The sequence below is a fragment of the Saccoglossus kowalevskii genome, chromosome 22 (genome assembly GCF_978046115.1).
Source record: "Saccoglossus kowalevskii chromosome 22, keSacKowa6.1, whole genome shotgun sequence".
Classification (NCBI taxonomy): Eukaryota; Metazoa; Hemichordata; class Enteropneusta; family Harrimaniidae; genus Saccoglossus; species Saccoglossus kowalevskii.
This window is the reverse complement of record NC_140662.1, coordinates 8143366-8215454: the sequence shown is the minus strand read 5'-3', so window position 1 is coordinate 8215454 and position 72089 is coordinate 8143366. Positions and strand designations below refer to the sequence as shown.

At 35.9% G+C, this 72089-nt stretch overlaps 2 protein-coding genes across 2 annotated transcripts; both read left to right on the top strand.

Moving 5' to 3' along the window:
• The first annotated feature begins 28241 nt into the window (after window positions 1-28241).
• On the top strand, window positions 28242-29117 carry LOC144349485 (UDP-galactose:fucoside alpha-3-galactosyltransferase-like). Its single transcript, XM_078008054.1, has one exon. The coding sequence runs from the start codon at window positions 28242-28244 to the stop codon at window positions 29115-29117; it is 876 nt and encodes a 291-aa protein (XP_077864180.1).
• Window positions 29118-45810: 16693 nt separating this feature from the next.
• LOC100378810 (neuronal acetylcholine receptor subunit alpha-10-like) lies at window positions 45811-61891 on the top strand. The gene is made up of 7 exons (XM_078008055.1): window positions 45811-45862; window positions 53944-54092; window positions 55136-55180; window positions 55570-55679; window positions 56362-56564; window positions 59655-59981; window positions 61383-61891. Exons 1-7 carry the CDS (start codon window positions 45811-45813, stop codon window positions 61889-61891), a joined length of 1395 nt encoding a protein of 464 aa, XP_077864181.1.
• The last annotated feature ends 10198 nt before the right edge of the window (window positions 61892-72089 follow it).

Genomic DNA, 72089 nt, shown 5'->3' with positions numbered 1-72089 from the left:
ATTGCAGGTCATGTGATATATGTCAGAAGACCACTCTTAGGGGTCGTGTTGGCAAAGTATCATTACTGGATATGCCCTTGATTGAAGTTCCATTTCAAATGATAGCTATTGATCTGATTGATCCGATCCAGTCCAATGACTGCGAGAGGTCATAGGTACATTTTAACTGTTGTAGACTATGCTTCACGATACCCCAAGGCTGTGGTGTTAAAGAAAATCACTTCAGAAGTCGTTGCTGATACATTAGTTAGAATATATAGTCGGGTTGGTGTACCCAGGGTCATTTTTACTGATTTAGGGACACAGTTTGTATAAGACATTATGAGGGAAATGAGTAGAGTATGACTAGATTTGCAGGGACCATATATAACAGAGAGTGAGTATGATGGATTACAGAATGAATGTGAAAGGCATGGTGAAAAATTATCTTGCTAATTTGTTGAAAGCATAACATGAAAGAGACAAACAAAATGATAAGAACGTGGTTATGTGTGTGATGAACTGTGTGTGCACTGCAGTTGTCGAATATGTTAGTGACACAATACTGTGTGACAGTGGTGAATTGGAGTATTGTCTTGGAAATAATAAAATTGGTGAGCTTGACATAAAATTGGTAACATCTGAATCATTCAGCTCAAAACCATATCATTTACCAATCGCTATGACAGATATAGTGAGGTCAGAGGTTAAGAGAATGTTAAAGATGGTTGTTTAGAACCATTTAATTCACCTTTTGCCTCACCCATTGTTTTAGTAAATAAGAAAGGAGTGGGTGTTATGTTTTGCATTGATTTTCGCAAACTCAATCGCATTGCAGTGTTCGATGCAGAACCAAAGTCATCACCTAATAACCTATTTTCACGATCAATAGAGTGTCGGTACTTCACCAAAATTGATCAAACAAAGGGGTACTGGCAGATACCCATAAGTTAGGGGGCCAACGTAAAGACTGCCTTTCTCACATCTGATGGTTTACCTGATGGTTGACGCATGCCTTTCGGGCTTGTAAATGCACTAGACAATTTTCCCCGTATGATGCGTATTTTGTTGGTATGTCTGGCAGGTAAAGTTGAGAATTTAATTGATTACATTCTAATTTATTCAAAATCTTGGCTGCAGCATATATAAATTGTACAAGACGTGTTGGCTCGTTTAAGGAAGGCGGGGTTTAGTCTTTTCCACGAAACGAAATGAAACAAAATAAAACGAAACGAAACTAAACCCTAACCCTAACCTTAGATTTTGAACGACCTCAAACATCGTCACGTCCGTATTTCACAGTGTGAAATTTTCTCAGATATTATTGGGCCAATGAAAAAAAAATGCGAGTTAGGGTTAGGGTTTGGGTTTGGGTTTCGTTTCGTTTCGTTTCGTTTTGTTTCGTTTCGTTTCGTTTCGTGGAAAAGACTAAGCCGGAAGGCGGGATTAACCGCAAGCCCTTCAAATTATTTTTTTTGGTTTTACTAATTTAGGGTTTATTGATCACCAGGGTAAGGTGACATCATTTTGCAAGTCAGATAAAATGGAAGCCATAGAGCTTGCAGCTAGAACCGAAACAATAAAGCAAGTAGAACATTTTTAGGCATGGTTGGATACTATAGCAAATGTGTGCCACATTTTGCTAAAATATCAGCTCATCTCAGTGATTTGCCCAGAAATGGTCGGCCAGGAAATCTGGTCTGGGGAGAACCCCAGAAACGTGCATTATTGTGTGAGGAACCAATTTTAAGGTTGCCTGGTTTTACTGAGAGTTTAATTGTAAGATGTGATGCATCAGGAGTTGGGATTGGTGTAGTCTCATTGCAGCAACATGAGGAAGACAAATTTCGAGTGGCATATGCCAGTCGTCAATTGCTAGCCAGGGAGAAGTCTCATTCTGTAATTTAAAGAGATATTTGGGCATTGCATAAAATTCACCAATATTTATATGGTAAAGAATTTATTTTGGAGACCACCATCCATTAATATTTTATTTAAGCAAGGCACAGGGAGTAAACAGTAGATTAATACAGTGGGTCCTAAATTTGAGAATGTTTAGAACTACTGTTACAATATTTGCTTTCAAATTATGAGCGATGTAAATTTATTGGCAGTTGATGCTGATTATTGAACTGAAAATATGCCATGTTCAGTTTTAACGAGGGTGACAATGTCACAATCCTTTACTCTAAAACTCTGCAGATACGAATGACAGGTCATACTTACTTTCAACTTTGGAAGGACAGTTGGAATCTACCAGGTGTGCTGTTATTTGAATAACAAAGTTGCCTACGTGACACAGCTGTTAGCAATATCACATTGTGATTGGTTCATGCGGAAACCCAGGTGGTGTCCCTGAATCTGGGCCATTTATGCCTATAAATTGGAAAGACAGAGGACAGTTGGGGTCTATCATTTAAACTTAGTATGTTGCTGTTACGATCTTATGAGAGAAGTGATACAGGCTGCAACCATTCTTCTGTGAGACGTATATGAAGTGCTCTGTGATCTCCTGCTTTCAGCGGTGCCCTCCTGTATTTCTTCATTGTTGGTTTGCTGAAGCAAATGACTGTCAATCATTTCTTCATCATGGAACTGTGAGTTATCACAATGTACACTTCCCTAAGCAATCCCCTATTTTAGTGAATGTATTCCTTGTATTTGTCTGTGCTTTGTTTCGTGTAATTATTTTTAGAGGTATTACATCGAGGAGCTATAACTTGATATTTTGGTGTATGTGTATTTCATTTCCTATACTATTGCCTTGTCTACCCATACAAGCAGTGAAAGTTCTTACTCTGTGAGACTCAAACAACCTAAAACAATTAAACAAATGACATTACTAATATCATTCTAATGTATGACCGATTTCAATTGCAGTATTTTTTTAATATTTTTATTTTTATCACGGCATTGTTTTTAATTTTCCCAGAAAACACTGTAAATGCTCTTAATAAAACCATACAACACACACTGTATATTTCTATTTTAAACATTTGTACGACCAGCATAAACGCTGGTATCAGTGCGCGTGGCAGGTGGTGGGATTTTATGATCAGTTTTAGAAAATATTTTTTTATTGATGACTTGTCTACAGAGAATAGAATTTAATGGTTGACAAATTAATAAGGAACGAAATCATTAATTAACTATTTGAAATCAGTTCTTGTCACGTATCACAAAATAAAACAGTTTTCGTTCTAGCCAATATAAAATAATGTCCACGTAGTCCAATTAAGAAAAAAAATTATAGAAAATATATCGAAATTTAGCGCACTTCAGCAAAAAAACCACTTGTATATATCTCTAATTTTATGATTATTGATGGAAAGCACATCTAATTGCTAAGGAAATTTCACTTCTTACAAATAAAGACATACATTAGCAGTCAGCAAAAGGAACACAATTATTTGTAACGCCAGGGCTACGTGGACTGGTACTGATCAATTGGGATGATATTATTGAAAAGCAAAGAACCGCATGCAGCCGCACTTAACATGATTGTTATTAACACTTTCTGTGAATGTTATGGCATTTGCCAGTATCTTCTAACAGATTCTACAAGATATGATACATTTCTTGAGTAACATACGTGCACCCATGAACACACCAACCCATAAACCAAGCCTAAGTAGCATGTCAAATTAATTCCTGTATACTCTCATCACATATTTAAACAAGATTATACTGAGCTCCAACATATTTGTTTGAATCTACTGCTCCATGGGAAAATATCCATCATTTCAGTAAAATATAATAACTGAAATCATGATTTTGAAACCATTTTTTTTAAATAAATAATATTTATTATTTATAAAAAGCCTTGTAAATTAAACAGAGCGTTTAGAAAATATACATTATTAAACTTTTCAGGATTAACCATGAGATTGATTTAGTATGTTTACATCCAGATGGGCTCCGAAGTTTAAACGGTGTGTAGTCACCTTTGTGTACGTATACAAATGAATGAACAATTTGTTAGGTAAGCGAGTGCCCACAAACATGTATTAATACCTTAAGGCATTTCCAGTCGACTTCAAATATTTCACTACTGAATATGTTTCAGAACATACATACGTAGAAAAATGGGAGATAACTTATTACTGCATATAACAATAAATCATTACTTACTTGGATTTAATAATAAAAATTCACCGTGTCCGAGAGGAGACATGCCGTAACGTGAAGCTTTACAATTAGGTATCGTTTATGAGCGTCGCTTTAATCGAAGCTCGCAGGACACATTTCCTCTGTAGTTTATTCAGTGATATGTACATGCTCAACATGGTGGAGTAGGACACAACGTCACTTCCTGTTTACTCCCTAGTTTGCGTGTATAACGGCGGCCTCAAACGGACTCAATGCTATCGTGACAAAACTCTGCTTATTTGGTGCCGCTGTAAAGATAAACCTTTTAATCATCTTCTCTCGTATTTTATTTGGAAGAATGTATAGCATGCTTCCGCATGCCGATGTGAAACTAGTTTAATATTTGCAAAAGTGTTTTTTTTGTCAATGGCATCTTCAAAATGGGAATCGCCATTTCACACGAATGACAGTATTTTTCGAAATCACTACTGTACATTTATGTTATCGTTAGTGTATTTGCTGCCCAAAAATTGGAGGGCCCTCAACGGCGCACCTTTTTAATTTGCTGTGTACGTTCATTGTTCGATCTGAAGGTATATTAAACGTACATGATATTTGTATGGTATTGTCGAAACAGTGGAGCTATGATGACAGCCATAGTGCTCCGCCCATATTGATGCCGCAATGAAACCTTTGCGCAAATAAACGATTGGAAATCATGCAATGTCCTGTGAAACACGACTCCCAAGCAAGGTCGATAGATTGTACATTTATTAAATACTCACCAAAGTAACTATTGAGTGTGCATTACTCGAAATAAAGCACATTCACCCGAGTATTTTGGACGGTCACGCTAAAATGCAGATATTCGTCATCTTACTCACACTGAACGAGGTCTGTATCACATGACCAATATGACGTCACGTTGTTGTCACTACGTTGTCGCTACATGATCAATATGACGTCACGTTGTTGTCATTACGTAATGAGGTTAAGGATTTCCCCAGCAACGTACACAACATGTCCGGCATTGCGTCATTAACGTGTGTTCATTGCAACCATCCGTTTCAGAAACAAAATAAATGTTTGAAACGGTATGGAGTTTGCATAATTGTTGGTTGCAATTTCACTGTTGTAGTTGAACGTAATATCAGATATGAAATTCCATATTATGATTCTACGTTCACGTTCAGAATTTTACCACACTTTAAATATACGGAAGTGCTTGCAATCAAAATAATTAGTTGCTAAATAAAATAGTAGCATCAATTCCAATTGGTGCCACTTGATTGACGTGTGCGTGGTTTAGGATTATCATTTCATAGGGGTTGTCGGCATGGTGAATTGCAGGTATTACCTAGCGTGCGTATACAACAACCATTATTTATTTTTTATATTTATTTTGTAATTATTTTCAGTAATTCAAAAAATCGCAAGTTGGGTCTTGCTTTAATTTGTCAAAAAAAATTTTAAATTGTTGATGAAAAGCACAACTAATTGTTCAGGAAATTTCACTTCATACAAATAAAGACATAAATTAGCAGTCAGCAAAGGAACACAATTATTTGTAACGCCAGGGCTACGTGGACTGGTACTGATCAATTGGGATGATATTATTGAAAAGCAAAGAACCGCATGCAGCCGCTCTTAACATGATTGTTATTAACACTTTCTGTGAATGTTATGGCATTTGCCAGTATCTTCTAACAGATTCTACAAGATATGATACATTTCATGAGTAACAGACGTGCACCCATGAACACACCAACCCATAAACCAAGCCTAAGTAGCATGTCAAATTAATTCCTGTATACTCTCATCACATATTTAAACAAGATTATACTGAGCTCCAACATATTTGTTTGAATCTACTGCTCCATGGGAAAATATCCATCAGTTCAGTAAAATATAATAACTGAAATCATGATTTTGAAACCATTTTTTTAAATAAATAATATTTATTATTTATGAAAAGCCTTGTAAATTAAACAGAGCGTTTAGAAAATATACATTATTAAACTTTTCAGGATTAACCATGAGATTGATTTAGTATGTTTACATCCAGATGGCCTCCGAAGTTTAAACGGTGTGTCGTCACCTTTGTGTACGTATACAAATGAATGAACAATTTGTTAGGCAAGCGAGTGCCCACAAACATGTATTAATACCTTAAGGCATTTCCAGTCGACTTCAAATATTTCACTACTGAATATGTTTCAGAACATACATACGTAGAAAAATGGGAGATAACTTATTACTGCATATAACAATAAATCATTACTTACTTGGATTTAATAATAAAAATAAGAGGAATTCACCGTGTCCGAGAGGAGAAATGCCGTAACGTGAAGCTTTACAATTAGGTATCGTTTATGAGCGTCGCTTTAATCGAAGCTCGCAGGACATATTTCCTCTGTAGTTTATTCAGTGATATGTACATGCTCAACATGGTGGAGTAGGACACAACGTCACTTCCTGTTTACTCCCTAGTTTGCGTGTATAACGGCGGCCTCAAACGGACTCAATGCTATCGTGACAAAACTCTGCTTATTTGGTGCCGCTGTAAAGATAAACCTTTTAATCATCTTCTCTCGTATTTTATTTGGAAGAATGTATAGCATGCTTCCGCATGCCGATGTGAAACTAGTTTAATATTTGCAAAAGTGTTTTTTTTTTGTCAATGGCATCTTCAAAATGGGAATCGCCATTTCACACGAATGACAGTATTTTTCGAAATCACTACTGTACATTTATGTTATCGTTAGTGTATTTGCTGCCCAAAAATTGGAGGGCCCTCAACGGCGCACCTTTTTAATTTGCTGTGTACGTTCATTGTTTGAGGTCTTTTATTGGAGGACATCATAACTTTGACCTGCACGCAAAATAAGGGATAGCTACGACAAATTAATTATAAATGTTCATTAAGTCTAACACGCTGATGCCTAGGCAGGTAAAACGAAGTAAGGTGTACACTAGCTGTGGGCCCATAGCTCTGCTTGTGTCGATCTGAAGGTATATTAAACGTACATGATATTTGTATGGTATTGTCGAAACAGTGGAGCTATGATGACAGCCATAGTGCTCCGCCCATATTGATGCCGCAATGAAACCTTTGCGCAAATAAACGATTGGAAATCATGCAATGTCCTGTGAAACACGACTCCCAAGCAAGGTCGATAGATTGTACATTTATTAAATACTCACCAAAGTAACTATTGAGTGTGCATTACTCGAAATAAAGCACATTCACCCGAGTATTTTGGACGGTCACGCTAAAATGCAGATATTCGTCATCTTACTCACACTGAACGAGGTCTGTATCACATGACCAATATGACGTCACGTTGTTGTCACTACGTTGTCGCTACATGATCAATATGACGTCACGTTGTTGTCATTACGTAATGAGGTTAAGGATTTCCCCAGCAACGTACACAACATGTCCGGCATTGCGTCATTAACGTGTGTTCATTGCAACCATCCGTTTCAGAAACGAAATAAATATTTGAAACGGTATGGAGTGTGCATAATTGTTGGTTGCAATTTCACTGTAGTAGTTGAACGTAATATCAGATATGAAATTCCATATTATGATTCTACGTTCACGTTCAGGATTTTACCACACTTTAAATATACGGAAGTGCTTGCAATCAAAACAATTAGTTGCTAAATAAAATAAATTCCGATTGGCGCCACTTGATTGAAGTGTGCGTGGTTTAGGATTACCATTTCATAGGGGTTGTCGGCATGGTGAATTGCAAGTATTACCTAGCGTGCGTATACAGCAACCATTATTTATTTTTTATATTTATATTTTAATTATTTTCAGTAATTTAAAAATTCGCAAGTTGGGTCTTGCTTTACTTTGTCGAAAAATATCAACCCCTCGGTCATTTTAGTCAGTTGTACCTGTTACGAAAATTGACTAGACATAATAACGGTCGTCATACCCTCATCATTTCAAAACTGCAGCTGAAAAAGTGATTCGCTCAAGGAAGGCACTTTTGATTTGACAAAGTCCATCAAACCGTTATAATCAAGTTTACCGTCCCTGTATCCCTGAGTACTCTCCCACCTCGGCATGAAATCTGAATTTGATACATAATGCACCAGTAATATAAAAACGAGTTTTTTTGGCTCAAAATTGTCGCGAAACTGCAGCGCGCCCAATGCTAAGGAACTTTACTTTGAGCCTTTCCGCCTACGACGAATTCATTAATACCTGGGGTTACTCAGCACTCGGAAGTTGTTTTGTAAAGTTCCAAGATATATTGCTAACTGACTGACCGAATAATTCTCAGAACGGCTGTAAGTTTAGATTTACCGAATCATTCATGAGAGTGTAAGCTTTCTATTCTTTATAATGCAGTATCAACGTTTCCGATGGTTACGTGCAAATTTGAAACCTCATCTCCGCAATACATTTTGCATCAATGCCCTTAATTGACATGTTGATACTAATAATATCTGGGAAAACACAATATTAGAGTATGTAGGGAATAAAATATTCACAATAGTGACGTTATGAAGCTTACTTTATAACTAATAATAATTCTAAGACTGTACATTCATTTTTGGCAATGAAACCAACTACTTTCGCGTAAATTTTGTATTTAACCACGAGCCACCACTAGTGAATGAATAGTAATGCTTCGGGCGACTAGAATAAAAGCTTGAACAGCCCTTTATTTATACCCGTGATACAGAATATAGTAAAGTTATAGACAATATTAGTGAGAGGCCAATTTAAGTAACAACGTTCGGACATTTCAATAACATTTACTTTCGCGAAGAAAAGTTAAAATCAAACTATATATACCTTCAATGATTTCTGCATCTATATCCTTCTTCTTGTGATGCTGCATGAGGTACACCAGGTGGTGATACAATGAAAATAAAGAGTGTTTCATATAAAACAATTGTGAGACCATGTAGCAGACTTATTTTCCAAACCAAGGTGGTAGCATAGTAAAGCATTTTTTGTTTCACAAATATGAGTGATGATGTGAGTTTGCGCTGGTTTTAGTTGGTACTCCAGATACTTAAACGTTTAAGTGAAAGAACTAATGTTCTTAAGGAATCCCTAACCGCATTACGTAGTGACAACAATGTGACGTCATATTGGTCATGTGATACCGACCTCGTCCAGTGTAAGATGGCGAAGAAGACTGTCCAAGAAAACTCGGGTGAATGTTTACTGAATAGTTACTGTGGTGAGAGTGTGAGTTTTGTGAATTTTATGTATATTCTTCTTACTTTAGGCAAGCATTGTTTGATGTTTATCTGATCACTGGACATAATTAACAATAAAAAGCTGACATAATATTGCTGGTGCTTAGGATAATATTCATTGAATCCAATATACTACAGTCTACACACCCAAATGTTATCACTTATAACAATCATTGTTAATTATGTAACGTTGCTACATAAATGTGTTCATGTATAAATTGTGAATAAGGCTAAGTTCTATGCTAAGTTCTATGGTTTTTTCATGTTCATTACCAATCGCTTCAGCGTGATATTAAGAGTTTGTTTTCAGGGGTGGGTGATACCAAAGTGGAAAATGGTTGTACTTATGGGGGTAACACTGCATGAAAACCGTTGAATTTTCCGTTGATTTATTACGTTGAACTGACTGGACGCCAAATGAAGCATTTCCGGCTGAAGAGGGTTCATACTGAAATACAATATGTAGTGTTTTCATGTTTCGTTGTTGTGGTATCTGGAGCTTTAACTAATGCGATATTTGTTCCGAAATTCAGTGTATTGGTATGCACTCCATGGTTATTTGTTTTGTTTTTGCTGAAAACACCCCTATTTTCTAATGACAGAGTCACGCTTGTTGCACTCCTACTGGAAAATTAGCATTGTTGCTTGAATGTGAGCTAATTAAACACATTTTCCAGACCAGCAGAAGAGTGTGTAACAATCAATTTTAACAGCTCATCATTTGATTTTACTCAGAATATTTACGTGGATTGAGGCTATTCCATTTTACACAGGAATAATTGGGAGTAGATTGTGTGAGGGATTGTGTCAAGAGATGTGTATACTGAAAAGTAATATTTATCCTTCTTTATCATCGCTGAGCGTTTCTGTTTTAGTATACTGGTTTGCAAATGTTGAATTTGTATGCTGAGCAATTTTTTTCACCGAAACGCTCCTAATGCTTGAATTGCGGGTTCACTCAGGGAAGTTTAATGTAGGCCTACTTTCCATATTTAGTTTTTAGGTGTTGAAGGAGAATGTAGCTGAACACCCTAACCGGCCCATTTAATGTTTAGAAATGTTTCAAAATTGCTAACTTTTCCACTTGTGTCGTCAGTTGACCTATGACCTCTACATACCCTACGACAATAGAACAGCTATTTACGACATATTTATTAACTTTTTTCGAACTTTTAACGATGGATCTCGAGAGTATGACAACATAGGTCACATTTCCAGGTAAATTTGCAAACTTCACAATCACTTTTCACAACTTTGTAAGCAGTTTGTTTATCATTTTACTCTTTGATAGTGGTATACTCTCCAGATGAGAGTTTTTTTTCCAAAACTTTTACGTACATTTCTCTAAATATAACTGCGGCGTCGATATGACAATGACTCAAATATATATGCCAACCAACCCACTTTTGAATTGTTTTCACATCTTTTTATTTTAGGCTCTTTAGGTCAGCTCATATGACTGTCGGCTAATATAGGGTATTTCATTTTTCTACAGTATAACGTCACGGCTCGATATACAACAACTTACTTTAAATATATACACAAATCTACCAATTATGCAATCGCTTTGCATAACTTTGCACGCTGTTTTAACAGCACAGGCCATCATGCTACGACTGCAAAAACTAGTTGTTCATTGAAAAGTCATACAAATTTTAAACCGTTTGAAAAACTTAAAAAACCTAAATAATAAACATGACTTTCTCCTATAAATGTTTGAAATCACAGCAATAAAGTATAGACAAAACAATACTTAACGTCTTTTTCTTGTGTGTGCCGAAACCAACAAAAATATAGTTTTTCACCTGGTTTGCTCAGATTGTCTCCCATGCAAGTACTATCCATGCTCGACTGAGCTTAACATTTTTTGTGACCGATCACCTGACGACTCAGCTATATGTTATTTTAAACTTTGCAATCACTTTCACAACTTTGTAAGCTGTTTGTTTATCATTATACTCTTTGATAGTGGTATATTCGTCTGATAAGAGGGGCTTTTTCCAAAATGTTTACATACATTTCTCTAAATTCAAATGCGGCGTCAATATGCAATGACTTAAGTCAAATGTATTGTAAGAAAATTCCGTTGGGGAGCAAGGAGGAACTCTGCAATGAAGCAATCCCCCAAACACCCCTTTGGTTAATGTACCTTGTGTTACTGAGGGTTAAACAGTAGCACGAATTCTACTTTAGTGAATATGAGTGACGTCTCGCAAAGGTAGCGTAAGGTAGTGTTGCCAAATAAAATAAATGTAATATAGCTTCACATACTCACAAGGCTTCAGTTATCATAGATTGAAGGCTTATTTCCTAATGAATGGCTGGTACACTGGGTCATGGCAATGGGAGATCATACCAGAAGAGCGAAGGGTTCAACTCGGGTCAGTTCCTATTTCGATAAACTATACTAAGACAAACGAAATATAAAGTTAAAATGGTTTAATAATACAACACGAAAATAGGGAGAAGAGATACAGAAAATGTGTATGGTCAGATGCTAACTAATTAAGTTCCAGAAATACATCAAAGATTGACAATATCTGTGGTTGGCGTTTTTACAAGGATTAAGTTCAGTCTTTTACAAAAGTGTACAGAGCGTACTTTGACTCAAACCTACATTCGAGTTATTGAATCAAGTCTGGATTTTTAATGCGGTATCGCTATTTTTAGACGCAGAGTCTCGTGATGACACTGGACAGTACTGCGTGCTACTCTGTTTCCCATTGCCTAGGTTTCTATGCCAACTGAATTCCAACTGTAAATCAATACATGGACTCGAACACTATCACTTCCCAAGTATCTGTAAACCCGCCAACTAACAATGAGAGTATTTGGTTTAACCACAGGCACGATGATAAACCAATTAAGATACTCTTGTTTAGCAATCACCACTAATCCCTTGATTAACTCTAGTTATAATTTCACGGCCAATTGAAACATTATATAACCTTTAAGAGCCAAAACAAATCAATTAATGAACCACGACTAATAATAAGCCGAATTTTAGGTCCGGAATTAATAATCTTACTAGGGTTTCTACTTTGTAATGAAGTGCCTCTCTGTGAATTCTAAGCGATCTCACAAATCATTTAACAACTATTATCGCGATTGTGTTGCCATTTTCGGTTTCCGGACTTGTTCCAAAGCTGAAATAATAACGGGAAGCTTTTTCCCGGGTTCTGGTCACTAACTGAGAGAAGACAAAGATCCTGTCTCAAATACGAAAGTCTATTCAAAGAGTTATCAGTTTTCTTACCCGAAAGCTATGAAAATCAGTATTGAGTCGGGTTTCTCCGTGTTCCCACATCAAACAGAAGCTCTCGCTGGAAAATGGTGAACTTAGCAGGCACAACTCAAACTTGGACAGTCTTCTCCCAGTCCGTAGTCAGAGACAAGTTTACACTGAAAAACAGGCCTTTTTTATACAAAATACGGCATAGCAAGAATTTCTCAGATTCTAAGGAATTATTTGGGATTTGTACTCTCATTGGCCAATTTCTCTAAATATCCTTTTTAGGTAGAATTTAGAAATCTTGTTATTGTCCAAACCGGGCTATGTTTACATCCATATTTAGTAATACTGCAATTCGGGAGATACCTGCAGATGATATTTCACCTGTAATAAATACGCTTCACAACTTGGGTGCTATTAAATTTCTTAATTGGAGGTCATAAACAAGTGTATCTATTTTAAGAGGCCTCTTCGGACGTTTTCAAATATGGAAAATATTTTAGGGATCGAATATCATCAGCCACCTGGTTGCTGGACTTGAAACAATATACTCGTGGACTGTAAAGTATCAGTTGTCATCCCAGCACTTCGGATGTATCTACTTGTTGTTCTGTCTTCACGTGTGTTCAAGATTCTATTACAAGAGTTGATATCTTTTTTTAGGCTGTTTTGCACATGTTACGGCCAGCTCATATGACTGTTCGCTTATATTGGGGTTTTCTCTTGGATTGTATTAATTTATTACTGTGTAAAACGTTATGGTTCGATATGACAACAACTTACTTCAAATATATACACGAATCTACCAACTTTGCAATCGCTTTGCACAACTTTGCACGTTGTTTTACCAGCTCAGGCCACCATGTGGTGACTGCAGAAACTAGTTGTTCATTGAAAATTCATGCAAATTTTAAACCAGAAACTTCAAAAACCTAAATAGTCAACGTGACTTTCTCCTATAAATGTTTGACATCACAGCAATGAAGAATAGACAAAACATTGCTTTACGGCTTTTGTTGTGTGTGTGCCGAATGTGTTGCTTATAGAATTTGTAATGGAAGATCTATGTCACTTTGGCATGTCAATTATTATCAATTTGGACTGTTCCGTGTAATGATGATTAATAAGTTGTTGACGAGTAATATAAATCTATTAATAACTAAATCTGACGCTGTGTGGTTTGGAACCATTTTTGTTGCAGACTGATACCTCCATCAGATATGCAGAGATGTTTTTGTGCTGGTTTCTTGTTTCTCAGTGCAACGAGAGCGACACAACGAGGGTGGAATACACTCTCCTTAAGACTAAATGAACATATTGGCACGTTTAAAGACGGACAACAGAAAATTGGTACTAATAAATGTTCGGAACAAGTAATGTTATCGCACATCGCAATTCGTGAGGACCCAATAAGACTGAACTATCTACCCAAAGACAGATTTGTCAATGGCAATGGTATCTAAAGGTAAAAATGCAACACAACCTCACTCAAGTTGTTATTGGCATCGAAAACAAAATCAGAAGAGCTCAAAAATTGGGGCACTGGTTTTTATCACGTGATACGGTGCATTGTATCGCCAACGCCTGTCAAAATTTAACCTTAAGGTAGCGGAATAGTTTTTGGGCACTTTTCACATTTTTTTTGAACATCACAAGCATAGCTCCATAAGGCATGCCACATACATTAGTGTATTTATTTTATTGAAAAAATAATATCTTGTACAAGTAAACTGGGTTTTTTTCTTGTGTGCAAACAAATACCCAAGTTTTTTGTTTATCCAGTGTACACCCCATGAGTGCTTCTCATTAATATTCATGGTTAACAAACATAACTGAACTGGGGCTAAGCTATTTACAAACAACTGATAAGATATCTGTTTGTAGTTTACACACAGCTGATAAGATATATGCACTGCTTCGTTTCAAGAGGAGGAAGCTGTACAGCAAAAACAAAAAAACACTTTCGAAACACAACAAATTTTGTATAAACAAAATAGTACATGAGTGTATCACATGTTACCGGATTTTGCCATAAATTCTCCCGGGCCGTTTAACGGCAGTTTGGTATTTTTTAAGATTTTTTTTAAATATTTTGGGAAGACAAATTTATGTTCTAAATGTTATTTTTAAATCTGTTGTCAAAATAAAAGTACAATGTCACAGTTGGAGATTTTTTATTTTTGTTTTATTTCTGTTTGATACATTATATGCTTTTTAGGATCAGATCAGGGGGCCTTGACCCTTACCGAGTTCCGTGTTGATTGACATTCAACGAGATCCGAATTTTTAATTTGATGGCTGGTTTGAATTTATCCACTTTTACAGTGATCAATATAAGCGTTTGGAAATAGCATAATTATATTGCGTGGGTGAAAGAAGCCAGTGAAACAGCGTGTTCTATTTTTTTCTAACGCGCGTGGTCGGCGTCTTTGATTGCGATTGTTTTGTATTTTTGTCTTCGAAATGTATCACTGGCTGCGTTTTTTTTTGGGGGGGGGGGGTCACGCCTTGCAACTGAAAGTCCAAGCTGACTTTGTTTTGGCTGTAAAACTAAAAGCCCCCAACGTCGGATTCGTCAGCGTCATTCACAAATACTTGAAGGGCATCTGTGATATCTTCACCTTCAAACTGTCTTCGTCCAAAAAGTCAAATTCGTCATCTTCTTCTCCAGAGTTAGCTTCCCCAGCTAACACCTCTTGAAGTTTGCTGTTCAGTAATTTACTTTCATTGACTCCACCGTCATTCACAGCAGTTTTCGTTTCCTCAACGGCAATACTCACAATGGTAAAGGATGTTTCCCAAGATAGTACGACGTATTCAATGCGGAAGTGTGAATTATAAACAGACCAGAAAAGTCCGGTTAAAGCAACAAAAAGGCGACAAAAAGACCCTTTGAAGCCCCGTCATAGCCATAACAAGAAACCACGTGGGGTTGTTTAGTGTCTGTCAATATTTTAGAACACTGCATTTTCATTGGTCGAATTACGTTGAAAGAGTCGTCAATTGAAACAAATATTACAGTCTGTTGACAGTGATTGATCACTGTTACCATCATGAGAAAAAAATTTATCCGCAATGTACTTGCTGTTGGGACGCCACACTACGGTAGCTTCCTTTGCCGAGATCGCCAGAATCTTCACGATAAAGCGGCAAGTTTAAAACTTGATGCAGCACAATTATTTGCGAACATAATGGACTTGAATTTAGCTGATGGTGGTTGTTACTATTTTAAACCAAAATCAAACCAAAGTCCAACGTACCTGCAAAAAGAGTCCATGTAAATGTGCTGTAAGACGAACACTTTGGTGAGGAGGGGCAGCGTTTCCTTCGAATTTGTCTGAAAATCGCTTTAGGCTTATTCAGGTAAAATGAAAACTAAACTTGCACGAACACTACAAAAGGTCCCTCCCGAAAATAACAAGTCCAACAAAAACGGTCTCGTCGGATGATGATTTACAATATTTTCGTGTTGAAAATTTACTCTGCATTTCTTCCAATTCCACACATAAAAAAACTTGCCCCGCAGCCGTCATTCCATTTTCTTATTCTACCGTATTCTGCGCAAGTTTGCTCGCGGGAGTCTGATAATTATTGTCGGAAAGTGTTCTTGTGTCTCTAAAAGACTTTGAAACTTGTGGAATACTCAAGAAAATAAGTTTGCAAATAAAACGGCACAAACATAAATATGCTATGTTGACAAACACTTCAACTGCCCAGTGTAGTATTTGTGTTGTTTGCTACCTGCAAACAGAACCGCCCACATTGCATAATCCCAGCTGTAATGAATGACGTCACCGTTCGTTATCAGCACAGACCGTGTCAAGACTCCATAGCGTGAAAGAAAACGGTAAAAATGCAGTTTTTTCACAGACATAAATGTCGAATCATGATTTTGTTCTGAAAACAACCTTCAAGGTAATTTATTTACTACCAACCTATATAATTGTTGCTAAAACGGGAGTTAACCTTGATTGAAGTTTAAAATCATAAAAGTGCCGATTTCTCGGTGTTCGATTTCTGGCAATTGCCGTTGACCTAATTTTAAATGGCGTTTCAGTGAGTAGCGCAACGATGTCGCCGTTTGGCTTTTCGTACTCTCGAATATGTTGGCTTCGTATCCGTATTTACATTTTTGCGAAATTCTATCGCGTATTTTCACAAACCTCGCGCAAACCACCGGTATACACTAACTTCAACAGCAAAAAACGTGCTTGAAATTTTCCATTTTCGGAGAGGAAAAAAAACTTAATTTAAAAAAATAGAAATACGGATTTAAACTTCATGACCCTTGCTTCAAAACAGTGTAAAGTTTTTGGCCGCATGCATGACCGTAGAGCTGACATTTAAAAATGTATTCACGTTAGTTAATTATCAGCCGCGCCGATTTTCAGAATCACGTGACGCTAAAACAAACACAGTGTTCACAAAATATTAATAATAGAAAAGTACAAGTCAAGGGCTTTCCAAACATATATAGATTGTATAGGTTCTTGTAAAATTTACTCCGATTATAGATGTTTACATTTTTCATGCCAAAAAACTATCTCGCTACCTTAAAATGGCATTAAAAATGAGGATGTAATCATTGTGATTGTGTTTGTATTGTAAATATGGTAATTCAGTTATTGTGATTTTGTTCCCATGTATGTTCGATATCTAAAAACCCCTACGCACTGATGATTGTGACACAGACAGCAGCACACGAGTGAATGAATACGACGAAGCAGGCGGTAATAGTGTTTATAATAATTTTAATATACAAGGCATATGAACGTCTCCAATAAATGATTCGATTTTGTCTCATATAAAGTAGGCACACGTAGCTCTATACTCTCTAAATATGGCTGGGCATCGCCCTGCAAAAGATTTCGTTATGACAATCCGCTAACTTTATAAATTGTGATGTTACAGTAGTTTGTTTATACAAAATTTGGTGATATTATCAGGGGTTAAATCTCTTCTCTCGGGGTTCTCCACACGTGTCAGGGGGGAATCTCGTCTCGTCTCTCTATCTCGTCCCCTCGAGGTACGGGATTGGGAAAGTCACTTATACTTTACAGTCAAATAAGACACACACAACGAAATACGTTTCAGCTCTCGTCTTAGTCGATCTTTTGGAGCACTCTATAAGACACAGCGCCCTGGGGAAAAGTCCCCAAGACTCTCACAAGGCTGAACCAAGACTCTTTTAGACTGCGCCAACACTCGTCCCAAGGCTCTCCAGGACTGGCCTCGACTGTCTCTGTCGTGGAGTATTCGCCAAGACCAACTCAAACTCTCTTTATTCATTTTCAAAACTCTAACCAATTACAAAGCAGTAAAAAGACTCTAGGGCGTAACCTTCAATCATAAAGCCAATCACACTAAGTACTGAATACGTCATATCTTTTGATTAATCGTTCACTACATTAATAACTATGAATATAAACTGTCAAAATGAGTAGTCTAAAAAGCGGCGGTTATCTGGTAATTAGTTCCGTCCAAAACTTCAAATAGGCCTACACGATGACAGACATAACACAGCAATTCAGCTAATAATCAGCTAATTAAGTCGGTCAACAGATACGCGAAAACAAATTTATGACAATATGCTCAGAAATAACTTTGTTTGACAATGATTCAACGGACAGTCAAATGCATGGAATACATTTTACCAAGTGTTCACATACCTAAATACCAGTCGTTGTGCCACTGGTGCCGTAAATGGGCGTGTAATAGTCATGTTATAATCACGTCATTGTATTGTATTGATATACAGTTTTAGTGGAGTAGATTTGGACTGATTAGAGGTATACAGCAATATATCGTGTATCGCTTTATCTTGTTTTAGTATTGTCTGGGGTCGAGATACAGCTAAAACCAATAATTAATTACCAGAGAATAAAATAAAATGGATGTTTGCGAAAAAAACTTCAATTGAGTTTGTGTGTGCGTGACTACATTTCAAAATGTTGCTTGTAGTAATTGTATTTATTTATTTACACCAGAAAAAGAAAATATACACAACACAATTAATTTTTCCTTTTTACCACTGCAAAGGATTCTGGTGTGGATAATAGAAATAGCTCATTAGAGCTAGTCGAGTCCTAGACCCGGAATAAGAAATAATATTGTACTGACGTGCGGATTATCATATATTTATCATATACATATATTTTTATCGTGACATGGCGCAAAATTATAGTTCAATTACCAAATATCAAAATAAAATAAATAAGTCATTGAAATTACTGAGTGAATATGAACATTATTTTGTCGCATAATAAACAGATCACTATTTTCAATAAATCATTTTCCACAAAATAAACTAATCACTAAACTGCAAAATCAAACAAACAATCAGTCTGTCGATCAAACAAATATCAAAAGGTAGACATATATATGTATATGTGATTTTTATGCTCTATCCTGATATGGTGAACAATCATAATTCAATTGAATAAATAAGTCACTTAATTGCAAAATAAATAGATTAATATTTTTCTAATCGTAAAACAATCAATCACATTGTACAAACTACCAGTTAATTAGTCGGCTAGTCAATCAGTTAATCAGTCAGTCTGTAGTGAGTTGTCAACCAATAATCACATAATTAATCTGAATATTGAGAGATAAGTTCAGCTTTAAGACAATTTAACAAATAATATCTACTAATATTGCCACTTTGTAGTTCTGTTCTTAGTGAATTCCAATGCTTAATTGATGCAAACTTTATGTTATGCAGGGTTATAGAAAGTTTTGTTTTTGGTATTATATAGAGAGGCTGCCACTTCTATTTATTTTAGTGGGATAATTATGAGGAGGAGTGTTGATGTAGTTCTCAGGACAGCGTGCGAAACGATTTGTATTTAAATCGAAAATATATAGACAAGAGTGGAATTTACATAGTTTGTGAATGTCCAGAATTTGAAGAGAACGGAACAGTGGTGCAGAATGCGAGTTCCATTTCGAAAAAGTGATAAGCCGCACAAGTCTTTTCTTGAGTCGTAGAATCGGTTCAAGAAGGGTAGGATAAGCGTTTCTCCATATTTCAATACAAAACGTTAAATGTGGAAGAATCAGAGTATTATATAATAGAATAAGAATATACTTTGGGACATAGTGTCTAGTTTGTGATATTATACCAATTTTAGAGCTAAGTATGTTAGTGACTTTGTTAATATGAGATTTCCAGTTCAAAGACGAATTTATATTGACACCCAAGTAAGATACTGATGTTACGCCCTCTAACGGTACATTATCAATTTCCAGGGATCCATTAATATGAACTTGTTTTTGTGGAGTTTTAATAACCATATAATTTGTTTGGTTAGCTTTACACCAGTCAATGATTTTTTTTTAAATTCTGTATTAATAGTATTAAGATTAATTTGGTTAGATTTATGTGAGTTGAATAGGTTAGTGTCATCTGCAAATAAAAGAAATTCAAAGGCATTGGTACTGGAGTTAATATCATTAATATAGAGAAGAAATAATAGAGGGCCGAGTATTGAATCCTGGGGAATTCCACATTTAACTTAGTTTGGGGGTGATACGGTACCATTAACATCCACTGTCTGGAGACGATTTTCTAGATAACTGTGAAACAATTTAAGTGGCAGACTCCAAATCCCATAATGCTCTAATTTGTGTAATAAAATGTGGTGGTCATTTGTATGGAATGCTTTCTTTAAACCTATAAATATACCAAATGTGATGTAATTTGCGTCGATTTTGTCTGTGATGTCAGTAATTAGATCTACAAGTGCAAGTTTGGTATTGTAATGTTTGCGAAAACCATATTGAGTCGGCAAAAGAATATTAAATTTATCAAGGAACGCTAAAAGTTGGTATTTAACAACAGATTCAATAATTCTGCTTAGAATTGGCAATAAGGAAATGTGTCTGTAGTTGTTAATTTCTGAAGGTGAACCTTATATATATATATGGGGTAATTTTAGCGATTTTCAGTAGATCTGGGGAAATACCAGTAGTAATGGATAGGTTGGTGATATGGGCCAGGGGACTAGCATAGTGTTGGGCAGTATGGATTATTGTTTGATCTGGGCCCATAGCTTTGTTTGGATCTAAACGCCCGATCACATTAATGACGTCATTTTGACTAACTGGACGCAGGAAGAAAGAAGCTATATAATGATCATCAGAAAGGTAGTTTGTAAAATGTTTAGAAGAATTGATTTGAGCAATTTGGGCTGGTCCAACAGCAGTAAAAAAAATATTGAAATTCTGTGCAATATCTATATTCTTTGACAAAATAACCTAATCTTGGAGACATAAAAATATTATTGTTTAAAATGCTATTTATAATTTACCAGGTTTTATTGGTATTTCCATTCGAAGACTGGAATTTGGCTGAATAATATTTTTTTTGAGCTTTTTTGAGCAGTTTTGTCAGAAGGTTTCGGTATATCTTGTACTTGTTAACAACTTGAATATTGTTGGGGGACCTTTTCATCTTAGAAAATAATTTGTGTTTTGTTTTAGTTGAAATAAGAAGACCTTTCGAGAGACAGGGCTTACAAAACGATTTGCTATTTAATTGGGGCGTTCCTTGATGCAATAGCACTGAAACAAATTTGTCACGGTTATAATTTGAGAAGTCACATTTGTAAAACATCATGCCTTGATTGAAATGATGATGTAAATGTTCGTATATAGAAAAAATAGGAAAGTGGTCAATTATATTTGAGAGTATTGTGCCACGTTTAACAAAGTGGTCAGTAATATTAGTAATCACGTGATCAGTAGAGGAACTTGTGTCATGGGTCATTCTTGTTGGTGTATTAATTAATTGTGAAAATTTATAACAGTGCAAAAGTGATGCGTATGTGGAGGTAATATGAATATCTTGATTTACATCAATATCAAAATTACCTGAAATAATTTCTTGTTAAAGCAGATATTTGGCCAAAACTTTCACAGAATTCATGAATTAGAGTATTGGGTTTGCGATAAATTACAGCAAATACAATGTGTTTCTTTGCAATAATAACGTCAACAAAGACAGATTCACAATGAGTCATTTCATAACAATGAAAGTGTGAGAATGATAATGAGTGGTAGACGTACAATGCCGCCCCACCACCTTTGGAATGCTCATGGCTTAACGTAATTAATTGGTAAGAGGGGAGTGTATAAAGGGAACAATCAGAATTCTTACGTAACCAAATTTCGCTAAGGGCAATAATAGAGAAATGTTGATTTATATTATTAAGAAGAGAGACAAAATCGTCAAAATGTTTTGCAAGTGATCTGATATTGAAATGAATAGTAGATAAAAAAAATGCTTATTATTGAAATTACCTGAATTAAATTCATCTACTCAGTATGCTTTACAGGTATATTTGATTGGTTATACGTCGAGTGTGTCAGTCATTTAAGATACGAGTGGCAATGTTATTAGACAATCTTTTCTAAGTCTGCATTTCTCAGGATATACGTATGACTAGGTCTTCTGGGCTTTTTCTTGCGAAAATCTTCCCTCCATTTGTCCAAATAAATCTCCAGTTCTTTGCCTTCCGTGTCTGATTTGCTTGGAAAAACATTTGCTTGTTTTGTTGTCAGGTTTTCATTAATGAATAATTTGGTATTTCCACTAGTGCCGATATCATGACTGGTTTTGCCTTTAAGAAGTTTCTTGGACATATACAATTTATTGCGAACAGTCTCGTAAATTTAACTATGATCGGTGCTTGTTGTTGTTGTTGTCTGAGAGATGTGCTTCTGTTATGCGTTAGCCGATGTGATATGTCAATATCGTTATGTGTGATGTGAACACCGACCGCTGACGCAACTTTTTTTTTCTTTTATAATTTTTTTTTTATTCATAGATTTTCCCAAAAACGTACATTACTTCAAAATAATCTTACATGTCAAAAAGATAATTAACAACATAAAATGAAGCAATAATAGAAAAGAGAAGGGGCAAAAAGTGAAAAAAATGGTTGGTGGGGCGCTGTTGTTGTTTGTGTGTGTATGAGGGAGGGGTTCATTTCTTTTCTTTTATAAAATGTTGAATGTCATTAATTTACAATGACTACATGGTAAGTAAACTTATAAAATTAACTTAAAAATATCCTTCAATCACTTGCAGTACTTTGCTCCATTTCGTTTCAAACTTTTTTTCAGTTAAAACACATTTTTCAATGTTAATTTGGTTTCTGATTTTACTCATAAAATAAGCTATTGTTGGGCTATAACCAGTAAACCTGCTACAATACAAGACATATTTACCAATTAGTAACAACAAATTTAAAAGGGATCTGTTTTCCAGTACTCCGAAGATAATACTTGAACATGTGATTAAATGTGTGTTATCATCAGAGATCTTTTTCAAGAACTCGTCAAACGAATTCCAAAATTTTTGTTTAGTTGAACAATACCAGAACAAATGTTCTAAATTCTGCTCATTTTGACAATATTTACACAAACTGTCTGTTCTTAAGTTATTTTTGTATAAGAATAATTTTTTTGTTACAATTCTGTGCAAAATGTTGAACTGAAAAATTCTCATTTTTTCTTCACCTGTAAGGTAACTCCCAAATTGCCTTCCATTTCCTGCTATGCCCTGCCCATAAATCATTGATCCATATTTAGTTTCTGAGCTTGGGGTTCAAATTTAGTTTTTATCAGTATTTTATAGCAATCTTTTGTTTTACCCTTCCCATAATCAATTGTATTTTGAACATGTTGTCCAGTTACATGCACATGGTCATTAGATTTCAAAAGATTTTTCCATTTTGATGGAATTGCCGAAATAATACCTGTATATGTTATACAATTCACATCAATATTATATTTTTCAGTAAACTGATGGCAAGTAAGAAATTTACCATTATTATCTAACAAATTACAGATGTATCTTACCCCACTGATGTGTCATTTACTGTAATATACAGAGCTCCCATTTATCAAAATATATTTATTATTCCAAATTGTTTGCGTTATAATTTCCTGTAAACAACTTGGTTCCTTCTGTTTTATTTCACCCCAATATCTTATAATATCCATGTAAAAAGGAGGTATTCTACCATTTATTTGGCCCCAATCATAATTGCACTGGAGTAAAAATCGCAAACCCCCATAATTTCTAAAATAATAATTACTGAATACAGCTATAGTTGATTCTGTATCTATGATTTTAACAGCCCAGGAAAGTTTTATTGCTTTGTTTAACATTTCAATATCCACCATAGGAAGGCCTCCTTGATCATAGTTACCAATTAGGGTATTACGCTTTATATGATGTTTTTTACCCCTCCACAAGAAATTGAATAGCAAGGACCTAGCCTCATTAATAACATTATTCTGGGTTGAAATCGCAGTCATAGAATACACCAGATTTGATGCACCAAATACCTTAACTAAAATAACATTTCCTTTGAGAGTTAAATTTCGCGATTTCCAGACTGACAGAATATTTGAAATGTTAGTTATCTTATCATCCAAATTTAATTTCCTATTAAACCTTTTATTGTGGCCCAGATAAATGCCTAAATATCTAATTGGCTCATCAGTGGGAGAAATATCATCTATTTCCCGTCATTGCCTTTTCATAGTACCTACTAATAAAAGTTGTGTTTTTTGCAAGTTAATTCTAAGTCCGGAACACTTATGAAAGTACTTTAACAAAATAAGAATGTGCTTAACTGACCTGAACCCCCAAAAAGAGCGTGGTATCATCTGCATACCCTAAAATTCGAATTTCATTGTCATAAGGCAAATGTACTCCTTCAATATCCTTACTGGCACGTATAGAAATGGCAAGGAGTTCGATAGCAATTACAAACAGTGCAGTCGATAAAGGACAGCCCTGTCTTATACCCCGTGATAGTCCAAACCAACCTGTGGAAAACACATTGTTTACAACACAACTCTTAATACCATTATAAAATACATTTACCCAACGTATAAATGAATCACCAAAATTAAACAATTTCAGTGCCTTATTTATAAAGTTCCATTCCAAAGTATCGTAAGCTTTAGAGAAGTCCACAAATTTCCTTTAAAATGTCTTTTTCACATATTCATTCCCTTTTTTCAACTCAACAATGGTCTTTTTTGTATAATTATGTTTCTTTAAATTCAAAAAGAACTTTGTACTTTTCTCACCATTTTCAAACCATTGAACCCTTGACCTTACAATTGAACCTCTAATATTATTATCAATAATAGCATCTAATTCTTGTTTTTTTCAATTTCGTATTGGGCTAATACCATCTCATCTAAATTTTCATCTATTTGTTCTTCCAAATTCTTAAACATTAAACAATTCATCTATGCTGTCATATGGTAACATACAATATTGTGATAGCATTAATGTGACATATAGTAGACTTATTAATACAGCTTATACAGTTTTAACAGACCCATATTTTTTGAACTTTTTGCCGAGCAACATTCCCGGACAATTGGAATTCCTGTTGTTTCTTCGTTAAGTATGTATATTTTTTAATGATAATACGTTTCTCAAATTAAAATAAATTTGTTCTTATAAATTGTCGCAGGACGTTCATACGCCTTATTTCTTAAAACTGTTATGTAGAACATGTGACATCAAAGATACCTTGGCTATGTTTTCTAAGAAGAAAACCACAAATAGTCTGTTCTAATTCAAAGCTCACATAATGTTGTAGACTGTTGGCTTTTAGACGATTTCAAACCACACAGCGTCCAATTCAGTTATTAATACACTAATATTTCTTGTCAACAACATACCAATTGTCTTTACACGGAATAGTCCATATTGATAATAATTGACATGTCCGTATGACATAGGATTTGTTGTTCCAAATTCTATAAGCAACACATTCAGCTCAGGCCGCCAACCAAGTAATCCTTCATATGCAGCTTGGTCAGTAGTAATAAACACCGTTTGCTCTAATACGTCATCAAAACAATCCACGTTGCAAATCCAACTCTTTGCCATATCCAAGTAAGCATGGTTCAAAAACTGCACAACGATAAAGCCATAACGTGTTTGTATAGCCGTAGTGATTTCAAGTAATTTCTCGGCACTTGTATTGACTCCGTCCACATCAGGTACAACCACGTTCTCGGATGAATCGAGTCTATCGTAGGTAGACGAATGTTCCACCAAGAGAAGTATCCATACAGGAACCCAGCCAACGTCAGAAATGTACTACACAGACATAATACAAAACGAGTTGATATCTTTAACATGTTTTGAGACATCGTATTGCAACTATATCAGAGGTATGTGTCTGAGCGTTGTGTAATCGCCTCATATTGGGGTTTTTAGGTTTGATTTAGAGACAATTTATCGCGGGGAAGATGCAGATACGCAGATGTGTCGAAATACAAGGTTATTATTATCTGACTGAAACTACACTGCTGAGAAAGCCAATATATATGTGATATTTGGGGAAATTGTGATACTTTTAAAGGCAATAGGCGAGTCCTACCACCAATTGTGCACGACATGCGAAAAGTAAAAGGGGTTCAATGCCCCCATTTATCAATGGAATATCCTATAAAAAAATATTGGACATTTATTACGCAGTGAGAACATGCAGTACACATGTGCACAAGTTTTGAGAATACATAGATCTCCTAGGATTTGCATACTGAAATATATGCACAACTTAATCAAGTTAATCGCGAAATATCATACAGTCTAAAAGTCCACACTCCACAACATTGCACATGATCGTCTTGCGAGAATTTGTAAGAACAATTTTAATCCGTTTAAAAAACGCATTATCATCAAAAGCGATATATACTTATGGAGTGACAGCGGAATCTTCAATGCCCGCAAATGTTGCTCGGAAAAACAACAACATAAATTTAAAAGATATGTGTCTGTTAAAACTGAATAAAGCAACGGAAATATCTACCATGTGTCACCTTAGTGTTATCAAATATTACCTGTTACACCTTCTAATTGCTATGTCAGAAGCGTTCGTAAAAATAAAGATGCCTGAATGAAATAAAGGCAACCAGCGAGTAACGTCTTTGATTTCAATTCACTATATTCAAAGAGCCCGATCACTTACATTTATGTGTTTGAGAGTTGTTCCTAGACCAGAAATTTGAGTATAATGTGAATGCGCTCGTTTGATAAACATTTGCTTCGTCAGTTTTTCAAACTTACTTAAAAGATGGGGATCCACAATTACAATTGTTGACTTGTTGTCTCAGTTTGAATTCCATGTTATATAAATAACATTGTTTAGTTGATATTGCAAATTCAAGATGGCCACAATTTTAAATCTATGAATATTTGAAATATCATATATTTTTTCAATTGTATTGTCGTTTTTATTGCAAACCCTTGAGTGTATAACTATTCTTGCCATATTGTTAATAATGTTGCTTAATTAATGTTGCACGTCACATTATAAACTAGTATGCGTAATTAGATACCTGCAGTGCACACTGCTTTAGATGATATTGTTTTAAACAAAGAACAAGTTAGGTATGACAGGGGTTAAATTGAGGACAGGTCGTCCAGCTGTGCTGTTATTATTCAAATTCCTATGTTTCTGTTTCCTCGTAATGAGCACGGAAAGCAAATTCACGTTAGTCTCACTCAGAACACAGTTCTGGAAGGTTGTTCTCAGCCAACCTCTTGCTGGGCTCTTGTGACGAGCCAGGTTTTACTTTTTATATGGGGCGCGAGAGAATTAGCTATATCTCTAGTATAAGCCTGGGCCAGCTTTAGTAAATGGAACCAATGTGAGTCGTGTCTTGTTCCACCACAATCTCGACGTTTGTTTTGTAATGCGTCAGACGAACGTAATTTGCATACAAGGCGGATGCTGACAGAGCCACAATCGTATGGACACTGCAATGTGTAGTTTACTATAGTGTATAATACCAACAGAACTATAGTACAGAAACATCTCACAGGCTAACTGGTAAAACAGTACAGCCTTGGGAACCATATGTTTTTAACAACCAGGATAGAATGTTCTAATGCGAATATAAAAACATTGTAGAATTGACCCTCCACCTGTACAACTGGCCCTTTACTTGGATTAGAATATGGATCAGTTGAAAGCTGCTAATACCATTATTAGTTATTAATATGTTTGCACACAAACAAATTACAACAGCCTCACCCCAGCTGTCGCTTTGATAATGAGCCATAAAATTAAATTAAGTATCAATTTTAAATGAAAATATATATATATTAAATGGTTGCCAATGACAGTTAGATATATTCACTAACAAAATTCTACTCCATTTTCGGGTCTAAATCAGGTTGATTTAATTAGTTCGAATATAATTTGTAAGGGAATGATCACTCGTAAAACGTTGCATATGTATAGGTTATGGTAGTCGATGCTTTACTAAAATATGTAATTATTAAAATAATTTATTCTGCTTGTTCTCCATTTTGGTCATTAAGGAAAATAATATTTAAACAATGTTTTCATTCATTTATTATTGAATTTATTATACGTTTCACATAGTTTCATTAAATGCACCATATGGTGGATATTATAAGGCTGAAGCTGTATTAATTATACATTGCAATATGATGTCCCAAAACGCACTGAAAATAATATCGCGTTCTCTGTGTGTTGCAGTCATCGTAGCATTGATCATTTTCTCAATAAGAAACTATAACAGGGATTGGATATTTAACAATCGTTTTAAGACTGCATCTGGTTTGGATAGTCTGGTGCCGAATACGCACGCGCGAGTCCAGGAACATTATTCAAATAGTGATACATTCACAGACATGAATGTATCCGTACAGGCTGGATCAAGTGTGATGAAAACAGATTTAGTTAGAATAAGCTCAGATATACAGAAACATTATGGTTTTGTCGCTGTGCAGTTTTTGAACCATGCTTACTTGAATATGACAAAAAGTTGGATTTGCAACGTGGATTGTTTTGATGACGTATTAGAGCAAACGGTGTTTATTACTACTGACCAAGCTGCATACGATGGATTACTTGATTGGCGACCTGAGCTGAATGTCAGGCTTATAGAATTCGGAACAGAAGATCCTATGTCATATGGGCGTGTCAATTATTATCAATTTGGACTGTTCCGTGTAAGGATGATTAATAGGTTGTTGACGAGTAATATTAGCATATTAATAACCGAAGGTGACGCTGTGTGGTTTAAAAACCCACTTCATCTGTTTCGTGAAAAGCCAACTCCCTCAGATATGCACGTAAATGTCGCAAATTACGCTGATGAATCAGAATTCTGTGCTGGTTTTCTGTACCTCAATGCAACAAGGGCAACACAACGAGTCTGGAATACACTATCCACAAGGCTAGGTAAACGTATGAGCAAGTTCAAACAAGGACAACAGAACATTCATTTTCGAGGTTCAGAACAAGTAATATTATCCAACATTGCTATTCGTGAGGACCCCATCAGATTGACTTATCTTTCCAGAGACAGATTTGTCAGTGGGCAGTGGTACCATAGTCAAGATATGCAGCAAAACATCAGTCCAGTTGTTTTGCAAAACAACTATGTTACTGGTAATGAGAACAAAATAAGAAGAGCCCAGAAGTGGGGACACTGGTTTTTGTCAAAAAACACAACACAGTGTTTACCTGATGCATGTCAACGCTTAAATTCTAAATTACTATGATTGTTAGTATATATAATGTATAATTTGTGATTCCATTTTTGCGAAAAGCGTTCTACATACTATACTGACAAACAATGTACGTTTCTAATCATGTATCGAAAATATTAAAATAGATAATTACCAAGTATACCAAGCTTAAATAAGGCACGGTAACTTTTAAATGCTACCCACTGTATACAATAAAATTGTTATCACCGATATCATGCAACTGAATTAATAAGGAAGTCCTTATTTTCTGATATAAAAATGCTTGATGTTTTTTAGGGCCACTAATCAAATGCGCATCAGTCTAACCCTCATTGTCATACTTGTATGCAATATTTTCCGGGTAATTAGAACAACTGTAAATTAATTTGGGAAAGAATTGAATCGGTCCAGACAAATTGCGTGAAAGATCTTAATTAGCGTAAGTATGATGCTTACACTGTACTGAATTACACTCTTCATTAACTTTCCCATCGACGTATTTATTTTAATTTAGTATTGTTAAATCTGTAAATGGTATTCTCGTCCTAACTTTAATTTTAAAGTCACATGACATAGCAATAGATCGTTTCGAAATTCCTTTACAACTATATTCTGATTTTTTAATATTTCAACTACATGTTTGGGAGGAAACACCAAGAATTATGTTTTACCTGATATCTTTGTAATAAAATGTGTCTGTTTTAATTTCTTTTTAATTTTGCTGTTCTATTATTCTATAATCACAATCTTTCTGCCATAGCGAATTTTTCATTTTGTAGTCTACAATGTTATAATCTGTGTTGGGAACATTAAATAAATAAAATGTGTAAAAACATGAATGAATTGAAGAGTATACAAATGAGAGAATAATATGGTTTGCACAGAAATGCTTATTTGCGGCTCAGGACCATTTTGCAAATTATCAATGGCACAATTATTTACTTCACATATATATGAAACGCTGGTGCGAACAAAATAAGTAAGTGATCGTTATAGAGAGAACATGGTGCGATACAGCAATACACAGTACCTACAGCAGTAATAAGTACGTATGTTCTTTGGTGCTGGACGTTTAGTGCTGTCAAACATTTTCCAACTTCAATTTCATTCGGATATTATCTGCTTGTACGACCGTTCGAAAAACTGACACAATTAGTATACATTTTAACCTTGACTGACATACCTAGACATACATGGAATTGCTCGTAATACATTTCTGTGACACTGCAGTATAACTGTAGTGTACTCAAACACTCCATTGTCCAAACGACCAAAGGGAGGAGAATAATTATTTACTTCAATTGTTTGGGTTTATTCATTCCTATTTTACTAAGGGCATTATTCAAACACGTACATTGTTTATAAGCTTGTTTGGTCTTTAATAATGGTGTCCAATTATTGTATTAATGGAGATTGTAACAATTAACCATTTACTTATCTGAACTTCAGAAATTCGTGTAAACACAGTCCGCCAAAATGATTTGACACATGGTGACCGTCTGTTGGTAAAACATTATATTAAACTGTTCGAGTTCGGAGATTTTCACTTAATGTCACTCGCGCGAATTGCTTTCATCTTGCCGTCTTCCGTTTCCATCATCAATGTGGCAGGTACTTTGCATTGGATATAAGTTCTTTTCTGGATGTTCCATCTTCTTTTTCTTTCTATATTCCAGTAGTTTCTTTCTCTCTTTTAACACCTCTTTGCTGACGTCGTCGGTAACATACACACTTTTTTCCGTGGAACAGGTTGTTCTTCAATGATGCCGGTGCTGCGTGGAGTATTTTCCTTGCTATGCTAGCGTCGAGAAAGGCTACTTTGATCATTCTTGTTTTTCCCGGTTGCCTGAATGTCGGAGCGCGGTGGGCCATTTGAATGGACACGCGTTCGGGAAAGTCCTTAACTTGCATATGGCCGTTTACAAACTTTCTAATAAAATCGGCGCAATTGCCTTCTGGCTTTTCTGCTCCTTCCTCTATGTTATGGAAATTCAAGTTTTTCCGCCTACCTCGGTTTTCTAGGTCGTCACAGTGCTCTTCCGATCTCTTTATTCGTTGCTCCGCTTCATTCAATCTCATTTGCAATTCCTCTAGTTCACCCCTGTCCGCCATCTTGTTTTCTGCTTGCTCTATATGGTAACTCACGGAGTCAATCAATTCTTACATGTCTTCAACTTTCTGATGTAGTTCACCGACTTTTGTTACCAGGGGTCTACTTTCACGACTTTCTCTTTGATTGTGAATACTAGTAGTAGCTTGACTATTATTTCCTCTCTTTCCTCGTGATTCATTTGAATAATTTCCGTTAGGTCTCCATCTTCTATCATCTGCTTGTGTTTTTTTGACTTTTCAGTTTGGCGTGTCATCATTTCATCTACTCTTCTTTTCCCTGTTTCTGTTCCCTGCTGATTGCCTGATGGTTTGTTTTTGCTCTTGCTGCTCATTTTATGTTATTTATTGCCTGGTTCCCGCTATTTATACAGATTTTACAGAGCCGATTTTTTCCCCTCTTTACTCAGATTCGTGCATACGCTCTCCCGTGAAATCAATGTTTGTAAAATGTCAATGACAGTAACTAGAGTCATGCTTTTCCTCTCAACAATATATGCAATGAAACCGAATATTCCTGTTTATACATATCTATCATTATTTCAATTTGTGATGTAATTACTGTTTATCATCATGTAGTTATTTTATAATATGTGAGAGATCACTATCAGTATTCTCTACTCTATTCTTTGATGAATTTAATTGTTTAACACATTTACCTTACTTTTTTATTAACAGATAATATAACAGTGCATCACAAACTATAGTTGTAGGTGGCAAAGTATTGGTATTTTTAAATATGCAATGAATGTACGGGCTTATAATAATAGATTAAGAATTACAGCTCACAGTGAAGTAAATTCTTGGTATTTGCCAGCAGTTTGTGCTTGCCTTTTTTTACTAGAGTCTTATTTTTCAATTCTCGTAAGAAGCCATTAAAACTAATATGAAAAGAACGGTTTCTGAAATATTTGTGCTTATATATGTAAAATACAGTAATTCATAGTGAAATTATCTATATTAAGTGGTATGAATCCAAACATTACATTTTTACAAGATAATGGTAAATAATCTGATATAGCTACCTCATACCAGCGTGTTAAATCACTCCAAAAACAGTTTACTATATTACACTGGAATATGAAGTGACATAATATGTCGATCTGGTCACAATCATTACATAAATCAGTATCTATTATACTCCATTTCTGTAACCTAGTGTTACATGGAATGATTCTATGGAGTATTTTATATTGAAAAGCCTGACGTTTAGTTTCACTGGTAATATTAAATGACATATTAAAATATTGTACCCACTGATCATTTTGAATATCCTCAAAGATTGCTGACCATTTCTTATATAGCTGGCACTTCAAGAGTATGCATAAATGGATTGTAATATTGTTTGCAAGATAGTACATTACAAGTTATTGTATTGCAGGTACGTGACCTCTGACCTTCATACAATATTTTCTTCCATGGAGATGGGATGGCCGCCTTTATTGTTAAATAATTTAAAAATTTGAATGATCTTATATTGAATTTATTTAATATATTACAGTTATAATAATCGTGAGTAATTAAGTTACCGAGACTTTGACATTGTCGTTTTGTGCATACCGTGCCTGAATCATATCACTGACATTCAAGAGACAGTGAGAACCGGATTTATGTAACCGGAATAAGCAAACCAGAACAACAGTGATATATAGTTTGACCATCATATGCGAACATTGGGTCTATGATCGAGCCATTGAACTTTAACTGTGTGTTAAAAAGACTTTTCGAGCTGTTGTTTTAGGAACTTATTGAGTTATAATATTGTGTTTTATTGTGTCAAATGTTTGTTAGATGGCTCTGTTATAGTTTATGAGAGGTTAGAGCTCATTATTTGTATGCGAATTGCATAGACGATCGTTATATTGATATTTACTGTCAATTTTGTTGATCAATAGAGAGCTCTATGATTGTAAGTTAGAGCGCCCTCATAGTTCAACTATAAAGTTACGTTTATGGCCATCTGTGTTTTGATGTAAAATTGCCCAAGGGTCATGCCGAAATTCTTATTGGCTGTACCAGTTGTATACTTGCTTATATTCATTGCTTAACTGTGTTTAAGCTTTAAGTCTAGTGACAATCTAACTGTATAACTTTTGATTGCATCTTTACTGCAAATGCAATACGGGCATAATGCGGATGCTGATGACTTATACATTGGTGAGGTATCTGTGAAACACAAGTGTATGGTAAAGTACTTGTATTTTATTGACCATTGATAGTCAGGCAGTTCAGTTACTATTTGTGTGATTTATTGCCGATGAAGCCGCCTGTACGAGCTCAATATGAAAGAAGATGAGTTTGAATACTTTGTGTATAATTCATGCAATAGCTGATTTATTGAGATAGTTGCTACCCTTGTGGGAAGCGGAGTATTGTTACTAAACTGTTTAGGTACCAGTGCTGTTAGTTGTGTAGACTAGCTACAATTTGGGTGATAGCATTGGTCACTAGAGGGAGCCCTTTCATCTATTTGAGATTACTTGTATGGAGTATTGGAGTTTTCTTATATTCATGTCAGAATTGATATGAATGTAATAGCGTTATTATTGAATACCGTTATGTTGTGTTAATGTTAATAAAACGGTTGGCATATTTGCCTTTGAATATACTTTGAATATAGTTGCTGAACAATTTTGGTCACTATCGACTGAGTGAAGACTTGTGTGTCTGCTTGTTGTAAACGCTATCCCAATGCGGTTTTCGATGGTAATTTTTTTTCTGGAAGCCCCCCTGGATCACATGACTGTAACCAGACAGGTGTGACAGAATTGGCGCCCAAAACGTGTGGCAATTGGGATATAGATACACTGCGAGTGTGTTTACTGAGACTCACAAGGTGCTGTCCATTGACTGTGGCTAAGTTCAGTAAGTTTAACACTTAAGTATATGTATTTTTAGGTAGTTTATTGCACATATAGGTCACAGGTCACGACAGTGAGTCATTCATTTTACAGAAGGGACTTGTCACATACTCCTATTGAAAAAATAGAAGATGCGTTCACTATATCCGGAGCTGATGGACAGAATGTGCCCTATCTGGAATATATAGAAGTGACTGCCTCATTTCCATATGAGTTATTTGGCAAGGATGATAAATATCTTGTTCTGGTACTGGTGACTCCGGATAATAAATATAATAAGCAGGTGTTTGTGACTGCAGGTACTAATCTATTAGATAAGTATGATATGTATAGTGCAATCTATCTTAATAAAAGACATGTACAATATCAGAGAATGTCAGTTACAGGGAAAGCAGTTTGTCGACATATAGAAGCACAGCATAGGTTCATAGGAGATGACGGTCACTTGGGACATATCAGAGCATCTATTCATGCACCTTTGTGCATCAGACCAGATGAAGGCGCAATAGTATTTGGCAGAGTGCGAGGTGGGACAAATAAAGATCAGTATTTGGTAGTGGTGGAACCAAGTAAAAAGGCCAGAGCCCCACTGTCTACAACACCTGCAGCTACTGTGTTAAGGTGTATTAAGTAATTCCTCAAGATTGGCTGTGAGAGTCATTAATATGTCAGACAGAAATCTTGTTAATAGGCCAGGAGAAATTATTGATGATGCATGTGCTGTGACTTGGATTGTTACCCCAAAAGAACGAATGCCCAGATCAATGCCCAGAAAGCCACCCTAGATGTTCATGGTGATAAGTTGTGTGAGATGAAGGATGTAACAGAATTGATTGTGGATGATGTAAAACTTAAGGTGGATAATACCTCATTGGATCAGGCTCAGTTACAAGAGGCTAAGAGATTTTTCCAGAAGAACAGTGAAGTATTTTCAAAACATGAAAATGATTTAGGCTGTTGCACACTGGAGAAACATAGAATAAAGCTAACTAATGAGGAACCTATTAGAGAGTGACACCGACGGGTAGCTCCCGCAATGTATGATAATCTGAAGAGAATATTGAAGGGAAAGTTGGATAGTAATGTTATACAGAAGTCTAGTAGCCCCTTCGCTGCACCAGTTGTTCTTGTAGAAAAGAAAGATGGCAGTATATGACTGTGCATCGATTATTGGAAGCCGAACGCTCAAACCATTAAGGACGTGTATGCCTTACCTAGAATTGAGGAAACATTTGATACTCTTCAGGGATCCAATTGGTTTTCCACAATTGATCTCAAGAGTGATTATTGGCAAATTGCGATGCATGAGGATGACATAGAAAAGACTGCCTTTGTGACACCAGTTAGACATTTTGAATGTACACATATGAGCATGGGCCTATGCAATGCACCTGCTACGTTCCAGAAGGTGATGGACAAATGCATGGATGGTCTCAACAATAAGATATGTGTTGTGTATTTAGACGACGTCATTGTTTTTGCAAAGACCTATTCAGAACATCTGGACCGGCTCCAGCAAGTTTTTGATCGCTTATTGAAGAATGGCTTGAAGGTCAAGGCAAAGAAGTGTAATTTCTTTGGTTCTGAAGTTCAGTATTTGGGGCATATTGTCTCAAGAGAGGGAGTGCAAACTGACCCTGCTAAGACTGAGGCACTTAGAGATTGGCCTGTGCCGAAGAATGCAAAGGTGGTTAAAACTTTCCTTGGTGTGACAGGGTACTACAGGAGGTTTGTGAAGGATTATTCAAAGGTCGCCAAACCCCTGAATGATTTAACCCAAGGTCTATATGTTAGAAAGGGCAGAGATGGAAAAATGCGACAGGCTCGTGGATCAGAGTTACGAGATTTCAACTGGACATCAGAATGCCAACAAGCATTTGACACTTTAATTGAAAGGTTGGTGAATCCACCAGTGCTGGCTTACACAGATTATACACAGAAGTTTGAGCTTCACACAGACGCAAGTTTGTTGGGGTTGGGAGCCACACTGTCTCAAGGAGAAAACCGGGACAAAAGAGTTGTAGCTTATGCAAGTCGTAGCTTATCCAAAAGTGAACGCAATTACCCGGCACACAAGCTGGAGTTCCTTGCTCTGAAGTGGGCTATAACGGATAAGTTTAAGGAATACCTGTATGGAAGAAGATTTCATGTCCTAACGGATAATAATCCGCTGACATATATCTTAACCTTTGCGAAGTTGGATGCAACTGGTCATCTGTGGTTGCAGGCACTGTTGACCTTTGATTTTTCTCTTGAATATAGACCAGGTAAATTAAATAGAGATGCCGATGGTTTGTCACGTCAGCCACGGTCAGATTATTCCTCAGATGATGTGAATCCATACTGGAAGAAATTGGTATCACCAGAGGACAGAGGGAGAAACACTTTTGCTGCTGAAACTGTGACAGCAATTTGTCATGGTCAATATATAGAGAAACCATATATTGAAAGAATTGGTGGAGTTGTTCCTGTTGTACCCAGAACATTATTGAATCCACAGATTAATCCAGACAAGTTGTCTCTTCCTACTGTTTCCATGGATGAGTGGAGGCAACACCAATTAAATGACCCTGTAGTAGGACGACTATATAGATATTTTGAGATGGGCAAGCCACTATCAGCTGCTGAGAGATCACATGAATCACTGCCAGTTCAGTGGGGTTAGAGAGAGTGGAAACATTTCTGTTTTCGTAAGAACGTACTTCACCGGAGACGAATGAAACCTGATGGGCGTATGCAATATCAGTTGGTACTTCCTGCCAAGTATCGTGGTACAGCTTTGGAAGCAGTCCATGATGACATGGGTCATTTGGGCCAGGAACGTACCTTGGATTTACTGAGAGCTAGATTTTATTGGCCAAAGATGAGTGAGGATGTTTGTAATAAGATACGTTCCTGTGAAAGATGTACCAGACGCAAAGTTACACCTGCTGCCAAGGTTTGTGTCCCACTAGTTAATATAGTTACCACATATCCACTTGAACTCATTTGAATGGATTATTTGACGATTGAACCTTGTAAGGGTGGAGTCAGGGATGTTCTGGTCATGACGGACCATTTTACCAGGTATGCCGTAGCGGTTTCGACTAAAAATCAGACAGCAATGGTAACAGCAAAGACCCTGATGGACAACTTTCTGAATCATTACGGTTTCCCGGCCCGATTGCATTCGGATCAAGGCCGCAATTTTGAGTCAAAGGTTATAAGGAAGTTATGTGAGCTGTTGGGTGTGACAAAGTCTAGAACCACTTCTTACCATCCTCAGGGAAATGGTCAATGCGAACGCTTCAATCAGACATTAATTGACATGCTTGGCACCTTGTCTGATGATCAAAAACAGGATTGGAAGCAATATGTTGGCCCAGTTGTCCATGCTTACAACTGCACAGAATGTGACGCTACTGGATATTCCCCATATTATTTGATGTATGGTCGCCCCCCAAGATTGCCAGTTGATATATACCTGGGATTAGAGCCGGAAGACTTTCAGGATGGGAGTCCTGATGAATATGTTGCTGCCTTGAGAGATCGCTTGAAGATAGCATATGATTCGGCCTCCAAGGGAGTTAAGAAACGAGCTGAGTATGACAAACAAAGTTATGATAAAAAGACCAAGGAAGCATTATTGGAACCAGGTGACAGAGTTTTGATTCGTAATGTTTCACTCAGAGGAAAACACAAGATATCTGATAAGTGGGAGAAAATACCATATCGTGTGATTAAAAAAGACATACCAGTTTATGAGATAAGGTCTGAACAGAAAGATGGGTGTATTAGGACAGTGCATAGACATCTGCTGTTGCCATGTTGTTCCTTACCTGTACAATACCCAGATCGACCTATGAGAACAGCAGGCCCACGGGGTAGGGTCAGAAGGGAAGGTGTTAGAACAAGACGTAAGCCAGTTGTTGAGTCTTCGGACATGGAACATGAATCATCTGTAGTCCAAACATCGGAGGAGGAGAATGCTGAAGAAATCTACTGGGTTGAACAGGGGCCACGTCCAGATTATACATCAGAGATATGTCCTGATGTAAGAGTCTCCAGAGATCATGCCAGTGATAGAGTTATAAATCCAGGATTGGATTCTGCATCCTTTATGACATCCAGATATGCAGAGATAAATGGTGTTCTTGAATATCATGTTGGTATGTGTAATGCTGAATCATGTGGTCCACCTGAGAGGAGATTCTCTGATGAAACAAACCATGATAGATTGTAGAGTCTGGTTTCTTTCAAGGAACCCTTAGATCTGAGTTCAACAGATACAGATGAAGAGCTTACTGGTGCTCCAGATGAGAGGGTGGAGGCTACCCCTTGTCAAGGAAAAACCTTGGAGGGCAATCCAGTTGAAGAACTGACGTCCGAGGTTGTTGTGTCGGAAACTGAAGAAAAGGCATCAGATCAGAACATTCATAACAGACCAAAGCGTAATCATAGAGCACCCATCAGATATGGCTTCGATCAGGGATGTAGAGCTGGTTCTGAGCCTGGATATGGGATGGAGTGGTTGAAATGGGAGATTATGTGTCTGAAGAAAGAAATAACTAAATTGAGGAATATCAAGTTGGATGAATCTGGATTAATGAGAAAGATAAATCTAATATCAGATTCCGAGACAACTAGACAGCTTAGAGTAGATGTTGAAACCTTTATTCTCCATGAAAAGAAGTGATTGGCTGAATAGTCTGAGCAAGTGAAATGACATGAGTTGTTTTCTTGAAGATTTCTTTTCTCTTTTCTCTTTTCTCTTTGTGTTTCGCTCTATGCACTACTTGTTTTCTGATTCCATATTGGTGGGAGCCCGAGCCATGCTTTATGGTTATTCAATTCTTGTTTCTTATGTAGTGTATATCGTGTGTTTCACCTTTATTTCTGCTTTGGTGTTTACCACTGCCACATACATTATGCAAGTTATGTATAGGCATTGTGTATGGTGTACTGGAGGTGCTAGTGTAAAATAGTTTGATTGAATGTTGAGTAGTTGAGAGCCTTTATTGATAGAGGAATTGACTTTGCAGCTACTTTTACTTGTTTAGAGTCGGGCAGAGCAAACAGTTGTTCGATTCTCTACTTTTCGATTGGTATTGGGAAGACCAAAATTCCTTGATTAAGCTCTTCCCAACCAACGTTTTTGTGTTTAGAAAGTTAGGGACTGTGTTGTAAGTCCATCTTATGCATTTCGGAATCTCACTCTTCTGTATTTAGTGCATTTTAATGTATCATAGACATGCTAGGCCTGGAGATGAAAAGATAGGAAGAATAGATTAGGTTGGATAGAGAAGCGCTGATAAGACATTTTACTTCCCATGTAGCATGGGCAGAGGACCAAATTCTTTGACTTTGCTGATGCTCATGTTGGGGATTAATAATACAGATAATTCACTGAACGTGTTTTGTCCATGAAGTGAAATTGATTTTGTTTGCCAGTGAGCACCAATTATGAATCTTACTACTTGTTTTATTCACTTGAATATGTGTATGTATGGTTCAGATATTGTTTCCAATTGCATACTTCTGTATTCTACATTGACTGGGTGAGAAGATATGGTGAAGAGTATCGGTGTGGTGACTGGTGTGATTAAGCCAGTGGGTTCTGAGTGGTATGGAAGATCTACTGATGTCCGATGAGTTTCTGTTGTATCAACCCAGAAGTATAGTTGTTGACAGGTCGAGGACGACAGTCTGTTTGGAGGAGAGTGTCACAATTTGTAATTTTGTATTTTTAGCTAGTGACAGTTTAATGCTATACTTATTGTGTTTCCCAGATATCTAGTCCTATATTGTGCCTGTGTCTACTGTGTATTTTATTTGTACATAATTTATTTGATAACGTACCCTTGATAATTAGGTATTGTTTCCCCGTTATGTCTATGACATTGCGTCATGGTGACTGTGTACGGTTTCTAGGCGAATTGGGACTTGACGCTTGTTGGCCAATCAGCACTCGAGTTTCAGGAGAGCTGGCATGCCTCGTGTGTGTGCGTGAAGAAGATGGCGACTGATCGTGTCGACTGATGCAGTTGATGTCGGCAAATAATTAACATTAGTTGTGGTTCAACGCTACTGACTCTGAGACTTTGTGGAACTATTTCACATGCATGGGCGGGGGATTGAACGCATCTTGGAGGCAGTGTGATCGAAATATACGCGCTCAGAGACTTCTTCGGGTCAAAACGACTGAACGATCGTGTCAGTAAACAACACAACGCCAAGGGGAATGATCACATCTCGTTGATGAAATATCTGCAGTATCCTGTGGTCGAAGGAAAGTGTCTGGATTGCTTCACGCATCTTCGAATTGTTGCAAAAAAGGAATCATCGTGCCAGTTATAATAATCATGAGTAATTAAGTTACCGAGACTTTGACATTGTCGTTTTGTGCATACCGTGCCTGAATCATATCACTGACATTCAAGAGACAGTGAGAACCGGATTTATGTAACCAGATTAAGCAAACCAGAACAACGGTGATATATAGGTTGACCATCATATGCGAACATTGGGTCTATGATCGAGCCATTGAACTTTAACTGTATGTTAAAAAGACTTTTCGAGCTGTTGTTTTAGGAACTTATTGAGTTATAATATTGTGTTTTATTGTGGCAAATGTTTGTTAGATGGCTCTGTTATAGTTTATGAGAGGTTAGAGCTCATTATTTGTATGCGAATTGCATACACATCGTTATATTGATATTTACTGTCAATTTTGTTGATCAATAGAGAACTCTATGATTGTAAGTTAGAGCGCCCTCAGAGTTCAACTATATAGTTACGTTTATGGCCATCTATGTTTTGATGTAAAATTGCCCAAGGGTCATGCCGAAATTCTTATTGGCTTTACCAGTTGTATACTTGCTTATATTCATTGCTTAACTGTGTTTAAGCTTTAAGTCCTGTGACAATTGTGTTTTTGCATATGTGATAAGATATCTAACTGTATAACTTTTGTCTAAATGAGAAAGGTATTTTTGATTGCATCTTTACTGCAAATTATGGTGGATACGGGCATATGCGGATGCTGATGATTTATACATTGGTGAGGTATCTGTGGAACACAAGTGTATGGTAAAGTACTTGTATTTTATTGACCAATGATAGTCAGGCAGTTCAGTTACTATTTGTGTGATTTATTGCCGATGAAGCCGCCTGTACGAGCTCAATGTGAAAGAAGATGAGTTTGAATACTTTGTGTATAATTCATGCAATAGCTGATTTATTGAGATAGTTGCTACCCTTGTGGGAAGCGGAGTATTGTTACTAAACTGTTTAGGTACCAGTGCTGTTACTTGTGTAGACTAGCTACAATTTGGGTGATAGCATTGGTCACTAGAGGGAGCCCTTTCATCTATTTGAGATTACTTGTATGGAGTATTGGAGTTTTCTTATATTCATGTCAGAATTGATATGAATGTAATAGTGTTATTATTGAATACCGTTATGTTGTGTTATTGTTAATAAGACGGTTGGCATATTTGCCTTTGAATATACTTTGGTGTACTGTGTAGTTGCTGAACAACTTTGATCACTATCGACTGAGTGAAGACTTGTGTGTCTGCTTGTTGTAAACGCTATCCCAATGCGATTTTTGATGATAAATTTTATTCTGGAACCCCCCTGGATCACATGACTGTAACCAGACAGATGTGACATAAGGAAGTAAGAAATAAATGAATACAATAAGTATACATAGAATGAATGAATGGGCGTAAACTGGATGCTCGCGTTTTTCTTTCTTCCGCATACACGAAATTATCATTCAGTGATAACGCCCTCACACACATTATTTTAAAATATACATACTATTTTAACATACACGCAATCATTCCATAAAATTATTTACAATGACTATGGAATCCTTCCGTATTTACAATGACTATGAAATCCTTCCATATTTACAATGACTATGAAATCCTTTCATATTTACAATGACTATGGAATCCTTCCATATTTACAATGACTATGGAATCCTTCCATATTCACAATGACTATGGAATCCTTCCATATTTACAATGACTATGAAATCCTTCCATATTTACAAGGACTATGAAATCCTTTCATATTTACAATGACAATGGAATCCTTCCATATTTACACTGACTATGGAATCCTTCCATATTTACACTGACTATGGAATCCTTTCGTATTTACAATGACTATGAAATCCTTCCATATTTACAATGACTATGAAATCCTTCCATATTTACAATGACTATGGAATTCTTTCATATTTACAATCCTCGGGGGCAGAGCTACGTCACGGACGTTCTACGTTGCTAAGACGCGCACCACTGTACCACGTATTTCTATGGGCTTTGTGCGTGCTGCTGTGGAACGCCAGTGGAGCCGGTGAAAACTCGAGAAAACAACACAAACTCAACTTCGAAGTAATCCTGAACAACCAAATTCATATATGTTACACACGTAGGGCTAATCTTGTTACACTGTTCAGGGGACTCTCAACAACCATAGCAAAGTACCGTTTTCTGTGAGTTTTTGGTCTTTGTTTTCACCGCGAAGGTTGCCAGGCGGTAGAAAATACCCGGATGTCCGCCCCCGAGGATAACTATGGAATCCTTCCATATTTACATTGACTATGGAATCGTTCCATATTTACAATGACTATGGAATCATTCCATATTTACAATGATTATGAAATCCTTCCATGTTTACAAGGACTACAAAATCCTTTCATATTTACAATGACTATGGAATCCTTCCGTATTTACACTGACTATGGAATCCTTCCATATTTACACTGACTATGGAATCCTTTCGTATTTACAATGACTATGAAATCCTTCCATATTTACAATGACTATGGAATCCTTCCATATTTACAATGACTGTGAAATCCTTCCATATTTACAATGACTATGGAATCCTTTCATATTTACATTGACTATGGAATCCTTCCACATTTACAATGACTATGGAATCATTCCATATTTACAATGACTATGAAATCGTTCCATATTTACAATGACTATGAAATCCTTCCATATTTACAATGACTATGAAATCCTTCCATATTTACAATGACTATGGAATCCTTTCTTATTTACAATGACTACGAAATCCTTCCATATTTACAATGACTATGGAATCCTTTCATATTTACAATAACTATGGAATCCTTCCATATTTACACTGACTATGAAATCATTTCATATTTACAATGACTATGGAATCCTTTCATATTTACATTAACTATGGAATCCTTCCATATTTACACTGACTATGAAATCCTTTCATATTTACAATGACTATGGAATCCTTTCATATTTACAATGACTATGAAATCCTTCCATATTTACAATGACTACGAAATCCTTTCATATTTACAATAACTATGGAATCCTTCCATATTTACAATGACTACGGAATTCTTTCATATTTACAATAACTATGGAATCCTTCCATATTTACACTGACTATGGAATCCTTTCATATTTACAATGACTATGGAATCCTTTCATATTTACAATGACTGTGAAATACTTCCATATTTACAATGACTATGGAATCCTTTCATATTTACAATGACTATGAAATCATTCCATATTTACAATGACTATGAAATCCTTCCATATTTACAATGACTATGAAATCCTTTCATATTTGCAAAGACTACGAAATCCTTCCATATTTACAACGACCATGGAATCCTTCCATATTTACAAAGAGTATGAAATCCTTCCATATTTACAAGGACTACGAAATCCTTCCATATTTATAAGGACTTTGAAATCCTTTCACATTTACAATGACTATGGAATCCTTCCATATTTACAAGGAGCATGAAGTCCTTCCATATTTACAATGACTACGAAATCCTTCCATATTTACAAGGAGCATGAAGTCCTTCCATATTTACAAGGACTGTGAAATTCTTTCATACTTACAATGACTATGGAATCCTTTTATATTTACAAGGAGTATGAAGTCCTTCCATATTTACAATGACTATGAAATCCTTCCATATTTACAAGGAGCATGAAGTCCTTCCATATTTACAATGACTAGGAAATCCTTCCATATTTACAAGGACTGTGAAATCCTTTCATATTTACAATGACTATTAAATCCTTCCATATTTACAATGACTATGAAGTCCTTCCATATTTACAACGACTATGGAATCCTTCCATATTTACAAGGAGTATGAAGTCCTTCCATATTTACAAGGACTACGAAATCCTTCCATATTTACAAGGACTGTGAAATCCTTTCATATTTCCAATGACTATGGAATCCTTCCATATTTACAAGGAGCATGAAGTCCTTCCATATTTACAATGACTACGAAATCCTTCCATATTTACAAGGAGCATGAAGTCCTTCCATATTTACAAGGACTGTGAAATTCTTTCATATTTACAATGACTATGGAATCCTTTTATATTTACAAGGAGTATGAAGTCCTTCCATATTTACAATGACTATGAAATCCTTCCATATTTACAAGGAGCATGAAGTCCTTCCATATTTACAATGACTACGAAATCCTTCCATATTTACATTGACTATGGAATCCTTCCATATTTACAATGACTATGAAATCCTTCCATATTTACAATGACTATGAAATTCTTCCATATTTACAATGACTATGAAGTCCTTCCATATTTACAAGGAGCATGAAGTCCTTCCATATTTACAAGGACTACGAAATCCTTCCATATTTACAAGGACTGTGAAATCCTTTCATATTTACAATGACTATGGAATCCTTTTATATTTACAAATACTACGAAATCCTTCCATATTTACAAGGACTGTGAAATCCTTTCATATTTACAAGGACTATGGAATCCTTTCATATTTACGATGACTACGCAATCATTCCATTTTTACAATGACTACGGAATCGCCCCATATTTACAATGACTAAGGAATGGTCCCATATGTGCAATGACTGTGGAATCGTCCCATATGTTCAATGACTACGGAATCGTCCCATGTGTTCAAAGACTACGAAATCTTTCCAAATGAACAATGACTAGGAATGCTTGCGCCTGTCGTGTTGTAACAGATGTTTGTTATTAAATTAAATTTAATTTAACTATTAACAGTGCATGCACATGGAATGCTCTTCTAATAACCACTCGTTTCCCCGCGAATTGTTTTTGATGTATATTCAGTGAATTCAATGTATTCAAGTAAATGTGAAATGGAAAAACGATGTCAGTTCTGTGAGTTTCTGATAAGCGGTTTGTAACTACAGTGTATAATGTGTCATTGAACCCCCGTTCAATATTTGAACCATTCTACGATATCCTTCATATCAACGCATTTGGTAGTATTTTTTAAATGTACGTCTTTTTATTTACTTCGTTATAATAACTATCATTAAAATAATTGCTTATTTGAAATATTGTATTACTCTGTAATCGCATGTAATAGTCGTGTAGTTCAGTGACTATGTCAAGTCCCAGGTGAGAATGCTCAGTAATTTCCATGTAGTTTAATGAATATGTCAAATCCCCAGATGGGAGTGCACGGTAATTTAAACCGACCAGCATAAAAAGAACAGCGCTGACTCGTAATTACTCTCAACTCATTCACAATAAATGACCCTTTTTAAAAATAAGAAATAAATGTGTTGTTCCGCCATCCATTCTATCAGGAAAACGAATTATTAATACTCGGGTTTGCACTTGTCTGGGTTACAGATATTTTTATCATCACCGTTTTGAGCTCTCCTTATTGCCCGTATCATCATGTCTGCACGAACGTCAAGGGAACTCTCCGTAATGTCGCTGTTCATGCCCGTGATACTAATACTGGGTAGTACCATGTACTCAGGTATGTTGTATTTTAGTGATTTTTCTCAACGGGAGACACTTCGCTTGTGCTAACGTGTCATGCAGTAAAACTCGTCATGTGTTTTTGCTGTGCTCCGTAGGCATAGACCAATACAAAGGCTTGTTAGAACCAACTATACCGATTCACCAAATTACCGTTATTTATAAGCTCATGGTTGTTGACTGTTAACATACTAAGTCAAGCTGATAGCACCGAATACACAACAGAGTAAATATTACGCTACCATCGTAAACTACACGCGCGTGTGACTTGTATACACACATCGCTTTTGTACTCAACCACGGAGCACCCCCACATCAAACTCAGTCGTATACAATGGTGACACATTTAAGGATGCAGCTTTTTTAATAGTAAATAATACTGAGAATTAATTATAAACACTACACTTACACTACACTACACTACACTACACTACACTACACTACACTACACTACACTACACTTACACTACACTACACTACACTAAACTACACTTACACTTACACTTACACTAAACTACACTACACTACACTACACTTACACTACACTACACTACACTACACTTACACTACACTGCACTGCACTACACTACACTACACTGCACTACGCTACACTACACTGCACTGCACTGCGCTGCGCTACACTACACTACACTGCGCTACACTACACTACACTACACTGCACTGCGCTACGCTATGCTACACTACACTACACTGCACTGCACTGCACTGCGCTGCGCTACACTACACTAAACTACACTACACTGCACTGCGCTACACTACACTACACTACACTGCGCTGCGCTGCGCTACGCTACACTACACTAAACTACACTACACTGCACTGCGCTACGCTACGCTACACTACACTACACTACACTACACTACACGCAAACAGTTTTTCTTCTCGTAATATGTGGAACTCAAAACTGACGCATAATTAATAATTGTCGTGTTGCCGAGGTAAATCTGCCTAGTCTATAGCTTCATTTAGGAAAAAAACAAATAACAAATTCAAAATAACAAGCAGGAAAATTTAACGAAGAGACATATTTATTGATTACGATAAATTATTCTTATCCGTTAATCATAATCCGTCTGTTATAATTGTATTGAATCACGTGATACCTACATGTTTATTAATTAATTTTACCAATGATAATTGATCTGCAAATTAAATCGCTCAAATGGCTGGTACTTAATTGAGAAACAAATTGAGAAACAAATAAATCAGGCGTAAATCGATGTTTGTGTGTTAATATCGATCTTACACATTAATATTTGTTTGTGAATGTGTACACGCTTTCCGTTCACGTAACGTGCTCGTGCATTTAAATCGAGAGAAGAAACGTGATTGGCTATACTGCGGCCACATGGGGAATAGCGCTGATGCACGGGACAAAAAATATGTTAATACTTTTCCGCGCAGTTCCAATTTGATGTCACTTTGGTAATATGTAACGGTACAGTAAGCACCCACATCTGTGCATGCATGGAACACTACCTGGTTGTATACATGAACAAACGGTACCTTGAACATGCCATTATTAGGACAACACTCTGATAAAATAAATTAAGCTGGATATATTTTCTAAATCTTCTACAGCATTATACGGTTTACTGGTGTACTTTAAAAAAACGAATTAAAGGTCAGTGTAGATGATATTTGTTACATAAAATTGTAGACTTTCTTTTGACGCAGAAGTATGTTTAAATCATAGCAACTTTTACTCATTCCTATATACAAACAAAATAGGTGTTGTTTACCCAGCAGTCACGTGACATTGATAGGCGTAAAATAGATATAAGTATGGATATTTTGTTGGGCGAGACTTACAATAACATATGTAAATTATTATGAATTAAACAGTGCAGGGTTTCTATGTTTACACGAACGTCTACTATATCGTAACACATGATAGCATTAGCATGGTTAAGTAATATCTCCTAATTATATAATTACAAAATAATTAACAAAAAAGGAACAAATATCCAATCCGACATGCTTCTGTGACCTCAATTCTGACACTCTAGTAAAAGCCATAATGTAATATTTTAACTCATTTTCAGTTTTCTCGAAATTATCTGTAACCATAGTGAAAGAGCCAACACTGGAGTGGAGGTCATCAAACGTCAGACAAACATTGTGTGGGGTCATCAAGGGTCAGACAAACACTGAGGTGGGGTCATCAAGGGTCAGCCAAACACTGAAGTGGGGTCATCATTGGTCTGACAAACACTGAAGTGGGGTCATCATTGGTCTGACAAACACTGAAGTGGGGTCATCAAGGGTCAGCCAAACACTGAAGTGGGGTCATCAATGGTCTGACAAACACTGAAGTGGGGTCATCAATGGTCTGACAAACACTGAGGTGGGGTCATCAATGGTCTGACAAATACTGAGGTGGGGTCATCAATGGTCTGACAAACACTGAGGTGGGGTCATCAATGGTCTGACAAATACTGAGGTGGGGTCATCAATGGTCTGACAAACACTGAGGTGGGGTCATCAATGGTCTGACAAACACTGAGGTGGGGTCATCAATGGTCTGACAAACACTGAGGTGGGGTCACCAAGGGTCAGCCAAACACTGAAGTGGGGTCATCATCGGTCAGACAAACACTGAGGTGGGAGATTCAAGGGTCAGCCAAACACTGAAATGGGGTCATCAATGGTCTGACAAACACTGAAGTGGGGTCATCAAGGGTCAGCCAAACACTGAAGTGGGGTCATCAATGGTCTGACAAACACTGAAGTGGGGTCATCAATGGTCTGACAAACACTGAGGTGGGGTCATCAATGGTCTGACAAACACTGAGGTGGGGTCATCAATGGTCTGACAAACACTGAGGTGGTGTCATCAAGGGTCAGCCAAACACTGAAGTGGGGTCATCATCGGTCAGACAAACACTGAGGTGGGAGATTCAAGGGTCAGACAAATACTGAGGTGCAAGTCATGTATGGTCAGACAAACACTGAGGTGGTGTCATCAAAGGTCAGACAAATACTGAGGTGGTGTCATCAAAGGTCGTACAAACACTGAGGTGGGGGATTCAAGGGTCAGACAAATACTGAGGTGAACGGGGTCAACAAGGGTCAGAAAAACACTGGGGGTCATCAAGGGTCAAACAAACACTGAAATGAGGAGGTCATCAAGGTTAAGGCAAACACTAAGGTGGGGGAGGCCATGTTGGGTCATGTTAGTCTAAGAAATACTCGTATGTCTAACAATAGTATTGGCATCATTACATATAAATCATGTTATTAACAAACTGGGCAAGCTGCGGGAACTGTCCTTTCATCCACTAAAATGTAGGCTAATGTATAACCGAGGCAGTGTAATTAAAAAGGGCAGTGTTTTATAATTACATGTAAAGATGAGGGTTCCACCCAAAGAGTAATGATATTTAAATGAGTTGTGCCCCCAGTAACGGTGTTACTTCGATATTTTGGAAGTTTGACAGTTGTATCCAACTTCACCAGAAATTCCTCAAATAACTTCTTTTCACTTGTCAGGGACGTTTCAAATAAGTGCTTGAAATGTAATATTATTTGTTTTAATATGCCCAATATTGACGGAAATGAGATTGAAAATATGTAAAATACAATCTGGGTTCGACTAATTAATATCACACTAGATAATCCACAAAACCCTCAATATTTTCCTGGCAGAGAGATTAAAAGCTGTTCAAGTGATATAACAAAATGCATTTTCCCGTTTAGTCAAAGTAAACACAGTTCAGCACTCAACAACTGGATGAGTTATTTTAGTCTGAGACAAATTGAGAAACATTCTGGACGTTGTGGACGTGCAACGATAAAAAGGGAGTTGTTAGTATATAGTGTAAGATTGTTTCAATAAAATTACTTAAGTTACATGAATAATTGTGGGTAATATTTGGCATGTCTTCGGGCTATGCTTCTTTGGGTAATTTTGATGATGTCTGTGTTGAGCAAACTTAAGGTAGCGAGAGGGGAAACATAATTTATAGTTTAATGGAGTTTAGGACTTTCCTCACCAGTTACTAAGCATGCAGTTATGGCAATGTATATGTTTTCAGAAAGCTGAGATATAGCAGAGTACGATCATATATGTTTCGTCTTGATATTTGCTCAGGGGATTAAGTTACGATCGTTCCCGTTAACCTCCTAAACGGAGAGTTTTTTTGCGGGATTGGCCGTTTCTCGGTGTTCCTTTTTTCTATGTTTCTGATCTTTTCACTGTTGCTTTATAAGATAATGATCTTTGAGAATGCGTCTCGAAATTTTTATGTGCCCCATAGTTCTGGAGATAAAGCCTGTTGAACTTTATGGACTAAATTTTACGAACGTCTTCCTGTTCCCAAGGCCGTAACTCAACGTCAACGGCTCACATAAACGTCCATGAGACATCATATTTTAGCCCATTTTGTGACAAGTAGATTGTGTAATTTATACATCGTTAGCGTAAAGAAAAGTGTTGAAAGATGACATCTTCAATAGTTATGATAGTCAAAAATTGGTTTCCGTAAAACTCAATAAAACGTTTTTTTTTCGAATTTGGCCACAGATAAACAGCTAATTAATGACAAAATGTCGACCATTTCGATCATACTTCGATAAATATACAAGTATCTGATATGTGTGGAATGTTAGATCGTGAAAAATTGGTTGGTTGTTTTCTAAAACGTGACAAAACTTAGCAGTTTCTTCGAAAGTGGGTGCTAACTTGAGCAAGATGGCGACCGCGCAATTAATTTATTCAAGTCCCTTTGTTATGTTGAACAGCGTCAACAGTACAATCGGTTCTCTAAACATAGGGCGGGCCTTCGTGACAGCATATATTTACTTACGGGATATACATGCATTCAAGTACAGATATGTTTGCATTACTCTCAGCCTATGGAGAGTGTACCGTTATCGGATTTGTTATAATCAGTTAGCTCTAAGTCAGCACTACCTGATTTGGCCGATACCCCGCCCGGGCGATCTTATGGAGGATTCGATTTTTTTTTTAGAAAAATTTGGACCAAAAGATCGCCCGGGCGATGTTATGGCAGATATTACGAAGCCCATCTTGTCTGAAAAAATAACCCTGCGCTGATAAAAATGGTCTCAGAAAATGTTTAGAAAAAATAATGTTTCGCGTTGACCAAATATAATCATTCAAAGTATAAATTCAAAGTGTTTTAATACGTTGGTGAGAGGTCGCATTTTACGTAAACAAGAACATGCACTAAGAAGGAAAAGCAAGCCAAAGTCGAAACATGGTGCATCATGGACATGACATGACACAACACACGATGCGTTAACTGAGTGAACAGTGACATCATTTTGGGGTGCAATTGAACTTCAAGTACTTCTTTGCGAAACTTGCTGTGCGGCGATGCTGACATCAAGTGTGTGTTGACCGAAGTTTGACCCCAATTCACGCACTGAACTGGCGCGTTGCCTTGGCAACCTTTTCTTCCGTGGTCCGCGCGTCGATCTAGTAAACTTATATCCGACGGTACTGTAATTACGCAACTTGTATGCAACTCTGTACTTTGAATATATCAACATCGTTTACTTGGTGCACTGCTTTTCTAATTACGCAAATTTGTTACAATATTGTACCAGCTCTGAATATTTCAACTTCGTAATGTATAGCTTTCATGATAACTACGCAAAATTCATTTTATCTTTTACTATTGTTAGGGCACTGACCCGGGGTATTGGGTCTGTGAATATTTCAATATTACTGACTTGATAATGCGTCGCATTCGTAATAATTACGCAAACATAAACATGGGCGCATTTAAATCATTAAAAAGGATAGCAGTCAGGTGTCTACGGAAAGTCAAGAAAATAGTTTAAATACTTCGGACCACCCAGCTTGACCCGTCGACAGAAACCGCTATATCCACTGTTTTTTTATCGGTGTCACCACTCTCGTCTATCTCCGCCAATTCTGTTTTGAGTTTTCTTATTTCATCGGCGGCATCTTGAAATTCTTGTTCTAATAGTCTTTTAGCAACGTCTAAAACTTTCCGAGTGTTTTCTCTGAATGTGGTTCCAGATATAATAGAGAAGTCGGTAATCCCATATAGCTACTAAATTTACGCATTGTGCGACTACCCTTTCCAATGCCACGAGCCGCGATCACCGGCTTACGATTCACATCAAAAGAATGTCCACTCTTTTTTGACGCAGGAAAAATGTCAGTCACGGAGTTACATTTTTGATTCCACTCTGTGGGCTGACTGTAATATGAGCCCAGGTCATTTTCATTTAGATATCTTTTAACGGTGTCGGACATTTGTCGGCGGCCATATTAGGCTATATTAGGTTATTAAAACACCGAGAAAAGCTTGAATACGATAGCGTTATGTTTATCTGTGCTTCGATCGCGTAACGGACACTTCTTATAGATTACACAGTATATAATAAAGCTGGATGGTCAACAAATCAGTATGCAAATTAAATCCTTTGTCTTCAGTCTGTCATTCAACATGATATGTAAATGCAGGAAGGACATGTTCACCTACAACTAAGTTTCCGGGAATAAATTGAAATTACTCAACAAATGCATCGCGCACTGTAAATTCGGACCAAAGATAAAGAAAGTACACAATATAAGATTGCATAATCCGGGATTTTTAGAAAAAAGTTTTTTTTTCTAGTTTTTCCCCTCTCGCTACCTTAAGTAAATTCACTTCAATTGTTTGACTTTGCCAGTATATTTTTCAATTAGTGCAATGACCCCTTGCCATTGACGATTTCCATTCATAGATGCAACGTTGAATGTTTTCACGGTAGTTTTGCAATTAAAGGCTATGTTTTGAGGTAAAATTGCGCGTGTACTCGATAATTGCCTGACACTTCAAATGTTTCATTCACGGTAACGAGGTCTTCACACGTGTTTCTTCCCGTATTATAGTCTCAACACATATAAATCCATTTTGATCTTAATTTTCTGAAAATCCTCCTTTATCGATTTAAAGATAAAATATAGACGAAAACATAAATTTGTTAATACTGTTGAGATGTCATAAACTAAAACTGTTGGTTTGCAGGACATAATCGTTGATGGAAACCTGAAATCACTAATACGCATGTGCAGTCATTGTACGCGCTAAAACAACCAGTGCACATGCGTATTAAGGAATTTCATTTCTTGGTCGAACGAATACTCAGATATGTGAGCTACAAGAAAAACGCTTTAAGCTCGTAGTCATACTCCAATGCATTTATCAATATGCTGTGTCCATACAGCTACACGAAAAAATACACTCTCTTACACTCTCAATATTGCATCTGTAACATTATTTTATCAAAATAAACCATTATTTACATTTGAAGAATAATTTAATAGCTTTGATATAAATATTCTTCAATTTTGAAGCGGGAATCATCGTCAAATGATTGTCGGCGTTATCGGCGGGTCTGTTTCGACAAATATTTATAACTTACATGGTGCAACCCCCCCCCCTCCCATATATTCTTTGTAGAATATATCACTAGGAATATTATTTATCCGAAATTTATCTTATAAAACAAGATTTACTTCGGCATGATATTATTATAAAATTAAATATCTGTCAACTTTTGCATGTGTGATAAAATCGGATTCGATTATCAGGTAGTATGATTAGTTGTTTGTCGTCACATCCACAATCACAAACGAAAACTATAACATTTTATTTTGTCCTACTTTACTGCCACTCTCGTACTATTCTTTCATTTCATTTCATCTCTCGTCGAAGATCCCTTTTTATCTATTGATATACCGACCATACGTAGTAACAGGTGTTATTTCTATGGTAAAAACTGTTTATGTGCTCGATAATGTACTTTGTTTTTCATATTTATTGTGTACCCAATAAATCTTTATTGTTGCCACCAACTATCTCTCAACTACCCCCTTAGCGCCTGCTATATTGCAATTATAAAAACAAGTGTTTCACGTTCAAATCGCCAAATGGGGCTTAACGCAAAAACTCGCAACGTAACGTCTCACCAATTTACATTGCATCACGCGAAGTAACATATCATCCCACCACGGGATGTCACATCGCATTAAGTGAACCCTATTACGTCATATTTATTCATCTTTATTTCAGAATCGTCTTTTCCACCGGCTAAGTCGATTTCCAATCGCTTAGTTGAGAAGCTGTTGCTAAGCTACAATCCTGTATTGAGACCGGTATTGAATGAAACACATGTGACTAAACTGGAAATGTTAATATTAATATCACAAATATTGGACATGGTAGGTGGTAATATTGCGAGTAATGCAGGTCGATTAAGAGACTACGTATGTACTGCGCCAACAAGACTGACGTCATAACCTGATAGCGTGAAACGACTTCTAAAGGACAGTAAAGTCAGATTTTTTTTTAGTTAATTTCTTATCCAAATCGAGAGAGTGTAAATGATAATTCAAGACTTGCTGTTTCTACATATGAATTATAAATACATTAGATTAGTTAGATTACAAAATATTTGATATCATGAATCACTCTGATGACGCGATAAGTATATTGCTATCATTTACCATGAAACAACAACAACGACAAAGATGACGACGACGACGACGACAGTGACAACAGCAACAACAACAGCAGCGGCGGCAACTACAACAGCGCAAAATTTATTGATACCCAATTATGTAACACATATTAATACGGAGTATCTGAATTTCTGTTATAGATTGTCATAGCACGTTTGAGGCGATCATTTATAATGCAAATCATACGCAAATTGCATAAAGGAAGTCTATAAACATTAGAAAATAGCTGGAATCTAAATCTATGCTTCACTTGAGATAAAGAACGACAATGACAGTAATCAACTCGTTGATTCGTTACTTCTCTGACATAGTTGACATGTGGAAAGTAAATGACCCAGACGGACGTGTCTCATGGCGACTCTGACGGTTTATGTTTCTAATAGTAATGTATTTGTGTTTTTTTCACTCACTAATCAGTTTATCGCTGTTTATTATTGTGTCATTCATGGCTGTGTCTGTGGTGTAGTGTGGAATCAGGTTGCTAATGGCTGCCTACGTAATGTATCCCTAGGGTGAATTACGTGTATTTATGATAAGATTTATTTTATTCACACACCTCACTGTCTATCCTTCTTTCTTTTCTGTGATAAAGGAGAAAATCGTATTCTGAATCAGTGCACGTAAATAGATACGAGTACGTGACAATGATTAAAGACTAGTTGTAATGACTTTCAAAAAGACCCTTAGTTTTTACACACTGGTGCGGTAAATCGCTGATGCAAATTATCAAATTTATATTTCAGAATGAACGAATGCAGAAACTTATAACGAATGCCTGGGTCACGCTGGTTAGTAATGTCATAACTACGCTGGTGCCGCACTGTATCATGGAAATTAATGTTATCACAAATAAATAATAGCGATAACAAACACAGTTAAATTTATCACATCGCATCGCATCGCATCACATCACATCACATCACATCACATCACATCACATCACATCACATCATGTCACATCACATCATGTCATATCATATCATATCATATCACATCACATCTCTCACATCGCATCGCAACGCATCACATCGCATCGCATCGCATCGCATCGCATCACATCACATAACATCGCTGTGTTTCTAATATACATATTTATATTTAGTATATTGTAACGTTTCTAAACTGTCGATGATAACGTGAATGATATTCTATCTTTATTGTTGTTGGTGGTACACAGGTCTGGAAAGATGAACTTCTCACTTGGGAACCTCATAAATTCGGCGGACTGGAATATATTAAGATACCATCTGAGTTGATATGGTTACCAGAAGTCATACTATATAACAAGTGAGAATGCTTGTTTTTTTTCTTATTACTATTTCAACCAAGCTCTTTCAAATAAATTTAAAATCAAATTACAATTACTATTATCTCAGATAGTAGCATTGTATGAATCATAACAAAGTTTGAACCCAATTCAAATTTTGCCCTACTGAACATATATGTTTTGTAGAATGTTGCTGTTTTGTTTCAACAATTTTTCAATTTCACATCAGTATTAATATATGTCTTTTTTCATATAAATATTTTTACAATAAAAAAAATCTATATATTTTAACCTTATTCAATAACATTTCTGTTTCTCATATCTCATTTCGGTGTATCATGAACTAAAGATGAAAAAAATATGAAAACGATGATATCTACACATGACCAGCAATGTCTGCTAGACATATAACCAACTATTCACAAACCAATACATACTGAACATGGTTAACCAACTAATATCTACTAGATAACGAACTCTCTGTCAATCAATGTCTACTACACTTACTTACCCAACTATGTACCAACCAACCAACATATTTAAAAAACATTTCAAACATTGTTCTATGAAAACCTATCACCAACAAGCGATTGGAGCCATCAGTATATTTACTTAAAATGCTAACTCTGGAGTAATCACCGCATGTGGCTTTTACATCTACGTTTACTGATCTGTAAATAAATTATTTGATTCCTGTTTCAGTGCCGATGACTTGTATCGTACATTCTTAGACAACCGAATTGTCAAAGTGGATTACAACGGCTCCGTTTTGTGGGCATCACCAGTTATATTTCATTCGACGTGTCACGTACATGTCAAATATTTCCCGTTCGACCATCAACTATGTGAATTAAAGTTTGGTCCTTGGCAGTACAATGGCAATGAATTAATTATACATGGGCTGGGTAAGTACCAAAAGAGTGTTGTATATTCGGCGTCCCATGTAGTAGTTATTACGAAGAGTTCAATTTTCATAAAGTGCAAAAACGTCTTTTCAATCCGTAATCTTTATAAACGCTTTCAGTATTTATGAAACGATTGATGCAATTTCTAATTTGATGACGATTGTTGATTCCCTGCATATGTATACCATTACAAAACAATGTATATACCGTTACAAAACAATATGTATACCATTACAAAACAATATGTATACCATTACAAAACAATGTATATACCGTTACAAAACAATATGTATACCGTTACAAAACAATATGTATACCATTACAAAACAATGTATATACCGTTACAAAACAATATGTATACCGTTACAAAACAATATGTATACCATTACAAAACAATGTATATACCGTTACAAAACAATATGTATACCATTACAAAACAATATGTATACCATTACAAAACAATATGTATACCATTACAAAACAATATGTATACCATTACAAAACAATGTATATACCGTTACAAAACAATATGTATACCGTTACAAAACAATATGTATACCATTACAAAACAATGTATATACCGTTACAAAACAATATGTATACCATTACAAAACAATATGTATACCATTACAAAACAATATGTATACCATTACAAAACAATATGTATACCATTACAAAACAATATGTATACCATTACAAAACAATATGTATACCATTACAAAACAATATGTATACCATTACAAAACAATATGTATACCATTACAAAACAATATGTATACCATTACAAAACAATATGCATACCATTATAAAACAATATGTATACCATTACAAAACAATATGCATACCATTACAAAACAATATGTATACCGTTACAAAACAATATGTATACCATTATAAAACAATATGTATACCATTACAAAACAATATGTATACCATTACAAAACAATATGTATACCATTACAAAACAATTCGTATACCATTACAAAACAATATGTATACCATTACAAAACAATATGTATACCATTACAAAACAATATGTATACCATTACAAAACAATATGTATACCATTACAAAACAATGTGTATGCCATTACAAAACAATATGTATACCATTATAAAACAATATGTATACCATTACAAAACAATATGTATACCATTACAAAACAATATGTATACCATTACAAAACAATATGTATACCATTACAAAACAATATGTATACCATTACAAAACAATATGTATACCATTACAAAACAATATGTATACCATTACAAAACAATATGTATACCATTACAAAACAATATGTATACCATTACAAAACAATATGTATACCATTACAAAACAATATGTATACCATTACAAAACAATATGCATACCATTATAAAACAATATGTATACCATTACAAAACAATATGCATACCATTACAAAACAATATGTATACCGTTACAAAACAATATGTATACCGTTATAAAACAATATGTATACCATTACAAAACAATATGTATACCATTACAAAACAATATGTATACCATTACAAAACAATTCGTATACCATTACAAAACAATATGTATACCATTACAAAACAATATGTATACCATTACAAAACAATATGTATACCATTACAAAACAATATGTATACCATTACAAAACAATGTGTATGCCATTACAAAACAATATGTATACCATTATAAAACAATATGTATACCATTACAAAACAATATGTATACCATTACAAAACAATATGTATACCATTACAAAACAATATGTATACCATTACAAAACAATATGTATACCATTACAAAACAATATGTATACCATTACAAAACAATATGTATACCATTACAAAACAATATGTATACCATTACAAAACAATGTGTATACCATTACAAAACAATATGTATACCATTACAAAACAATATGTATACCATTACAAAACAATTTGTATACCATTACAAAACAATTTGTATACCATTACAAAACAATGTGCATACCATTACAAAACAATATGTATACCATTACAAAACAATATGTATACCATTACAAAACAATGTGTATACCATTACAAAACAATGTGTATACCATTACAAAACAATATGTATACCATTACAAAACAATGTGCATACCATTACAAAACAATATGTATACCATTACAAAACAATGTGTATACCATTACAAAACAATTTGTATACCATTACAAAACAATATGTATACCATTACAAAACAATATGTATACCATTACAAAACATTGTGTATACCATTACAAAACAATATGTATACCATTACAAAACAATATGTATACCATTACAAAACAATATGTATACCATTACAAAACAATGTGTATACCATTACAAAACAATATGTATACCATTACAAAACAATATATATACCATTACAAAACACATGTGATAGTCACAGGGAAATTATTTCAGTTGTCATAGAGGACTGACAACGCTTCAAACATTTGTATTTTGCCTTTGCATTCACCGAACAAATGCATACATGCTGAATGAGGTCACGAAAATATTCCAGTCACCATGGAAACGCGTATATTCCAGTAACCGTCTAAACTCGGATGATTCTAGAACTGTGACATATTTCAGACGTAGGCAATATTAAAAAAACCTTAAGCTAATTTAATACAATAAAATAAAATACATTGGAGGACTAGTCCTTCAAACGCAATTTGACTGAGACGACATTTTTGCCTTTATAAACCTATGTGCAATATGGCCAGTGGGAACATAATTGTGAAGACTTGGTATGAATAGGTTCTGATATTGTATATATGATTGTTGCAAATAATACCAACACGAAAAGAGGTAATAACATTAAGTAATGTTTAGTAATATTTACTGATGAATGTTGTATCACTGAAAACAGTTTTTGGCCTAACATCATAAAACATGAACTAGAGATTGAATTTATTTACAATAAAGTTCATGTTCATTTCTGTTCTTCTTTTATACTATACGACCTGAACACTCGCCAAATTATAACATGTGGAAGAAAAGTAAGGACTATTTATAACGAGGCTGTAATATATCCATATCGAGGATCTCATATCGTCGTATTCATTGTTTATTTCCTTGCAGGTGACAGTAGTATATTCACCAGCGATGGTGAATGGGATATGATATCACTGTCATCAACAAATAACGTAATGGTTTACCCGGATGAGCCAGGTGTGCCATACACTGACGTCACCTATGGTATACTGTTAAGTCGCCGGGCAGTATTTCACGTGATAAACCTGCTATTGCCCTGTGGATTACTCACAGCCTCCACGGCCCTTGTCTTTTTTCTGCCCGTGGAATCCGGTGAAAAGATCAGTTTTGGAATCACAATTTTGCTGTCGTTGACGGTATTTCTCTTACTCCTAGCTGAACTCATGCCCCCATCGAGCGTCATACCCATTGTGGGTGAGTAATAAGTGTACTCCTCGGAGAGAATCTATGCAATTAATTATTTTCTTGTTTTACTTAGTTTTGAGAGTTAAGTTTTATTATGTTGCTGTATTTTTCTGATTTCTTATATTACGCACTCACATTTTTGTGTCTTTTCTGTCATTGATCTCGCAATGGCCGCCGAAGTCTCGTTGAAAGCGTGAGAACAACATAATATTTCCTGTCACCACTTGCGAGAGAAAATGGAACACTATTTCGGAGGCCAAGCAAATCACGTGATTTTCTCACTGTTTCTATGATCTCGGCAAACATTTATTGTACATTTATTTACAAAATCTTCTACCTTCTAGAGTTTCTAATGGTCAGATATTGTAATATTTAAATTATTCAAAACAGTAGCAGTTTAAATAATCAAATCTCTTTCAATGGAAACGTAACACTACCCACGTTTGGGTTTTCAAAACCAAGTTATACTTTGAAAAGCTATGGTAAATAAATGTGCGTTAAATTAGTTCCACTAGAACCATTGTTCCGTAATATCTGTACGGTATGCAGTTACATTACCTCCTGTCAGACACTTATCTGTTCAAATATAATATCATGTGCGATATATACAATTTCTTGTTTTGGGGGCAAGACTAGTCGCTGCTAGGCAACATCTGAAGCTTGTGTGTCATTGTTTTGATATTCTCGCTCTTCAAATTACTGTGACATTTCGACAGATTGAAATACGGATGCTAGATATATATGTCACTTGTCATATACAATAAACTGTTCATTAAGTCCGGAAAACGCGTGCTGTCTGTATCGTATTCATGTGCTGAGAAGAATCCGATAAACCCGTTGATTCACATCCACCGTGTCATTCACCATACGTATTCACGTGAACGTTACATTATATCAAGCCACACACCTGCTTTGCCGTTTATTCAATCTCGATACTGGACAGCAATGTCGTCAAACTACCATGTCTGTCATTTCTGTTTGCCTCGTTGTTTGCACAAAAAATGTTGGTTCTGTTTACAGTAACAAACCTTCATTTTGTACATGAACGAGTCTACGCACACACTGTTGCAAGTTCATTGCGATCACACCCATACAATTTCACTTAGTTTACACCATAGACTTTTTTACTCGCAAACCCGTTCTTGAGTCTACATGCACGCAAATGAATTGCTATAAATTATCAATATCGCTATTTCAACATAATAATATTTCATATGTGCATTACAGACACTATCGTTACTTCATCTGATTTCAAAATTGTATTCGATTTTACCTGCATACACCGAAAAAGAGAATAATAACAAGTTTCTGGTCAATTTGTTTTCTAATCGGCGCGGACGAGCGGTGTTTTAATTTAAAATTGTAATAGGTGTGTTTTAATATTGATCATGTTGTATTTCATCTGTACAGGTCAATTCTATGCTGTGTCCATGGTTCTAGTCTCACTCTCAGTTGGAGTGTCCGCAGCTGTGGTCAACATTCATCACTGTGGACAGCAGAGGTCACGGGTGCCATGTTGGGTCAAGAAGTGGATTATACACAAGCTTGGAAGACTGATAGGAATACGGATAAAACGTAAATGCAAACGTGATTACACGGTGTATGCCCGTAATAAGAACATAAAGCGGTCGCCAAATGCTAAAACAAACGATTCTTCACAAAGTCCGTTGTTGCCCCGTGATCGTGATGATAAGGAAAATGGCGCAATTCTAAACGAAATCGAATCATGCGGCAGAGTATTGCACAGGGATGTGTTGAAAATAAGACAATATTTCGACCATCTGAAACACGAAGAAGACGTAAGAAAAGAATGGCGACTTGTTGCCATGGTAGTGGATCGTTTATGTATGATTGGGTACGTGGTGTGCATTGTTGGGTGTACAGTCACCATAATAATTCACATCCAGTATGATACGTGAGAACTACGTGTACGGTATGTGTGTATACGTAGTATGTTCATGAGAACTACGTGTACGGTATATGTGTATACGTAGTATAACAAACACACGTTGAATACGTTGGTACTATCAAGCATATCATGTTAACCACTACATTATGCTCACATGTTAGTAACATGACTACTCAGTCATCCCGTATTGTTCGTATTATCACTGTGATAATTCAGAGTCAAACGAATCTTAATATCACATCATTTGATTACTGTAACACGTGACTGTTGAGGAGACTGCGCAGTGGAAAGAGAAAATACACATACTATTGTTTCTCGTAATATTTCAACTTACCAGGACATACGTGTAATTTATATAATCGACTAATCAGGGAAGTCCTGTAAAAACGAAAGACAAAGTGTGTTGCCTAGGAAACAATAATGATAGGTTATTTTCACGAGAAAGATACACGCGATTCAAGTTCATGTTTACGAATTATTAGAGCGCCCTCAACGTATCTATATTCGCAAAGTGGTAGACGCGATGTGATATAACACATATTTATACATAATTCAATTTATTATTTCAGAGAGGTGTAAATCTATTTCACATTGATGTAATTTTACGTGTGTAAATCTGCACACATTAAAGCAGGGTAGACGTCACATTCTTGTATTTTTTCTTCAAATATCAGTACTAATGTGAGTGACCAAAACCAACGTCATAACACAGAAGGTTGGAACACTTGCCTAAATATTCACGCACAATTTAGGCACAATTAGTACCACTAATATCACACTTGAATTTTATGTACATATCAGTATAAGTTTAATACTTCCATGATAATATGCATGATCATTATTCAGCAGTAAACAGTATTTACTAAAGTATATTTCAAAAAAAAATGTCGGGTGAGATATGTGGAACCCGTCACCACGCATGATTTGCAGACCATTTCATTGCCATGAAAACAGTGGTAATAGGTTTACAAAATGACCCATCATTTTCGTGGAATGGCTAAGACTACATTACCTATATTTTCGAATATACATTTTCTTTTCTATCACCTTGCATTCAGCGCTGTTTTGCTTTGCATGTCTATCTGTTGGCAGACATCGAGTTGCACTCGATATTATGTTCTCAGTCTATTCAAGTTGTTGTGTAATAATCCAGTTAACATTAATTTATATAGTAAAACAGTCTCATGTAGAGATTTGGGTGTTTTGTATTCACATTTCATGAAATAATTCTTTAAAGCAGATTTCTGAAAATAGTTCAAAATTATATTTAAAACAATTATTTTGTGCTGGGTTATTGATTTGTATCAAAAGTATTTATATAATGCAATATTTGAATGATTGTGTGGCCTAATTTAATTTTGGTTGCAAAGCAGACAATGAATGAATGCAGATAGTTGTCTTTTTTGTAGAACAGTTGGTAACTGGCCGTGTTTAAAGGAGAATATTATTCATGTTAGGGGAAGAGTTCGGTGATAATGATAACCTGGCTTTGCTTTTTACTAAGACACAAGGTTACTTCACACTATTAATTCATAACAGCTGTATTTAATGGTGTAGTGCATTTAACACGTACCAAACTTGTTCATTGTCAAGGTCACGTAGGTTTAAATTATTATCGCATTATTATTTTAACATTTTATTATATATATATATTCTAAATAATTTATTATTATGTAAGTAATTGATTAAACAATTTATTAAACTAATTCTGACGTTGGTACTATGTCTATACTTCACATTTTTGTTGTCAAGGTTACCCACTCCTATACTTCACATACCAAAAGTGTCGTCTACATATGTTAATGGTATATTAAGACACTGGTATACTAATAAATTTAGCGTCACCGAGATTGTAACGTAATGGTTTACAACAAATTCAACTGTAGCGCCAATGCACGTGGATATTTTAGTGCCTGGGATGTATGGTACGTATTTGAAACCAATAATTCCAAAGAATTGTATTCATGTTTTTTCTGGGCGGAGCTGCGTCACGTGTGGACCGTTTTATGTGTTGCTTGGACACGCACCACTGTGCCATGTATTTCTATGGGCTCTGCGCGAGCTGCTGTGGAACACCGGTCGAAGAGCCGGTGGTGAAAAGCTAAAGTCTAGGAAACAGCACAAAAAATAACCATGATACCATCCCGAACAGCCAAATTTGCATATTTTGAGAATGTAGGGATAACCTTGTTGCACTGCTCATGAAAATTCAACTACTACCGTGTCCTGAGAGTTGTTGGCTTTTATTTTCACCGGTGATGGTTGCCAGGCGGTGAAAATGCCCGGATGTTAGCCCGAGACTATGTGAAACCCACACTCAACACGGACTAGCATATCCGTCATATTTTGGTATGCGGACTTCATTTTCACGCAAGATTTATAGGTAATTAAAACGACACATTGTATGTTATATATGACTACACATTAAAATGTCAATAACAATGCTAATTTTCTGAGTGACAGGTAATAATTAAATATCCACGACTCAATAACGTCACGTTTACGGGCAACTACTGAATGTGAACGCCAGCGTCTGATTCAATGTGAGGTTCAGTGTACGTTTCATATAATACCCCTCTTTGCCATAAATTCCTTCCACACATCCCTCCTCAGCTCCTCTGTCATCACCAACAACACCGTGAGGAACTACCATTTATAAACAGGTATCTATATAGTTATTAATTGTATATGAGGTTTGAATTTTTGGAAATTATTGCGCTGTTTACGAATTATCACTCAAGCATCCGAGGAATATCGATTATCCGCATAAATATCGATCATTACCGAAGAATATCGGTTATCAACAATGAATATTGATTAGTAATAATATGATTTTGATAAGATACACTAACACGGCAATCACTTCCAAAAAATAATGACCCCCGTTGACCCTTACTTCAGAAGAATGCTTATGCAAAACAAGTACTGTTTGGTTTGAGGCCAGGTTATCACACGTTGTTATTGTACACAAGCTCGTATGAGCCCCAGAGAAAACTAAAATATCAGATAGTGTAGGTTTTCTGTCTGATTATCGGATATATTGCATTCTTTAACAGTTCACAGAATATAACTGTAAGCTATATAGTTCGCGTGTGGATATGTTGGAATTAGAGCATCTATGACGACGTGAAAGTTTGCAATCTTCTGAACCACTGCCAGGGTCGCGGCAATCGGGGTTGGGAATCAGTCAGACGGGCGTAAAACCGTCTTTCTCGTATACTGTTCCTAACTCCAGTGCACGTAAATGACGCCCCCGGAAAAAATGTTGCGGGCGTCGCCCCTCTCCCAAAATCAAGCTGAAGCCATTTGTGTTATGTTATGTACATCAGCGAATGTTGCCTCCCAAAATGCAGGAAATAGCGTTTCAGAAGGTCTTGACTTCAAAATGCCTCCGGATCCTCCTAGTATGATCGCGCGAGTGGTGGTGAGCAGATCGCGACCTCCATGCAACTGTTACAATTCGTGCCGCCGCCTCTGTGTATGCATTGAGTTGGGGATTGCCCCGGAATGACTAAACTTACCATCGTTCCAATATGCAATTGGATTTGTCGTTGATTTGCGTAATCAATAAATAAAAAATAAATTTCTCTGTAGTACAGTTGACATATCTAGGTTAAGGAATGCGGTTGCTACGTAACGTATTGTTGCGTAGTATACGCCGTGTTTATTCGCTATTTATACACATCGCATCACGTGAGTTGGTTGCAAACAAAATGTAAATTGCGAAAGATCTGTCTAGTCGATTCTCATTATGCTTCGTAAATTTGAAGGACTACGGCAGATTTGGGGACAGTGAGTACGATTTCAGGACTTTTGGTAAGATTGTTAGTGGGATTATTTGTGAGATATGATACTAGCAGCTCGTGAGATTTGAGCAGTTCGGGAACAGTCGGTAAGATTTGAAAAATGTTGTCAGATTTGAAGACAGTCGGTGAGATTTGAGGAATAATAGTGAGGTTTGAAGGATGTTTATAAGACTTGAGAAATGTCGGTGACATTTAAAGAATGCTGTTAAGATTTAGGACATTTAAGGAATTTTGATAAGAATTGAGGACTTTTGGTAAGGCTTGGGGACTGTTGACAAGATTAGATAAATGTTGGTGACATTTAAGGAATGTTGATAAGATTTGGCGACTGTTGATGAGAGTTTGGGTCTATTGTCAAGATATGAGGACTGTTATCATGTTGGTGCTGTTGATGAGCCAATTAGTAAATACCAACAGCGACTTGATAAGATCAATTATTTTCTTCGACATGTTGTCGGAATACATTAACTTTATTAGAAGAAGCAATGGCGTTTTTAGATATTGGAGGTTGTTAATAATTACTAAACGTTTAGCATTCGTAAACTGATATGGTGTCGGTTTATTCAGCTGTGGGTAGTCGGTACGCCACATTTGCTAGACACTTATAAAACTAGCCAGCGAAATAATATACCCTCGAGTGCAAGAAACAATACACTCAACATTTTTATTATGTGTGTGAATGTGTGTCAATATTATTGCAGATATAGCGGCTTTACTTTTTGTTTAAAGATTGACATCGTTAGACTTTACAGCAATACATCTACGACGATCGAATGCAAAATCAGACCAGATTATCAATAATTTATGTCAATATTGCAAAGAACAGTGTGGTCGTTTACAATCTGCACATCAATACATGTGATCGAATATATCTGAATATAAATCACGTGTAGTCGCTTACACTCGACAGACGAATACAATTGTGGTTGTTTACAATCTGCATATGTATACAATTGTGGTCGTTTACAATCTGCATATGTATACAATTGTGGTCGTTAACAATCTGCATATAAATGCAATTGTGGCCGTTTAAAATCTGCATATGTATTGAATTGTGTTCGTTTATAATTTGCAGATGAATACAATCGCAGTTTATAATTTGCGTATGGTCGCTTGCACTTTCCTTAATAATACCAGTGTGACCGATTTCATTCTATATGAATACAAGTGTGGGTGCTTACAATATGAATATGAACACATGAGTTCATAAAAAGCCAAAAAACAATTATATCGAGGTATACTCAAATTAATCGCTGTGCCGCATTTAGATTGCGAAACAGGCGACAGCATCATGAAGCAGACGATAACATCATCACAGACGGTATAGTTTGCTGAGACTGAAAGATTGTGATGTATGAAAAGACAACTAAATTAAATAAATATTAATTATGGATAAGACAATAAAAGTTATCGTAATGCCGTTATGAGTGAACAATTTCCAGAAAATTAGCTTCCCGCCAGCTTCTAGTTTTCCTGAGTCATCCCCAATCACATCTCGATGCAAATACACTCGGGTAACTAGATTTAACAATCTTAAGCTGATGACACTACAAGTTGACATTTGGAATCCCGACAGTGTCTTTTTATATATTCGCATCAAAACACAAAAATGTATGTAAAGTTTAAAATTATTTTAACCCTGTTTCCTAGTGACACGTGACTTTCGTGCCGTCAAGTCTATGTTTTATCTAGATTATTTATTTGCCGATGCTAGACACCATAGTGAACCCAACACTGATTTTTGATTGACATTGTGACGTCATCATGTCAGTCAATGCAAGTTCAAGAACACAGCAGTGTCTCTCTTGTCGCAAGAATGACACACGTTTACGCACGTCCCAAACATACTTGAAACGAAGAAGAATGTGTTCAATTTCAATAGACTCAACACATAAACAAAACAGACCTAAACGAAACATGGTTACTATACGAAGTGGAACGCTTTGACGTCACGGTTTGCGAAGATCGTTTGATACGCCACTTTTGATAGTTCACACTAATGTCCTACGTCATTCATTCAACCATATTGGTATCGGGGTAAACTATGCGTCTTGCTTTAAGACACATGGTGTTTGCTTTATTGGTGTTAGGGGTCAGTTCATCTGTAGCGATATGTACAGAACCATATGTGCCGTGTCTAATAATACCCATATTTATTTATTTACTTGTTCTGTCATGTGATATTCCGATGACAGCCAGGTAGTTGTTGCCTGCGAGAATTCATGTCCTATCTAATTAAAATGCATAGTGTACGATATGCAAATTAGCTGAGGATCGACCAATGGCTAGCAGCCATGAGATGATACCGACTTGTTAGCATTGCAGCTACCATTTGATTTCACTTGTCAAGTAGTGCGGCTCGCTTTAATGATTGTATTTATTGCTTTACAGGAGAATTGACTATATCGTTCCGCCGTTCGCCATGCTGTATCACGTGATTTTGTATATACTTTTGCTCAATGTAAATGGTAAGTGATTCTTTTTGTACAACAGACTGGAGGAGTACCTGTCTCGCCAAGTTTGTTTGTGGTTGGTACTTGATCAATGCTCCGCATTATCGTCAGTTAACGAGGTCGCCACGAATGTGATTGCTTGCTCCACTGCAGTGCACGCTGATTGTACGGATGTGTAAATAAAACGAGAGGGATAGCTTGCGTTTTTAAACAAGTGCGTTATTAACCGGTTCCATCATTCGGCGAGTCGAGGCCTGAAAACAAACATTACGATAAATCACATTTCTGAAACTGAGGATCAGTTTGTCAGTTATTTTACTATGATAAATGTGATTCCATTATTTCAGTAATCGTTATTTATAGGGTAAATTATTCAGCATAATAACTATATGTATCACATTATCTTTATATGTCTCACACGGGTTGAATATATCCAACCCAGTATCACATATACATTCACTATGCCTTTGAGTCCGCTTTATTCGCAAAACTGTTGGTATGTTAACAAGAGTAATAATAATAATATCACGCATATAAATAACAATGTTCTAATTGAATGAACCATTAGTGTTTACAGTGATCGAGCATATATATATATATATATATATATGTATATATATATATACTAATATCGAAATGGCCCGGAACATGATATATACTAACAGATGTGTTCACTTAATCGTCGCCTGGTATTCGATGAACGTGAAACTGGGTGCTTTTTCAAGGACATTATTTGTCGAAGTTTATCACATCCGTCACTTTTTTAATTGGGACTCATTGTCATCGTAAGGCCAGACTTTTATTATCCCTTGTTTCGCGAACCCGCCGAATGAACAGGAGCAGAAAATGAAATAAAAATAAAATTTTATTTCAGCGTAATTTCTCGCGCCCACCGACTTGTAAGCGCAAAAAATTGCTAAAAAAATATTATTTTTATCTTCATTTTTTTACCGTCCGCCTCATACCAAATCCAAGTTGCATTTTCGTGGGAGTATCATGATCAAAGTACTGAAGTCTCGCGCAAATGAGTAACCAGATTATTTATGGAATAAAATTTTATTTCATTTCTTCTCTCCGATCAATGATCTCTCTTACAATTCGTTGAGAATCACACAAATCTAATGGAAAAAAAGAATTAATTTTATTTTTTTTCCGCCCTCCTCAAAAATATTGCCTTATAAACTCGAGAAACAAGGAATAAAAAAAGTCTGGCCTAACTGTTATTAAAGTCTCAAAGAACGGTTTATGAATGATAATTGTGAATTTTATTTGTTTTGACAATGGTAAAGACAACCCTTCGAATTAAATTCTCATTTCTAAAAATACACACCCCACAATAACTTTATTATTACAATTAACGCCTTTGTACAATATTCGACATGCAGATACACAGACAGACAATGATAGACAAGACCATGGTATCTATAAGCCTGGTATGCATATTGAACGCTATTATACATTGCTTTTTAAGTTTATTAGTGTGTTTTTTTTTATATAGCGCGACGTCGCAGAATCATTGTGTGATATTTCACGTAAACGTTCAAATTTCACCATCGAATAATTCTTTGAATAAGAGAACCATCACCATCAAATTATTCTTCTCACTACTTAGAGGGTTATCACAATAACATCACTCCGCACTGACCTTTGATCGCATCACGTGATACTAGCACGTGTGAGTGTAGTTATTCGCTGGTCGTCTGCATTTTCCGTTTATCAATCAGACTTCCCTTGAATTGTATTCGACGCGTCTGAATTTGCAGTAATTCGAATTCATTGTGACCCGAATCCAAGCATTAATTCTTCACACGTGTTTTCCACATTTTCGCTATCAGATATGTTACACAGTGATCCAAGAATCAAGTAACTGCTAAGCAGTGTATACTCAACAAGCCACGTGTAATCAGTTCTCCAAGGCATGCTACTCAGATTACCATTTGTAATTTTGTGTGCAAAGCGTCGCAAATGCAGAGCAAGTTTGTATATTCGCTATCTACAATGTGTGTTTTCCCGCGCGTGTGTGCGATTATCTGTTCTATTTTACTGCGTAAACTTATTATGTACACACCGGAGGCTCTTAAACACAAATAAGGTTTTATTGGATAAGACTATCACATCATGCCTATTTATTCCAGTATCTATTAACTATATTACACCATGGAGCTAGAAACAGAGCTCCATGATTACACTAAAGGTCTGTCCTAGAGTTGTAATACTATTTATTATAACCACAAAGAACAGTCACTGTGTATTAGTTATTCCAGTGCTGTTTATAACGGAATTTGTTCGTGCAGTACAGTTTATAACGGTATTAGTTAGTCCAGTACAGTTTATAACTGTATTAGTTAGTCTAGTACAGTTTATAACGGTATTAGTTAGTCTAGTACAGTTTATAACGGTATTAGTTAGAATAATATAGTTTATAACGGTATTAGTTAGAATAATATAGTTTATAACGGTATTAGTTAGAATAATATAGTTTATAGTAACGGAATTAATTAGTCTAGTACAATTTATATTAGTATTAGTTAGTGTAGTACAGTTTATAACGGTATTAGTTAGTGTAGTACAGTTTATAACGGTATTAGTTATTCCAGTATAGTCTATAACGGAATTAGCTATCCCAGTACAGTTTATAAAGGAATTAGTACAGTTTATAATTGCATTAATTAGTCTAGTACAATTTAGATTGGTATTAGTTTATATATAACTGAATTAATTAGTCCAGTCCACTTTATAACGGAATAGTCAGTCTAGTACGGGGTGTATCAGTGTTAGTGTAGGACTGGTTATAGACTGGTTAGTCTAGTAAAGTTTATAAGGGTATTAGTTAATCTAGTACAGTGTCTAACGGAGTTTATTGGTCACATGACAGTGGATTTAGACGCAAATTTATATATACGCTATTAATGTTGGCTTGTGTCACAATAGTGTCGCTGATCGTTGAATGTAACTTCCAAGGGTAGAATTGAACTACCGTAGAGTGCTATGGGTAATGATATCAATAACTACACTTGTTTCTCATAGCCAACTGCGTATCAAAGCCCGAGTTTTTTTTGTTTTTGTTTTTTTTTTAGGCAGGAACACGTTTTTGTGTTTCATAATCATTAGGTTTAATATGACATTCTTTTTTGTAAAATTGTCATGACAGAAATTTGAAAGAACTCGTCTCGTTGATGTAAATTATCCATACATTGAAGAAATGTTTTACATTTTTTTATAAAATGTAACTGTCATTTGCCAGACTTTGTCAATAATTTAAACCAACAATGATTGAATATTAGGGAATGTAATTAATGATTGATTTGTTTTGTGAATATAATAAGTGATTACTGAATCGTAATTACCGGCAAGAAGTGCTACGCATGCGTAGACCTTGTCTTGTTGTAATTGTGGCTGAAAATGTTCTCATCGTCTGCGCACGTTTTCTGTTTTTGATCGCATTCACACATCGTAACACGTTTTAGTAAGTTCTCGTAATCACATCTAGTCTGGACCCATGAACCGACAGACAGTGCCGCTGGCATTGGGTATGATCTGTCTGCCAATGGTTCAGTGCACAGAGTAGACTATCTACAAATGTTATTGAGTAGTTTACTTTTCCCGATTATCATTTAAAACTGTAAATGAAATCAATACAATGCTGTTTCAATCTCATCTTTCGGAACAAGACAGCTTGACGATTATATACAGGTTATGGCAACAAACATGCATGTACAGAATCTAATAAGCATATATATAAATGCAGTTTAGAATTCAGTCGCATTAAAACGAGAGATGTGAATAGTCACAAAGCGACGGTGTTTAACCGAGTCCCGTGTTATGCTCATATTGCATGACGCGCGTAAATGTACGTAATATTTACGCCATGGTAAAAGCACCTAATAGTTATGCCTTGGTGAAAGTACGTAATAGTTATGCCGTGTTAAGTGTACGTAATAGTTACGCT

Bases quoted from the DNA above. Each gene is read 5' to 3' on its own strand.
- LOC144349485 (XM_078008054.1), top strand. From the start codon at position 28,242: ATGAATGTATCCGTACAGGCTGGATCAAGTGTGATGAAAACAGATTTA.
- LOC100378810 (XM_078008055.1), top strand. From the start codon at position 45,811: ATGTCGCTGTTCATGCCCGTGATACTAATACTGGGTAGTACCATGTAC. The intron at 55,181-55,569 runs GTTAGTAATGTC...GGTGGTACACAG, and splicing joins CGAATGCCTGGGTCACGCTG to GTCTGGAAAGATGAACTTCT. The intron at 55,680-56,361 runs GTGAGAATGCTT...TTCCTGTTTCAG, and splicing joins GAAGTCATACTATATAACAA to TGCCGATGACTTGTATCGTA.